This window comes from Sturnira hondurensis, unplaced genomic scaffold (genome assembly GCF_014824575.4).
Source record: "Sturnira hondurensis isolate 20B ecotype Veracruz unplaced genomic scaffold, ASM1482457v3 Scaffold0002042, whole genome shotgun sequence".
Lineage (NCBI taxonomy): Eukaryota > Metazoa > Chordata > Mammalia > Chiroptera > Phyllostomidae > Sturnira > Sturnira hondurensis.
In genome coordinates this window covers 77,317-149,405 of record NW_028074673.1, presented here as the reverse complement: position 1 = coordinate 149,405, position 72,089 = coordinate 77,317, and the positions used below count along the sequence as shown (strand labels likewise).

The 72,089-nt window shown below is 39.9% G+C and overlaps 1 non-coding gene and 1 pseudogene across 1 annotated transcript; both read left to right on the top strand.

Moving 5' to 3' along the window:
- Positions 1-24,516: 24,516 nt before the first annotated feature.
- LOC118982771 (heterogeneous nuclear ribonucleoprotein A1-like) lies at positions 24,517-50,910 on the top strand (annotated as a pseudogene).
- LOC118982773 (U2 spliceosomal RNA) lies at positions 45,633-45,822 on the top strand. Its single transcript, XR_005065604.1, has one exon. It is a non-coding gene; the product is annotated as a U2 spliceosomal RNA (small nuclear RNA).
- Positions 50,911-72,089: the final 21,179 nt, after the last annotated feature.

Below are 72,089 nucleotides of genomic sequence, written 5' to 3'. Positions count from 1 at the left end.
ATTTCTTTGAGAAGGACAGTTATTTTTAACAATTTTAATTTTCCTACTTATTAGCATAAGTTTTTCTGTGTGCCCAGTACAAGTTTTTACTTATTTTCTTATAATTTTGGTTCTACAATTCTTTCCCATATTTAATTACATTGGTTTCCCAACGTTTAATTCATTTTTATGCAGCTGTAAAGAAGATTGTTTTCTCTGTTTCTTCCTCAGTTTTTTGTATTGATTTTATTATTTATTTTTAGAAAGAGAGGAAGGGAGGAAGAGAGGGAAACAAACATCAGTCTCTGAGAGAAGCATCCATCAGTTGCCTCTCACATATCCCCTACCTAGGACCTGGCCCTCAGCACATATCTCCCCCCACCCCCAGGATCTGGGCTCATGACCTTACTTTGAAGCAAATCAATGACCTTTCTGTTTGTGGAATATGACCAACCCTCTGAGTCACACCAGCCAGTGTTCTTCAGATTTTTTGTTATTTTCATATTGAAGTATGATAAATTTCATCATATTAATGTCATATTCTGATATCTTAGTAAATTTGTTTTATTAATTCTATCAATTTTGTTTAATTCTCTTGGGTTCCTCTACATACTCTTAAGAATTACCTGCAAAAAGTGACAGTTTTACTTTTTTTTACTTCTCGAATAAATGCATTGTTTCCTTTTTTCTTTTTAGTATGCTAAAGCTAGAAATTCTAGATCTACACTGAATTAGAATAGAGTGGACATCTTTACTTTTTTCAGATCTTAAAAGGAAATCCTTCGGTTTTCCACAATTGAGTATGGTAATAGCTGTGGGCTCATCCTATACAAGCTTTTATCAAGTTGAGAGACTTTCATTTTATAAAATTTTTGTTGAATGTGATTTTCTTTTTCCTTTTTTAAAAGATTTTATCTGTCCATCTTTAAAGGGGAATGGAAGAAGAGAAAGAGAGAAACATCAATGTATGTTTGCCTCTCGTGAGTCCCCATCTGGGAACTGGCCTGCAACCCAGGCATGTGCCCTGACTGGGAATCAAACCGCGACCATATGCTTCAAAGGCCTGTGCTCAGTCCACTGAGCTACACCAGCCAGGAGTTTTTCATTCTAAATTGATACTGAATTTTCCAAATTCTTTTTCTGCATCTTTTCAATAATCACATGATTGTGATTCTTGGTTTTGTTGATTTGAAAAGTCACATTGCTATTTTAATACATGTACTAGTTGTGTATTTTCTGTATAATTCCTACTTGATTATACTGTATACTTTTTTCCACATACTGTTAAATTGTGTTTGTTAGTATTCTATTAAGAATAAAATAATTTAAGGATGAGGAAGATGGCAACCAAATAGGTGGGAGAGAGTCTGCTTTCCCCTGCATACAGGTGAAGCACTTAGCCAATCTTCTGAGGAACAGAGTGTACAGCCAACAGTACCCCAACTTATATGAAAATTCAAGAAGACAAATTGTAGAGAACAATGAACAATCAGATGGTAAGGAGAGTGCTTCAGGACTATAAGGACTGTGGGTCAAGAGTGGAGATCAGGTTAGCTGCAGCCCCTCATCCAGTGCCCACCAGGTCAGCCACAGGGTTCTTGGGAGAAAGCTGAGTCAACAGCTCCCTCTCCTACCAAACACAATTTGAGCAGCACTGGGAAAACCTGGTTGCTTGAAGTCTCAAAGGGGGATAAGGATGAAGTTGCAAACACATGTGAGGTGTTCACCCACTGAGCCAGTGGAAGTCGGCTGGATAAAGTTGGGCAGTGATGGACCCTGATCTGGATAGTCCCTTGTCTAGTTGGAGAGTGGGGCTGTGAGAGTGAGAGTGAGAGTCCGGGCCCTTGTATGGAGTGGCAGGCTCAAGCAAGAAAAATATTTCAGAAATAAAAAGTGAAAAAGAAGCACTTGGTGGCTTGCTGGGAAATTCTCCTGCAGCAGTTGCCTGCCCTCCTGCACCTATACACCTGCCCAGACACGTGGCACTCCCACTGTGCCACAGAAGGCCCTGAGCCTACACCCAAAGACTGGAGGAGAGTGAGCACTTGAACTTTCAGGACCAGAAGCTTCTCAGGTCAATGCACATGCCTGCGGACCCAGGGACATTGTGTACCTGAACCTGGGGGACCGGTGGCTGCCTGTCCCACCACACCGACAGGCCCAGGACTGAGCACATCTGACCCTGCTGCTAAGAGGTACCACACAGAAAAATCTCTGAACCCTGGAGGAAGCAGCAGAAGAGAAAACACCTGCATTCACAGTGTCAGCCACAGTAGTACCCATGCCCTACAAGGCTGACTGGTTCTCTAAAAGGCAGGCAAAGAGATCCCTTCAGAGGAGAACTGCAGAGCCCTGGGAGTCAGCAATCCCCAGAGTGATATAACTCAGTGGAGTGGTGGGGGTTGCTGAACTAGCCTCAAGGGATACTAAGAGTCCCTAGCATCTAGGACAGCAAAGAGCAGGAAGCTGGTGTGAGAATTCCTCTTAATTCGTGCAGCACAGGAGAACACAACTGGTAGACTGAAGGCCTAGGCTGAATACTGGAAGGTATTGGGGACAGGCAGCAAACTGAGAAACTGGGCTGAAGGCAGAAAGACCAGCAGAACTGGATTGGACAATTTGATGCCAGCAGGAAGCTATTTTTAATTTTTTTTCATATAGTTCATTCCTTCTTTCTTTCCTTTCTTTTTTATTACTTCTTCCTTTCTTTATTTCTATCCTTCTTTATCTATTCTTTCTTTTTTCTTCTCTCTCTCTCTTTTTAATTCCCACAAGTGAGACTATAAAACCTGGAGCTGTGAGAAGACTAGAGTTGGACCCAAAGAGAAGTAATACTACCAGCTGAGACAGTGAAATAAATTTCACTTTCCCACTCCAGAGAACTTGCAAGTTATTGTATAGTTGTATTATTATTCTTTCATTGTTCTAACATCTTTTACTTTATTCGGGTTTTTTTTTTTTGTATTTATCTTTTTTTCTATTTAGTCTTCTTTGCTTGATTTGTGAAATTGCATTGTTTGACAGGTTTCCCTTGTTCTTTCTTTCATGGTGTGTTTTTAATTTAGCAACTTTCACTTCACTTGTTTTCCCATTAGCACACTAGTCTAGCTCCTATACTTCCTATTCTTATTATCCAGATCACATAGATTCTGTCATATGATTGTTGCTCCACTGTTACCGTAAGTAATTGCTGTTCTGTACAATTGTAAATACTAGACAACATCCCTCCCCAGATCTCAGCCCACTTCACTGTTCCCTGAACTTTATTACTGTTGTGGTTAACTCTAATCTCTCACACACAACACCTATTTTCAATCATGTATTCCCACTTTACCTCATCATCTCACAAGCTCACTGCTTTCTAGATGCAATTCACAATCCCTCCCCTACTCTAACAAGAGTTTTATCTTCTTTCCACCATTTCTAAAAATTGGCTACTTAGGTAAAATATTATGGTTAACCCTATATATATATCCAAAAGATCTCCTATCTCTTCTCTATGAGTTGGTATTTTAAATAACATAGAATAGACTCTTTCTGTCTGAAATCATTTTCCTTTCTTCTCCAACTGATCACAAAAAAAGAGCTGGTGGAACCTGTGAACACCAGGATACCTGCTGGAAGAGGAAACCCACCAACACAGGAATCACCAACAGATAACAGAAGAAGGTGAAGGAGGAAGTGAAAGCCAAATTAACTCAACACAGGACCAATCTGGAAATACAACTAAATGGTGGAGAAAATACTCAGAACAAACAAGTGAACAGGAGCAAGAGAGAATCCTCAAAACCTTGTATACATGGAAAAACCACCTTCAACAAAATCTGCCCACACCTGAACAATAGAGTACAAAACTTGGCGAATGGAGGAACACGATTAACCAGATTCAGAAACATGGGCACCTAAAAAAGACCCAACAACAATCAAAACCCAAAGACAAACAGAGAGCCAACACAAACAAAAGCCCAAGACTAGTGAGCTCAGGAGATCAAGGAGACTGCATCACTGAATCTCACAGTTCCATGGGAGTTCTCATCATAAACCAATGGAGTCTGAACACATCAATTTAAAAAGCAGAGACTTACAATAAGAGTCTCACAAACAATGGGAAGGCAAAGAAACAATCCCCAAATGAAAGGAAAGGAGGAAGCCTCAGAAAGAATGCTAAATGAAATAGAGGCAAGGCAACTATCAGTTACTGAGTTCAAAGAAATTGTTATAAGGAAGCTCAATGAGCTCACAGAGAATTACGAAAAACTACAGCGAAACTACAGTGAACTCTCTGAAAACGATATCAACAAGAAAAATAAAATAGAAACTATCAGCAAGGGCCAAGAGGAAGTGAAGAATACAGTTCCTGAACCAAAGAACACAGTAGAAGGAAACAAAAAGAGGTTCAATGAAGCAGAGGATCACATCAGTGAGCTTTAGAGAAAAGACACCCAGAGTGAGCAAGAAAAGAAAAAGACTCTCAAAAAGAATGAAGATGAAGTAAGTAAAATGCAGGACAACATGAAACATAATAATATCTGCATAGTAGGGATACCAGAAGGAGTAGACGAAGAGCAAGAGATAGAAAACTTGTGAAAAAGTAGTGGTGGAAAACTTCCCTAATTTGTTGAGAGAAAGGGTCACACAAATCCAGGGAGCAAAGAAAGTCCCAAGAAATAGGAGCCCCAGGAGGCCCACTTCAAGACATATCAAAATTAAAATGGCAAAATTCCAAGGTAAAGAGAAAATCTTAAAGGCAGCAAGGGAGAAATGGGCAGTAAAACAAATGAGCCCGGATAAGACTAGTAGCTGACTTCTCAACAGAAACGCTCCAAACCAGAAAGAAATGGCACGAAATATTCCAAGTAATGAGAACCAGAGGCCTGCAACCAAGACTACTTTATCCAGCAAGGATCTCCATTAATATGAAAGGCCAAATTAGAAGTTTCCTGGACAAGGAAGCCTTAAAGAATATACCTCCCCCAAACCAGCTCCACAAGAGATGTTAAAGGGTTTGCTCTAAGAATGGAAAGAAAAAAAAAGTGAAAGAAAGAGGAACACAGTATATAAAATGGCAATGAATAAATACTTATCAATAATAACCCAAAACGAGAATGGATTAAATGACCCAGTCAAAATAGAGAATAACGAATGGATAAGAAAACATGACCCAAGCATATGCTGCCCACAAGAGACTCACCTCAGAACAAAAGACCTACACAGGTTGAAAGTGAAGGGCTGGAAACAATTTTTCCAAGCAAACAAACAGGAAAGAAATGCTGGGTTAGTGATACTCATATCAGACAAAATAGACTTCAAAAAAGAGCCATACTAAGAGATCCAGAGGGTAACTTCATAACACTCAAGGGAAGAATCCATCAAGGAGACATAAACATTGTAAATATATATGCACCCAAAATAGGAGCACCCCAATACAGAAAGAAAATCTTGGAGGACTCCAAGAAAGATATTGACAGCAGCACAATTACAGTAGAGGATTTTAACACCCCACTATCAAAAATGTACAGATCTTTCAAACAAAATATCAAAAACAATATTGTGGCATTGAACCATGCTACAGATGACATGAACTTAACTGATGTATATGTAACTTTTCATCCCAAAAGAGCTAAATACACATTCTTTACATATGCACATGGAACATTTTGAAAGACAGACTACATGATAGGACAGAAAACAAGCCTCAACAAGTTCAATAAACTGAAATCATATCAAACATTTTCTATGACCACAGAGAACTGGAACTAGACACCAATCTCAGGGAGAAAAAAGCAAAACACAACAAATCATGGAACTTGAATACAATGCTATTTTTTATTTATTTAATTCTTATTCAAGTACACTTTTCTGTTTTATATTCCCTGTCCTGCCCCACTCCCCCTGGTGCTCCCCACCTCCCTCCCATTTCTACCCCCCACCTTAATTATTGTCCATGTGTCCTTTATACTTATTCATGTGAATAAGTATAAACATCATGTGAATAAGTGAATACAAAGCTATTAAACAATGAATGGGTCAAGAATGAAAAAAGGGGAAAAAATTCTCATACAAATGAAAATTAACTCATAATAATCTAAAACTTGTGGGAAAATTTTGTAGAGATATATTATCTTCCAAAAATGAATATAAAAGAAGCAGAAAACCTGAACAAACCAATAATAGCTGATGAAATTGAACAGTAACCAAATAGTCTCTGACACAAAAGCCCTGGACCAGAGGGTTTTACATAATTTTACAAAGCATTTAAGGGACAGCTAACCCCCATCCTCTACATATTATTTCAAAAAATACAAGAAAATGGAAGACTTCCAATCTCTTTTTATGAAGCCAGCATCATCTTAATCTCAAAACCAGATGAAGATATGGCAGACAAAGAAAACTTCAGGCCAATATCAATGATGAACATAGATGCTAAAATACTAAACAAAATATTGGCAAACTGCATCCAGCAATACATTAAAAAGATCATACACCATGACTAGGTGGGATTCATCCCAGGGATGCAAGGATGGTACAATATTTGTAAATCAGTAAATGTAATACATCACGTAAAGAAAATAAAAGACAAAACTCACATGATCACATCAATAGATGCAGAAAAAGCATTTGATAAGGTACATAACCATTTATAATAAAAACACTTAGCAAAGTGGAAACAGGAACCATTTCTCATCATAATAAAGGCCACATATGCGAGACCTACAGCCAACATCCTACTCAATGGACAAAATCATAGAGCTTCCCCATGAAGAACAGGAACAAGACAACTCCTTGTTCCTTGTTCCACTTCCACCATTCCTATTCAACATAGTACTGGAAGTCCTAGCCACAGAGTTCAGACAAGAATAGGAAATAAAAGGAAATACACTGGAAAGGAGGACATAAAACTGTCATTGTTTGCAGATGACATGATAGTATACATAGAAAACCCTATTGACTCCACCCCAAAATCACTTGGCATAATAAATGAATTTGGCAAAACAGTGGAACACAAGGTCAATACTCAGAAATCAAAGGCACTTTTGTACATCAACAGTGAATTATCAAAAAGAGAAATCAGGAAAAATAACCAATTTGATACAACAAGAAAAAATAAAGTGCCGAGGAATAAACCTAACCAAAGAGGCAAAAGACCTGTACTCAGAGAACTATACAACACTGAAGAAAGGAATTAACGAAGACACAACAAATGGAACTATGCACCATGATCATGGATTGGAAGAATTAACACCATCAAACTGGCCACACCACCCAAAGCAATTTATACATTCAATGCAATTCCTAATAGAGTACCAATGACGTTTTTCACAGATATACAGTAAACATTTCAGAAATTTATATAGAACCATAAATGACCCTGAATAGCTGCAGCAATTTTGAGAAAGAAGAATAAAGTAGGAGAAGTAACAATACCAGATATGAAACTGTATTACAGTAACACTGTAATCAAAACGTCCTGGTAGTAGCATAAAAACAGGCACATAGACCAATGGAACAGAACAGACAGCCCAGAAACAATCGCAAGTCTCTATGGTCAATTAATATTTGACAAAGGGGGAAAAAGTACAACATGGAGTAAAATTAGCTTCTTCAACAAATGGTGTTGGAAGATCTGGACAGCTACATGGAATAAAAGGGAAACTCAATCACCAGCTGACACCATACACAAAAATAAATTCAAGGTGGATAAAAGACTTAAATAAAAGTCACAATACCAGAAAAGTCCAGAGGAAAACATAGGCAGGAAAATCTCAGACACTCAACAGAGCAACATCTTCACTTCACAACATAGTTCCTAAAGCAAGGGGCATAAAGAAAAGAAGAAAACAGGACTCATCAAATTAAAAAGTCTCTGTGTGACTATAAAAAACATCAGCAAAATGAAAAGAGAACCAACCATATTGAAAATAAATTTTCCAATGATACCTCAGACAAGGTTTTGATCTCCAAAATATATTTTCATCTTCTTAAAAAGTATTTATATTAGAGAGAGAAAAGGGGGGAAAAGAAAGAAACATCAACATGCAACCCCACATGCCACCCCACATGCAACCCCATACTGGAGCCTGGCCTGCAGAAGTGGCATGAGCCCTGACTGGAATTGAACCAGTGATATTTAGGTTCACAAAATGATTTGCAACCCACTGGGACACATCAGTGAGGGTTCTACTTGTTTTCATCTTTCTCTTATCTTCTTACCCTCTCAATTTATCAGTGTCTTTCTCTTCCATATCTCATTGTGGGGCTGAGTTTCTAGAGGCATTTATTGTGCAGGGACCATGGTGCTGCCAAATATTGTATGATGTAGAGGGAAGCCACCACAAGCAAATTATTTGACCTAAAACATCAGTAGTTTACATACATCAAGAGCTCCAGTGTGGATGCATACCTGTGCTCATTCTGCATTAGCTTTGAAAATCTTTAGATGTGGTGTGGGTTTTGAGATGCCATAAACTCTGAATGTGCCCTATGTGATGTATCAAATGTATTTCCTTTATGAGATATTTGGTGAAAAGAATTTGATTTGCTGCATCTTTCCCTATTATATATAATTAATATTGCATGGTTTATATCAGGCAATGAAGCTTAGAAGCATTCAGAAGGAAGCCTTGGGACTTGCAAACAGAGATATGTCCTGGGTGGAAAGCTAGAAAGGGCTTAAGTTAAAAAATAGGCTCAGTTTCAGAGAACTGTTTACAAGTGTCTCTGATGTGTCTCACTTGGGCATCTTCTTAGGATGTCTCAACTGAGGAAGCTAAGTCTTCAGACAGAATTAAGGGGAGCCAACACTGGAATTCTTGCATGCTGGTGTGTTCAGATGTGTGCTTTTGAAGAAAAGGGAAGTAAGTGAAAAATTATAGAAACATTGTTGATAAAAATACAATGAACAGGGGTCTTGTTAGTTGGAAGTTAAGCATACAAAGAGGACTGTGAAAAGTTGGAATTAAGAATTTTGCCAATGATGCAATAATGGCTTAACATCCAGGAAGCATTTATTGCAATTCATCACATCAAAAACCACGAATAAAAATTATATTATTATTTGAGAGATACAGGAAAAGCATTTGAAGAACTCAAAATGTGTTATGGAGAAAAATAAGGTTTCCAAAAAAAGCTAATAGAAGAAAAGATCTCAGCTTGATAAAGGCCATACCTCACACCTAATATAATATTCAATTGTGAAATAATGAAAACATTTTGAAGGATCAAAACCATGTGAATAATGAATACTCTCATTACTATTATTAAAAACATAATGGAATATTTAAACATAGCAACCAAAAAGGAAAACAAAATAGATGGCATCTAAATAAAAAAGAAAGAATGTTGTCACTCTTGGTAGATAACATAACATGCTATCTAGATATTATGGCAAGATATTTAAGAATATCTTAAAGAACTTAACAAAATTGAGTTCTGGTCAAAACAAAGGCATAGTTAGAAACACTTTGATTTCTTGCACAACCAAAAAGTGGATAACAACCAACTTAAAAAGAATAAACAATCAGAAGTACCAGAATATCAAGTTCCATGGAATTCTTACCACCAAGGACTTAAGAACCATTCACCTAAAATTGTAGAAGGAGTGGAGATGGCTGACAGGCAGCTAAGCCAGAGAGGACACTCATGGCAAGGGTGTGGACCATGCAGGCAAGGCGGGTCTGACTGAATGGGATACTAAAGGCTCTAAACTAGCTGTAAAATACAGCAGGGGCAGGGGAGATGGTCTTGCAATGCTAGGAGAAACTTCCAGAGTCACAGGAGAGTTTGTTGGACTATAGGGCTAGAATGCAACAAGAGAATAGCCTTTTTCCCCCCATGACAGTGCCCCACAGACAATGCCCTATTCAGCAAAGGAGGCTGCCCCACTTTGGTGAGTACCTAAGGCTCCACCCTCCTACAACCTAACAGCTACTCTGAGACACAGAAATATGGCCCAAATGAAAGAACAGATCACAACTTCAGAAAGAAAGGTAAGTGACTAGGAGACAACCTACCTGATGCAGAGTTCTAAACACTGGTAAGCAAGATACTCACAGAACTTATTGAGCTGAGTCATAAAATAAATAAATGAAGGCTGCCAGAAGTGAAACAAAGGAAAATATGTGGAGACCAACAGAGTAGGAGAAGAAACTCAGACTCATATCAACAATTTGAAAGAAAATGAAGACATCAACATCCAACCAGAACATAATGAAGAAACGATTGAGTTAAAATTTAGAGTATTAACATCAAGACATCAATAAAGAACAAAAACAATGTTATGCCATGGGAAAAATAGCCTACGCACTCAAAATATCCACATCAATTAAGCTTTTGGTGAAAATGAAAAATGTACTTTTCCTTTATGGAAAAAGTGGAACATACAGACATCTCATTGGATATCTAGAGAATAGACATCTTGGCCTCACCCAGCAATATTTAGTACTTCAGTGATGTGTTTGGAGTAACAGGTATGCACAAGGTGAAAGCAAATATAAGCTACACATGTGCTATTTGCGTTCAGGTTGGAGAAAACTACTCAGTTATATTATCAAGGCATTTTTGTTAGCTAAGAAAAAACTGGCCTTGCTTTATGGGTAGTCAATATCAACAGCGTTGCCCCAGTGAGTCCACAGTGAACAACCTGATTACAGAAATAAGAAAACAATGGCTTAGAGATTATACAAAAACAAAAGGAGAGGCCTAAATTATTCTTCAGAAACCTATAGGCCAGAACTGAAACCCACTGAAGTCTGGAAGAACCACAATTTCTTTAATTTCTGAGGCTTAATCTACCTCTGATATGGAGGGAAAACTCTGGAGAATGTCCTTTCTTCCAGATGTCTGTCTCACTTGGAGACAGTGTGAAGGAACAACATACAAAATGAGAATCTGCTTGACTTTAAATTAAGATATTGATTGTTCTTATTATTTACTTTGATGTGAATTTTTATACTCTCATTATGGAGACTCCATATTTATAACAGTAGCAAATAATTGATAATTTCAGGATAAGAAATAGCCTGAAATGATCAGTATGACTCAGAAAAAAGGAAATAAATTTTTTCTGATAAATACCTGACAGGTGACAAAATAACTCAAAATATAAATAAAAGAAGTGCTCATCAATGACCAATGTGATAGCAAAAGATGACATGAACACAATTGTGTTGTAATTAAAAGAATGATGAGTTCAGGCCCTGGCTTGTATAGCTCAGTGGATTGAGCACGGGTCCACAAAACAAAGTGCAGACGGTTTAATTCCCTAGGGCACATGCCTGGGTTGCAGGCCAGGTCCCCTTTGGGGCATATGGGATAGGGCACATGTGAACATTTCTCTCTCTTCCTTAACCTCGCTGTAAGAAAAAGAGATGATTTGAAGTCAGTTTGGATGGAAGACAGAAGCCACTATCAGAGAAGGCTAATGACAATGTGACAGCTACAGACTATCCAGTTTGGTATCAGTTTGTAACAATAAAATATAAAAATATTTATATGCCTGTCATTCTATCACCAGCCCCAGTTTTCAGCAAATCTATTCAGACAAAGATTAACACACTACAAAAATTGAATCTACCCTGGCTGCTGTAGCTCAGTGTATTGAGTACAGGCCTGTGAACCAAACAATCCCAGTTTGATTCCCAGTCAAAGCACATACCTGGGTTGCAGGCCAGTTCCCAGCAGGGGATACATGAGAGGCAACCATATACTGATATTTCTCTCCCTCTATCCTTCCCTTCCCCTCCAAAGATAAATAAATAAAATATTTTTAAAAATTGCATCATAGTGAATGTTGTGAACGGCATTGTAAGATTGCATCACTGTGGTGAATGGCCTCCCTTATGAGACATTATGAAAAGTAGAGAGGCCCCAGATTTTGACCTAGAAGGTTTTGGTTTTTGAGGGGACAAGTTGCAGAGAAACCTATAGAATGATTATGTTTATCTTCTTTTTTGTGTATATAAACTATCCTATCATGTATGATAATGAACAAGTCTTAGAGAACCTAGGGAGGGATGTTGGAGTTTTCCTGGAAGAGACTTGCACCTTGAGGGTCCTGTAGAAGTCATAACAGTGAAAAGTGTTCCATAGTGTTTGTGATACCAGCTCTACAATGTAGAACCATCATTTAGAAGATGATCAACCGGTTCACCTCTCTGGCTTTCAACACCAGCCAATACATTCTGGATCAGTTTTTCTGCAGGTAAACATAGGCTGCCTCCTCAGCTCAAGGTGACTCAGTCAATACCTAGTTTTTGTCACTGAAATATCCCCTCATTTGTATAAGTTTCAGTCTGCTTCTCTGAAAAGTAGGCTGTAGGAAATAAACCATACATAATTTTGAATTTATTGGTTTAGTCATGGGAGTTTTTCTCCTCGTTGTTGGTCTTTCAGAATGTAAAGATGTAGAGATAGACCTTATGTGATTGTTGAATTTTATTAATTCCCTACCCACATAAAAAGCACGCTGTCTTTATCTCCAAAGGCCTGTGACCATTCTGAGTTTTAGAAAGTACATGGAAAGCAGCATTCTAAGAGTTTGTGGTGCCATTTATGTGGTTCTTGTTTCTTTTGTTGTTCTTGGTTTTGTGGGAGATATTTTGCTTGTTTTTAGTGGTCATAATAGACATTTTACAGGTGCCAAAATACTCAAGGGCTATCACATTTTTGGAATGATTTTGAGTGAACTTCATTCATTTAAGTATATATGATACAGCTGCATATCAGCAGGCACATTCTGAGACAACTAGGTACACTCAGTGAAGGATTCAGACAAAATCTGTTAACTCCAGTTTTAGTAAGAGAGTCAGACAGTAACATAGATGTTACCTGAAGTCTCACATGACACTTATAGCATTTTCATCACTTTTGCTGCATCAGGTGGCATTCTTCAAATACTGATCAGAAGAAAAGATGACAGGACCACATAAAAAGGGAGTGAATTTTGTGTCCAGAAGAAATACCTTGTGTTTCTACCGAATTGAAGTTAAATTTGAGACCATAAGTTTATCAGTGAGGAAGGCCTGGCAGGCTCCTGAGTTTGCTCTAAGTCCCTCCTAATTTTGGTCTTCTTTTATTTGTTCTCACTGCAGGTGCTGTTCTGCTGTGGTGCCCATTACCTTTACCTTCAGCATCACTGTTTTGTGCCATAAAGAGGCCATACTTCTAGACACTGAGACTTCCAGTTCCACCAGAGTCAGTTGTACAAAGCCTGATGAGAACCCCTGGCACCAAGGACCATTTCTTTTTTCACGTCATTCCAAGCTCTGTTTGAGTCTTTCATTACAAGTTTGAGAGGGCATGAATAGCTAAAAATGTACATAACTCCCACTTTAAAATATTCAAATTGCCAGAGATGTGGTAATTATAATGTGTAACTTGACTTTGTTTTTTTAAACACTTAAATACTGAGATTAAAAATGAACATGACTCAAAAGGTCCTTTTGTTAGTTAAATGTGAAATTAAATGTTTAAAGATTAGTAATTTTGGTTCATGATACTTTATCTTAATAAACAAATAATAAATAATGGCCATAACTGCCACAGTAAGGCACTTTGACATCATAAATATTTACAAAGAATTTTATTAATACTTTCCTATGTGAATTACTGTGGAAGTCACATTGTCTAAAAAAGCACTGAAGGACTTCAGATTGAGATGGTGGAATAGGCAGATGTAGCTCACTTGTGTGTTCAACCACTTCAAAACTACAATAAAAATATGAACAACCAACACTCAGAAACATCAGTAAAAGGTGAAAGATTTGTGCAATCTGAAGAGAAACCAGAGTATAACTCAGACATCAGAATGTCAGCTGAGTTGAGTAAGACCATTACGAAGTCGAGTTGAATGGAAGTCTCACAACTATGGAATTACAGAAACCATATACATTAATTCTAGGAGTGTCACAGACATTGAATGGGCTTGTCTGACACCATGTGGATAAAAATTAGGGTGGGATATCTGAGTAGCAAGGAGTACCAGACCTGCACCAGGCCTCTCAGCCCAGGATTTCAATTCTCAAACTGAAACTGAAAAAGTCCCCAACACTTCTGGCTGCAGAGACCAGAGGGGGACTGAATCAGTGGAAGAAACTGCTGGAGCCACAGCAGTTCCTGTTAAAGAACTCACACAGGGACTCACCTACTCAGACTCCCTCCCACAACCAGGGTAGCAGTTTAAAAGGCACCAGTGATACACAGGGAGAGAGGAAAGTGTCTGGCATCATGGAGAGCAGAGGCCATTGTCCCATTGTTGAACCCTCCCCCCATAGAACCAGTAGGCAGATGTCATATTTGAGACTCCAAAACCTGAATAAGAGTTTGGCCCACCTTGGAGATCCACTGAGGCTCTGCTCCATGCAACTTAAGTTCTACTGAAGCAGCTTTTCCTGAAGAATGGCTGGTCTCAGTTCCTAAATCCTACTAAACCAGCAACAGCTGGCTTCAGTGAGCCCTTCTGGCAACCAGATTAGATTCACACCTTGGCTTCACCTGGGAATCTCCAAGCCCAGCACAAGTACCAGCCATCTCAGATTGCTTTACAGCTCAGGCAGGGTGCTCCAGGAAAAACAGGTGAGGAATGAACTTGAGCTTCACTACATGGAAAGCCCAAGGGCCAACTCTTCCCATGCACAGCTACGCATCATATTGGAGCACTACCACCTGGCTACTACACAACTGATCCTCCAGGGATGGCGGAATTTGGTGGTTAGTGGTCACAGCCAGTACTTGTAGCTGATCGGTTTGGATAAATCCCTCCCTTGATCTGCCAACAGCAACTGTGTGTCAGCTGGAACAGTAGTGCATAGTCAACCAACATGAAGGGAGTCACTCCAGTACCCACATTGGGGGATCAGGGAGGCTGTGCCCCTGGACCTATAGGACATCTACTACATTCAGCCAGCCTACCAAGGAACAGAGTCAAAGCAGCTCTAGCAAATGCATAGAAACAAACAGAGGGAAAATGCCAGAACGAAGAGACAAAGAAACATGGCCCAAAGGAAGAAACAGTTCAAAACGCCAGAAACAGCTCTGGCTGGAGTAGCTCAGTGGATTGAGCATAGGCCTGTGAAGCAAAGGGTCACTGGTTTGACTCCCAGTTGTAGCACATGCCTGGTTACAGGCCAGGTCCTCAGTAGGGGACACATGAGAGGCAACCACACATTGATGTTCCTCTCCCACTCTTTTTCTTTCCCTCCCCCTCTCTCTAAAAGTAAATAAATACAATACATTTGAAAAAACTCTCCAGAAACAGAGTTAAATGAAATGGAGTAAAACAATCTATCAGATGTAGATTTTAGATGTAGATTTCAAAACACTGTTCATAATGATGTTCAAGAATTTTCATGAAGACTTGGGCACCATTAAAAAAAGACCCAGACAGAGATGAAGGACACACTAATTGAAATAAAGAACAATTTACAGGAAACAACAGTAGAGTTCAGGAAGCCAAGAAACAAATTGATGAGTGGAATATAAGCAAAAAAAAAAAAAAAAAAAAAAAAAAAAAAAAAAGAAAGAAAGAAAAACAAGAAGCAAAAAGCTTCCAAAATAGAAGGCTAGTATAAACAGCCTCTGGGACAATTTCTCTAGAGAGCCAATATTTGCACCACAGGAGTATCAGAAGAAGAGATAGGGCAAGAAGTTGGAAATCTAACTGAAAAATAGTGAAAGAAAACTTACCTAATTTGGTGAAGGAAATAGACATGCAAGTCCAGGAAGTGCAGGGCATTTCAGTTATGATGGATGTAAAGAGGTCCAATCTCAGGCACATCATAATTAAAATATCATAGGCAAAAGATGAAGAGAGACTCTTAAAAGCAGCAAGAGAAAAGATGTTAGTTACCAGATGGTTGCCAAAGGGAGGGGGTGGGGAGAAGTGGGGGAATTAGAAAGTACAAACTGTTACAGAATATCCATGGAGATATAAAGGAGAGTATAGGAAATGGAGTAGCCAAAGACTTATGTGTATGAGCCATGGACATGAACAATGGTGAGGGGACTGCCTAAGAGAGTAGGGAGTGCTGGGTGGAGGAGAACAAAGGGGTAAACATCAGGACAACCGTAATAGCATAATCAATAAAATTAAATTTAGAAAACTTCAAAACACCTGGGGAGTGACTTTTAATATAACAGGTTTTGATTTGCATTTCTCTGAAGAATAGTGACACTGAGCCTCTTTTTATATATCTGTATGTCCTCTTTGGAGAAGTGTATATTCAGTTTCCTTGTTCATTTTGAAAACTGGATTGCTTGTTTTTTGATGTTGAACTTTTTATGCTCTTTACACATTTGAGATATCAAACCCTTTTCAGGTGTATTGGTGAATTTCACTATTTCTTATTTCACACTAACTTCATGTGATCATGAGCCAATTTATAATCACCTCATGGACAGCCAGTCACTGGTGAATGAGGGATAAAGCATGAGGGAAGGGAAAGCTGGTTGGCCTCCCTGCTTCCCCTAGAGGCATACCATTTATTCTCAGAGTCTCTAGATTATTTCTCCTCAAAGCCTCTGGTGATCTCTTACACATCTGCCTGTCCCCAGTCCTTTGCTGGACTCTCCACCCAGACAGGATGAGAACATGGGCACACGCCTGCCATCTGGCCTGTAACTTGGCCCACATACCCAACTTATACAGGGGAGAGATCCAAGGACAGAACATATGTTGGGGTACAGTGGAGGGTAAGAGTTATACAAGGATCCCCACAAAATGTAGCCCTACTACATTCTCACCTCTTTAGCCCCAGAGGTTCTGTGACAATGCCCTCATACATTCTGTCCACTCTGTCTTACACCATAAGAAGCAGTGTGGTCTAAGAGGAAGCAGATATGCCTAGTCACAAAAGGACTAGTTTGGCCACAGGACATATGCTTTATTTCTACTATTATGTTTTAAAATGAGTCATTTGGGCATTGATTTGGGCATCAACACATTTGGGCATCAGTCATTTGGGCATCAACACATTTTTTCTTGAAAAAACGCAATATAGGAAATATTGTTTATCCAAAGTGATTTGCAAGAATTTAAATAATTCAGTTGTGATTTTCAGAGACAATTGCATGTGGTGACCAAAAGGGACATTGACTTCACATTCATCTCTACCTTGACAAAATTATCTTGTCCACATCAGGTAGTGAGCTGTGCCAGCACATCTTAGTAAAACTCGACTTTTCTCTGGAAAATATTGGTAGGGGAATTCTATACTCTAGAAATGTACTGTCATTCATGAATTCCCTAAGGATATGTCACCATTAAGTCTTCTGCTGATGAAAAATCAATTCAGTAGGTCCTTGCTTTTAAACACGCAACAAAATTTGTGTCCAGAAAAGTACCTCAACAAAAAGCTCAAAACAGTGTGTACTGACACTGCACTCACTTCCTATTCCACTGGAATTAGTACATTGATAGTGCGTTATATGCTGAACACGGCTTTCAGTGAAAACCTGCCTGGACAAAATTATTTCTTTCTTGTGTCATCAAGTTTATCGTCACACTTCACTACTGCATTATCTGACTGGATTTCACTTGGAGCCCCCAAATTGTACATGTACCTTGATATTTACAAAGGTGTAGAGTACTGTCTGTTGGCATTTCTGAGGCTATGATTTTCTCTAAGAAAAAAAAAATTCTTGAGGCAAACTCTGATATCGAAACCAGCTCTGTTTCAAAGATGATGCACTCCTATGCCCTTGTTCACTCATTAGCAGGCATAAAATTGATTTTGGATGCCTTTTCTCTATCAAACCTTCCATGAGAGTGAAATTTCAGAAGGATCCTTCAACAAAAGTAGGAAAAACAGTACACACTCCCAAGGCACCGATCATTTTATCTTCTCCTGAAATCAATCATTTAAACATTGGTTATCAACACCACCGAAATTGTTTTTCTTGAAAAAGGCAATATAGGAGACATTGTTTTTCCCAAGTGATTTGCAAGAATTCAAATAATTTAGTCTTGATTTTAAGAGAGAATTGCATGTGGTGACTAAATGGGACAGTGATTTCTTATTCATTTCTCAGTTGACAAAACTGTCGTTTCCATATCAGGTAGCAAGCTGTACCTGCACGTCTTAGTAAAACTAGACTTTTCTTTAAAAAATATTGGCAGGGGAAGTCTATCCTCTATAAATTCATTGCCATTCAAGGATTCCATAAGGATATGCTACCATTCATTCTTGTGCTGACAGAAAATCATTTCTGTAGTTCCTTTCTGTCAAACACACCACTGTTCAGAAAGGTACCTCAACAGAATGCTGAAAACAGTGCCTATTTACACTCCACTCATTTCATCTTCCTCTGGAATGACTACAGTAATAACGTGTTACACAATGAACATGGCTTATGGTGAAAACCTGACTGGAAAAAATTCTTTCATTCTTGTGTGATTAAGTTTAGTGTCACTCTTTACTACCACATTATCTGACTGGAATTCACTTGGTGCCCCAAAAGTGTACATTTATCTTGATATTCTTTTTGGATTTTACAAAAGTCCAGAGTACAAGTTATACACTACTGTCTGCATGTGTTTCTGAGGCTATACTTTTAAAAAAATACCTTAGAGAAAACTGTGATATCAAAACTAGTGGTATTTCACATATTATACTCCTATGCCCTCTTTCATTCATTTGAAGGCAGAAAATTGATTTTGGAACCTCTTGCACTATCAAAACTTCCATGAAAGTGAAATTTCAAAAAGATTCTTCAACAGAAGTAGAAAAAACTGTGCACATTACTGCAGGCATAGATCATTTTATCTTCTCCTAAAATGAGTCATTGGGGCATTGGTTATTGACACCACAGAAGTTGTTTTCATATACGGGGCACCATAGGAGAATTTGTCCTTCCCATGTGGTTTGCAAGAATTCAAACAATTCAGTCATGAGTTTTCAGAGAGAAATGCAGATGGTGACCAAATGAAACAGTGAGTTCATATTCATCTATCATTCACAAAACTGCCTTGTCCACATGAAGTAGGAAACTGTACCTGTACATCCTAGTCAGTCTACACTTTTCTGATGAAAACACTGGCAGGGGAAGTCTGTACTCTAGAAATTCCTTGTCATTCATATATTCCAGAGGGATATGCTATTGTTCAATCTTGTGCTGATTAAAAGTCATTTCAGTACCTCCTTGCTGTCAAACACACCTTTGGATTCATGTTTCAGAAATGTAACTCATCAGCATGCTGGAAACAGTGAGTACTGACTCTGAAGTCACTCCATCTTCCATTGGAATGAGTACATTGATAATGTGTTGCACACTGAACATGGCTTGTGGTAAAAACCTGTTGTGACAATTCTTTTGTTCCCATGTGATTAAGAGTAGTGTCACTCTTCACTACTGGATTATCTGAGTGGAATTCACTTTAGCCCTGAAAGTGTACATTTAGCTTAATATTCACTTTGGACTTCACAAAGATGAAGAATACAGGTTACCCATTACTGTCTGCAGACATTTCTGAGGCTATGCTTTTCTCCTAGAGAAAAATCCCTTGGAGAAAATTGTGATATTGGAACTAGTGCTATTTCACAGGTGATACACTCCTATGCCCTGATTCACACATTAGAGGGCAGAAAATTGATTTTGGAGGGCTTTGTACTATCAAACCTTCCACAAAACTGAAATTTTAGAAAGATCCTTCAATAGAAGAGGAAACAACAGTACATATGGCTGTAGGCACCTATCATTTTACCTTCTGAAATCAGTCATTTGAGCATTGCTTCTCAGCACTGCAGTAATCATTTTCTTGAAATGGGCACCCTAAGCAACATTGTCATTCCCAAGTGATTTGCAAGAACTCAAATAATTCAGTCGTGATTTTTCAGAGAGAAACACACGTGGTAACAAAATGAGACAGTGAGTTCATATTCATTTCTAAGTTGACAAAACTGTCTGGTCCACATCCGATAGTAAGGTGTACCTGCATGTCTTAGTGAGACCAGATTTCTCTGTTGAAAATATGGGCAGGGGAAGTGTGTGCTCCAGAAATCTGTTGTCATTCAAGGATTCCACAGTGATATACTACCATCACCATTATGCCAAGGGAAAATCATTTTAGTAGTTCCTCAATGTCAAACACTATAAATTCTGGAATCCAAATTTCAGAAAGGTACTTCAACAGAATTCTGTGAACAGCATGCATTGACACTCTACTCATTTCATCTTCTACTGGAATGAGTACATTGATAATGTGTTGCACAGTGTACATAGCTTTTTTTGAAAACCTGCCTTGACAAAATTCTTTCATTACTATTTGATTTAGAGGAGTGCCAACCCTTCATTACTCAATTATCAAAGTAAGATTCATTTGGAGTCCCGAAACTGTACATTTAGATTATTACTCACTTAGGACTTCACCAACATTTAGAGTACAAGTTACTCACTACTCTCTGTTTTCATTTCTTAGGCTACACTTTTCTCATAGAAACAAATCTTTGGAGAATACTAATATAGTAACTAATGGTATTTCACAAATTATGCATTCCTATACTCTGGTTCAGTCATTTGAGGGCAGAAAATTGATTTTGGAAGATCTTGTGCTATCAAGCTTTCAATGAAAGTGAAATTCCAGAAAGATACTTGAACAGAATTGTGAAAAACAGTACATGTTACGGTGCCACCATTTATTTAATATTTTATTTAAATGAGTCCTTTGTCTGGAGTTTGTAAACACAGCAGAACGTGTTTTCTTAAAATGTGCGTCATAAGAGACTTTGTCCTTCCCAAGTGATCTACAACAATTCAAACAATTCAGTAGTGTTTTTTCAGAGAGAAATGCTCATGGTGAACAAAGGGGACAATGAGTTCGTATTCATTTCTACATTCACAAAACAGTGTTGTCACATCAGGTAGTAGGATTTATCTGCACATCTTAGTGAGACTGGGATTTTAGCTAAAAATTATCATAGGGGAAATTTATACTCTAGAAATTCATTGTCATTCAAGGATTCCTTAGTGGTACCCTACTATTCATTCTTGTGCAGAAGGAAAATCATTTTAGCAGTTCCTGGCTGTCAAACACTCCACAGAAGTCATATTTCAGACAAGTACTTCAACAGAACGTTGAAAAGAGTGTGTACTTGCACTCTACTCATTTCATTTTCTGCTGAAATAGCTACATTGATAACACAGTGAACATGGCTTTGGTTCAAAACCTGCCATGACAAAATTCTTTCAGTCCCATGTGATTTAGTCGTGTGTCAGCTCTTCACTATTGCATCATTAGGGTGGAATTCCCTTGGAGCCCCAAACATGTACATTTAGAACGATATTCACTTAGAACTTCCCAGAATGTTAGAGTAGAAGTCACATACTACTGTGTCTATGAATTTCTTAGGCTACAATTTTCTCTTAGAAAAAAATACATTGTGAAAAACTGTGATGGAAACTAACAGTATTTCATAGATGATATACTCCTACGCTGTCACTCAGCCATTTAAGTGCAAAAACAAATTGATTTCTGAAGCTCTTGCCCTATCAAACTTACCAGGAAAGTCATTTTCTGGAAGATACTTCAACAGAAGTCTAAAAAACATTACTCATTACCAGAGAAACTGTTCATTTCATCTTGCCCTGAAATGAGTACTTTGATAATCTTCTGGGGTTATAAACCCTGCAGAAGGTGCTTTCTTAAAACCCGCATCATAGGTGATTTTTCCTTCTCAAGAGATTTGCAAGAATTCAAACATTTCAGTACTGTTTTTTTTTTCAGAGATGAATGAACATGGTAACAAAAGGGAACAGTTAGGTCATATTCATTTGGACATTCACAGAACTGTTGCCTGTATGAAGCAATAGGCTGTACCTGCACGTCTCAGTGAGGCTAGTCTTTTTTGCTGAAAATATTCATAGGACAAATCTGTACTCTAGAAATTCATTGTCATTGAAGGATCCTATAGTGATTTGATATTGTTTACTCATGTGCTGACAGAAAATTATTTCAGTAGCTTCTCACTGTCACATACTCCACGGAATTCATATTTCAAAAAGGTATTTCAACAGAATGCTGAAAACAGTGCATACTGACACTCCACTCATTTCATCTTCTACTGGAATGACTACATTTTTAATTCCATACAGTTCACATGGATTCTGTTTAATACCTGGCTTTACAAAATTCTCTCATTCCCATGTGATGTACAGGAGTGCCAACTCTTCACCTCTGCATTATCAGAGTGGAATTCACTTGGAGGTAATGATTTTCTAGGTAAATTTGCCAAGGTAAATGATGTCCCAAAATAATTGATTTTGATTCATTTTAGGGTGTGATTTGTAGTTGCATCCCCTTGATATTGTGATTCCATGTTTGTTTCCTTGTTCTTGGTGCTGTTATTTTCCACCTCTTTTTCTTTGAATTCTGAGTTAGACCCCCTTGTTTATGGTGTTTTGATATGTATTCCCTTGTTCTCCAGGTTGTGGGTTTCTTTTGCTTCTTGGGTTTTCTTATTTCACACCTTTGTTCTCGGTTTTCTGAATTACGTGCCCCTGTTCTCAGGGTTTCCAGTTCCATGCCCTGGTTTCTGGGTTTTTGAGTTCATTCCATTTTTCTTTGTATTTCAAGTTTCTCCTATTTTTCTTGTTGTTTGGAATTACATCACATTGATTTTGAGGTTCCTGTTTCTATCCCCTTATTCTCAGGCTTCTGAGTTCTTGGGTTTCCACGTTTCATCTCCTTGATTGAGATGAAGTTTCAACTGCCTTGTTCTTGGGTTTCCAAGTTTCATCTCCTTGTTTAGGTGTTTTTAAATTCCATTCCCTTGTTCTCACTATTCTTGACTCCATCCCCCTGTTCTTGGGATTCCAATTCCTTGCCTTCATTCTGGGCTTTTGATTTCCATACCCTTGTACTTGGGATTCCAAGGCCCATCCCCTGTTCTCTGGGTTCTGAGTTCCATGTTGTTGGGGTTTTGATTTCAGCCCCCTTATTATCTTGTTTCTGAGTTCAATTTCTTTCTTTTTGGCATTCCAAGTCTTTCCCCCATGTTCTTTGGCCTTTGAATTCCATTCTATTATTCATGTGTTTCCATCTTCCATCCCCTTGCTCTCACAATTCTCAGTACAACTTTCTTTAACTTCTTGACATTCTGAGTTCCTTCCCCTTGGTTTGGTGTTTTGAGTTCCATCTCCTTGTTCTGGGGTTTTAGAATTCCATTCAATTGTGTTTTGAATTCCTAGTCTAATCCCCTTGTTCTCAGGGTTCCCAATTTTATTCCCTTGTTTGGGGAATTTGAATCCCATAATGTTGTTTTCAGGCTTCTGACTTCCATCCCTTTGTTCTCAGGTTCCAAGTGTCATCCCCTTGTCGTTGAGGTTTCAAGTTTCATCCCCTTGTTTTTGGGATTCCGAGTTCCTAACCTTTGATTTTTGGGTCTCAGATTTCCCTCCCCTTGTTGTTTGTGTTTCAAGTTCCATCTTCTTGTTCTCAGGATTGGGAGTTAAATCTACTCATAAGGGTGGTTTGTAGTTCCATCCTCTTCCCTTTGGAATTCCATGTTCCTCTGCTTGTTCTGGTGGTTTGGAATTCCATCTCCTGGTTGTTGGGGTTCCAAGTTCCATCCCCTTGTTCTACATACCTATTTTTACTGTGTGTGTGTGTGTGTGTGTGTGTGTGTGTGCGCGAGCGCGCGCGTATGTGTGTTTGTCTTTGTTTCTAGTTACTTCATCGGTAAATTAAAATACATTTTTGGAAAGTTTCCCTGCTCCTTTGATAGCCTTGCATAGCTATAGTGTTTTCCCTTTCAATTGCTTTTACTTCATATCAAATTTTGTAAGCTTGTTTTTAAAGTTTTATGTGTCTCAAGGTAGATTAGGTTTTCTCTTTCAGCTTGTTTTCTTCTTTCAGCTATTGGTTATGTTGAAGCATGTTGCTTAATCTTCATACTTGAATGCTTTTTCTCTTTAACTTTTATACTTAATTTTAACTATATTTAACATTGTGGTCCGAAGCTAGGGTAAATATACTGTAAGTTCTTGACTTTATTGAGGCTTGTTTTGTGGCCTAGTACATTGTCTGTCTTGGAAAATGGTCCACTCAAACAAGGAGTAAATGTGTAAAGTACAGGTTTTCATTAAATTATTTATATTTGACTACCAAATAAAGCTGATTTAATGTAGTAGTGAAGGCTATTATCTTCTTACTAATTTTTCAATACAGTCTTTAAAATAAAATGATGCTTTTTAGTCATCTCACATTTCATTTAACTTTCAAAAAAACATTAAAGACTGGAAGTTGGACAGTAACACACAGTACAATATACACAATTCTTACAAAATTTTGCACTTGAAAGTGATGGAATTTTATCAATCACTGTGACACCAATACACTGAATACCTAAAAAAAAAATATTGAGGGAAGTTTTTTTTTCAATCAGCCTATTACAATGGAGAAAACAATATTTAAGTTTACAAAACTTCCCAGTGGTAGGAGACAATCTGATTATGTAAGTTTTTATTTAATTATCAATAAAGCTCACCAAGAGTGAAGAGAAGTCTGGAAATAATAAAATTGGTGGTTTTCAGCAGGGAACTCTCACCATGTTTGTAAAACCAATTCCGTGGGATGACCTGAGATTCTGGCCCTGTGTCCTCTCTGTGGCACAGTTTAATAACATTGAAGAGGAGGTGCAAGGGGACATGTGCAAGACCAGCAGCTGCAGTGGAAGTGACAGAAAGAATCCACATCTTCAGACAGGAATGAACACAATGTAAGGTGATGCAGGCCCGCATAACACACAAACCCATGCTTGCCTTCCCAAACTACCCTCTGTTGGCCCTGGGGGGTGGGGAAGAGGACACTTTTAACACATAACATAACAGGGGACCCGCATAACACACAAAATTGCTTTTTCATTACTGCAGCCACTAGGAAACATCTTTCCGCAATGGACAGTAACAGAAGCAGTAGCTGGTAATTGCAATGATGATATTAATAATGCTCAAGAATGTGTGTGTATAGTTTATATTTGATATATAAGTTAAAATATATATAATGTAAAGGAAGAGAGAAAGAGAGATAAATTTGTAACCTTAACACTATTTGCATGGGGAGAATTGTACTTGGAAAAATAAATTTAAATTGTTAACCTTTACTCCCTGTCACTGAACCATGTTCTTCCCACCACGTCCTGACCACTGCTCTGCCTCTGCCTTCCTTTCCTCTTCTCATTTCTACCTCAGGGTAGTGTTATCTGCAACTGCAAGGGTGAATGGCTGTCCGATGAATCAGTGAGCTGGTATTGAACCAGTGAGCTAGTGAATGGCTGTCAGATAAATCAGGTGACCTAATCAACCTGTGTGCTGTGGCTGCACTTTCAAGTTTGAGCCAGTAATGGGTTCACCTCACCCCAAGCTACTGTTGCCCAGGTCACCAGATGTTCCTCTTTGGATGAAGGCAGCTTTGGGCAACAGGCACTCCACAGGCCCCACACAGGTCAGTGAACTGCAGGTTGAACATAGAAGAAAGTAGAAGTGGAGGAGGTGGCACAGAAGACCAAGAAGATGCCTGACTCTGGCCCACCTGTGAGACAGCTCACTGGGTCCCCAACTCCCTATAGGAACTTTGGAATAAAGGTAGAGAATAATTGAGTCCAGGATCTGGGACCCAGGTGCTCATGTTCTATCTTGCCTCACTCTTTAAGGCCTCCATGCACCACCTGTGCACATCCAAGCTCCAGAAATGGACTGGGAAAATGAGGAGTTATTGTCCTCTAGTGACTTGTAACCCAGGCAGTCATGCATTTGGGTCAAATAGACTCTGGCAGAGGAATGGGACTGAGAAAAGCTCCACAGAGGACTTCTTGGATGAACAGACCCAAGGAGCTGCCACAGCCAGGTTCATGGTACCCTATCTATACACCCCATTCAGCTGGAGACAGTGGCACCACTGGAGCAAAACTTGGGAGAAAAAAATAGAGGAAACCATGAAGTCAGGACATTTCCATCACAGGCAGGATGGTCCAAGGACTAAAGCCCCCGATTTCCCTGTCCAACCTGGAGGTCCAGTTTGGACAGTCAACCCTAGAGGGGAGATCCGGCAAGCACTGGCAGACCTTCCCTGAAGTTCCACTGAGAGACCACAGCTGCACACAGTCTGCAGTTCTTATACACCGTGCTTAGGCCAAAGGTTGAGGCCCAGCACCTTGGAACTTTCAGGTAATCGCAGCCAGCCCACTGCAAATCACCTCGGTGAACCCGGGCCAAGTTGCCTCCCTCACCTCTCTGGAGGGGAAAAAGGACACAAAGTGGCACCCCACAACTTTCACAAAAGTCAGCAGGTCTGATCCAGATCTGGACTGCACAGGCAGCATCCTGCCATGCTCCTGAAGGATGATACTGTTGCAGCACACCACTGTATGATGTATTTTTCCCAGCACTGAATGGATTGAGCAGATAGGTAGGTGGAAAGAAGCCCACCCTCTGCTCACTGGTGGACCCATACCCAGTCAGGAATGGTTCAAAGCCCCAGTGGGGGAAAATGAAAAAGCAGGAAAGCCTATAGCACTCCATATTCCCAGTCGGTCTCCCATCCACGTACTAACCAGACCAGACCCTGCTTAGGTTAGAAGGCCAAATGTAATTGGGCAGGAGGGTGTATTCTAGAGGAGGGACGTGGCCCCCAGAGTGCCCTACCTCCAGGCCCCTTTCCCTCCCGTGCCTGGCTGCTCTCTCTGTCAGGCTCTCCAGTATCCTGCCAGGTGCTTGGGGTGGTGCCACATGCTGGAGCCCACAGAAGGAAGCCAGGAGGTGAGAGAAGAGGCCATAATGAGGATGCCCGTGTACTTTGCTATGGACAGGGGTTCAGGTTGACCCAGTTGGTGCCAGGCCTAAATGGGAGAACGTTGCCTAACTGGCCTGGAGGCTGAGGAGAGGTGTGATGTGAGAACAGCAGGCCTCTCATGCCTCTGATGGGTGCTGGGTCCTGGGACCCTAGGTGGGGTGGGAGCTGGGGTGTTCCCACTCTGAGGCTAGGGGATGGGGATTGGCCTTGTCCCTCCTGTGGGCATAGCCTGAAGTGAGAACTCTCCCACATCAGGCCCCTTGGGTAGGGGAGAGCCGGGGAAGCTTCAGTGTCAGGGGTTCCCCCAAGAGCCTCCAGGTAGGTGGATGGAAGTCCACCCTCTGCCTCCAAGCAGACCCATGCTTGGCCAGGCAGGATCCAAAGGCCCAGTACCAGAAAATGAAAAAGCAAGAAAAGCCTACACCCCCAGTATTACCAGGGGGTGATTTTGAATACATTTCATTTATATAACTGCATATATGATATACCCACTACATGAAGATGTATTAGGATATATCTAGTATAGCTCAGTGAATGATGCAGAAAAATATATTTACTTTTGTTGTAAACAAAAGTTGTAAGAGGGTCAGACAGTCATAGAAGATATTTGGACTCTTTTCTGCATGTAACTTATGGCATTTTCATAGCCTTCACTGCATTTGATGGCATTTTTCAAATGCTGATTAGAAAGAAGGATCACAAGGCCATATAAAAAAGGAAGTGATTGTTCTGTACAGAAGAAAATCCCATGTTTCTAGAGAACATAGGTTTAATCTGAGAGCACTACTTTGTGGGGCAGGAAGGCCTGGCAGGCTACTGGATCTGTTCCAAGTCTGTCTTAATTTGTGTCTTCTTCTATCTGTTCCCACTGCAGATGCTGGTTGTGTTGTGGTGTCCATCAATATGACCTTCACCATCATTTTTTGTTCATGAAGAGGACATGTGGCCAAACCCTGTAAAATCAAGGAGTACAATTTTACTTGTACAAAACCTAGTTAGAAACGCTGGCAAGAACTCCATTTCTCTTTCTACGTTTATCTAAACTCTCTTTGAGTTTTTTGCTCCATTTGTAGAGAATGTGAAGAGGTATAAATGTATACATTCCAGGTTTAAAATTTTGGAACTGGAAAATTTTTTCATTGGATTGCCAGTGATAAGTGGTCATTTTAATGTAGAAAGCTTATGTTTTGTCTATTTTTATCTGAAATCCTGAGATTAAAAATGGACTGGACTCAAAAGCTTCTTTTGGTAGTTAAATATGGAAGGAAATGTTTAAAGAACAGTAATTATAATTTATAGTAGTTTTAATAAATTAATAAATGATGGCCCCAACTGTGACATTACAACCCTTTGATATCACATGCATTTTTAAAAGGATTTTATCAAAAATTTACTATGTGATATAATGTGTAAGTTTCATTGCCTAAAAACACTCCAAAACACCAGCTATCCTTGTCAACCAAAAGGTTACCAGTTCATTTCCTGGCCAGGGCGTATGCCTGGGTTGCAGGCCATGTTCTCAGTTGGGGGCATATGAGAGGAAACCACTTCATGTATTTCTCCTTTTCTTTCTCCATCCCTTCCCCTCTCTGTGAAAATAAAATAAATAAAATTTTAATTTAAAAGAACAGGTTTAAGAATTCTTAAAATGGAATGTCAATTCTGAAAACCTTGAAAGTGATTTTTAATATAACAGGATTTAAATTGCACTCTAATAATTAATGACATTGACCATCTTTTCATATGTCTGTTAACTATGTATGTTCTCTTTGGAGAAGTGTCTAATAAGCTTCCTAAACAATTTTTTAATTGAATTGCATGTTTTTGGTGTTCTGTATTCTACATTCCTTATGAATTTTGGATATCAAACCTTTATCGAATGCATTGCCAAATTTCACTACTTTTCATTTTCCCACTACTGTGATGTGATCACAGGCTATTTTACCTAATCACCTTGAAGACAGTCACTGAGGGAATAAAGAATAAACTGTGAAGTAGCAGAAAGCTGGCTAACTTCTCCTCCTCCCCCAGGGGCATCCAATTTCTCTGTCAAACTCTAGATTATTTCTTATCAAAGAGACTTATGATCTCCTACTCATCTTCCTGTTCCCATTTTTTTGCTGCATTCTGTGCCCAGACAGGGTGAGAACATGGGTGCACATCTGTCATTTGTCATGTAACTTAGTCCACACCTGCGTTCCAAGCAGGGAAGTCACCCTGGTGACAGAACATATGAGGTTGGGGATCAAACCACAGGGTTAGGGAAGAATTATGCAAGGCTTTCCCCAAATGAGGCCCTCATATCTTCTTGCTTCTTTATCTCCAAATCTACTGTGACAATGCCCTTATATACTCTGTCTGTTCTGTCATAGTCCATGAGAGGCAGTGTGGTGTACCAGGAAGCAGGTGGAAGTTTGTCACCACAGGCCTAATGAAGTATAGGCCACAGGCAATACCCTTCATTTTTACTGCTGTGTTTTTAAACACAACACTTGCTTTAAAAAAATAAGATCATTTTAAAGCTGTTTTCTTTAGTCATTCAGGAGCTTTTTAAGTTGATGAGGTTCCATCTGTTTATTCTTTCCTTTACGTCCTTTGCTCTACGGGACACCTTGGTGAAAATTTTGCTGCATGGAATATCTGAGATTTTCCTGCCTATGTTATCCTCTAGGAATTTTATAGTGTCATGACTTAAGTCTTTTATCTACCTTGAATTTATTTTTGTGTATGGTATAAGTTGTTGATTGAGTTTTGTATTTTTTTTTTGCATGTAGCTGTCCAGATATCCCAACACCATTTGTTCAAGACGCTACTTTTATTCCATTTTATGCTTCTGCCCCCTTTTTCAAATATTAATTGGCCATAGAAACTTCAACTTATTTCTAGGCTATTTTGTTCCATTGGTGTATGTGTCTATTTTTATGCCAGTACCAGGCTGTTTTGATTACAGGGGCCTTGTAATACAGTGTGATATCAGGAATTGTGATCCCCCTTCACTGTTCTTTTTTCTCAAAATTGTTGCAGCTATTCTGGGTCATTTATAGTTCCATACACATTTTTAACATGTTTGTTCTATATCTATGAAATATGTCATTGGTACTTTAATATGAAATATGTCATTGGTACTTTAATAGGGATTGTGTTGTATCTATAAATTGGTTTGATGAGTATTTTGATGATGTTAATGCTTCCAATCCATGAGCATGGTACACGCTTCCATTTGTTTGTGTCTTCCTTGATCTCTTTGCTCAGTGTTGTGTAGTTTTCTGAGTACAGGTATTTTTCATCCTAGAGCAAGGGACATAAAGGAAAGAATAAACAGATGGGAATTTCAAATTAAAAAGTTTCTGCATGGCTAAAGAAAACAGGCATTATAGTGAAAAGAGAACCAACTATATGGGAAAACATATTTGCCAATGACACCTTGGACAAGGGTGTCATCTCAAAAATATATAAAGAACTCATACAACTCCACTCTAAGAAAGCAAATGACCCAGTTAAAAAAATGGGTGAAAGACTTAAACAGATGCTTCTCTAAGGAGGACCTACAGATGGCCCAGAGATATATGAAAATACACTGAGCATCACTAGCTATCAAAGAGATGAAAATTAAAACCACAGTGAGATACCACTTCACACCAGTAAGAATGGCCATCATAAACAAATCAACAAACAACAACTGTTGGAGAGGATGTGGAGAAAAGGGAACCCTAGTGCACTGTTGGTAGGAAAGCAGACTGGTGTAGCCACTGTGGGAAACACTTTGGAATTTTCTCAGAAAACTAAAAATGGAACTGCCTTTTGACCTGGCAATTTCACTGCTGGGAATACATTATAAGAACCCTGAAACACCCATCCAAAAGAACCCATGCTCCCCAATGTTCATAGCAGTACAATTTACAAAGCCAGTGTTGGGAGCAACCTATGTGCCCATCAGTAAATGAGTGGATCAAAAACCTATGGTATATTTACACAGTGGGACACAGTTATGCAACAGAAGGAAAGGAAGAGTTCCTACCCTTTGGGACTGCATGGCTGGAATGGGAGAGTATTATGCTAAGTGAAATAAGCTTGGCACTGAGGGATAAATACCATATAATCTCACCTTTAAGTGGAACATAATCAACAAAACAAGGAAGAAAAATATAATCAGAGCCATAAATTAAGAACAATCTGACAGTAACCAAAAGGGAGGTGGCAGGGGATAATGGGTTGAGGGGTGGAAGGGTTTTCAGGAACAACTCTAAAGGACACATGGACAACACCAAGGGGGATGGAATCAGGGGAGGGTGAGGGGATGGAGGGGTGGGATGGGGAGTGGTGGTGGTAAATACAGACAACTGTAATTGAACAACAAAATTATTTTTAAAAACAAAAAAATGTATTTTATACATTTATTGATTTTGAAGACAGAAGTGAAGAAAGAGAAACAGACAGTGAAAGAGAAACATCAGTTTGCTGTTCCACTTATTTAGGCATTCTTTTGGTAGATTTTTGTATGTCTTATGCCCTGACTGAAGATCAAACTTGCAACCTTGGTGTATAGGGATGATGCTGTAACTGACAGAGCTACCCAGAGAGAGCTGGATTGATTAACTTTTTTAAAGTTTCATGGAATATTTCATCATTTATTTACCTTAATTCAAACACATACATAATCCCCCCCATTTCCCTCATGTTGTGATTTCTGTTATTGAGATAAGTAATGCTGAAATCCAGAAGCAACTGACATTATACCAATGTTCTCTGAATCCATCCACTTGTCATCTTTGGGTTGTTGTGGTATATGCAGACAGACTTCTCTTAAACTTGTCTGTGGTCAGGTTTATCCATTAGTGCCCGCTTGGCTTCCAGATTTTGTTTTCATGCCTTGGGAAGACCTCCTTCCTGTGCTGGGAATGATATATTTAGAGTGGGGTAGAGAAAACCAAATGCAAGACAGGAAACCAAATGGGGATAAGGGCGAGGAAAAGAGATCTTATACTTTATGCAGTGAGGATTACATCTACTATACAGATGACGTTTGTTTGAAATGTAGTCTTCAAAATCTACTTGGGAGTTTTGTTTTTAGGAGATCTATACAAGCACTATTTTATTTTATTTTATTTTACTTTACTTTAAAATCTGTATGGTTTTATTAATGTGACCAAAATAAATTCAATATTTAAAAAAGGATAAGTAAAAGAAAAATGATTAAAAACGTTCAACCACTGTAGTTTCGTGAATACTCGCCTCATTTAGGTTTTACAGTCCTCAGGCACAAAAAATTGTCCTAGGTCCTCCTGGGATCCTTGGAAAGGCTGGCATCTCACTGGGAAGCTTTGTCCTGCGTGTTTCAGACTTCAGGGAGCTGTTTCAAGTTCCCTGTTTTGACTGCTGCTACCCTAGAGCTAAAGGTTTTCCAAGTCCCGCTTCCACTGCCAGGGTCTCAACGTGCTTGCCCGAAGCTCCAAGGTGGACACCCCGCCGACCTCCGGGGCTGAGAGATGGGATCCCAGGTGCGTGGGGAAGAGATTGGCCCTCTGCCAAGGCAGTGACGACCCTTCCCCTTCCCGCTATCAGGTTGCCTCCTGCGGATATTGGCGCCTGTTGTCGGCCGCCCCGTGGCGGTTGTTTATATGCCGTTCCTTCCTTCTGGAACCTCGGAGAAAGCCATGTGGCCTTGGTGCAGACAGTGGACTTCCAGCTGGCCGCCTGTGCGGGCCGGATTGTGCCAGCAATGCCTGGGCTTCGGTGGCCAGCCTGTTTGTTCCCTGGAGACTTGGACCTGCAGGCCTCTTTGAGGGACAGGCTGCCCACCATCCAGCTGCCCCTGGTGGGGTTTAGCAGCACTGCACCTCCCCCTTAGGTGGTGTGACTGTAGGAGAGGTTCCCCTATGGAGGACAGAGGGTGATGTCTCCAGCCTTCTCAGGAGGAGGTGCAGACTCACTCGAGGCACATGGGGTGCTGGGATAGGACAGCATGCTCCACCCGCCTTTGCTCTTGTGCTCTGGCCACCTCTGGGGAATTTTTCAAACTCCCCCTGTGGGGACTTGCAGAGAGAGGCCATGCCCCAGCCCAAGAGTACCGCCCCTCCCACCTGATCACCTAGGTCCCGGGCGCCTGTGGAGACTGTCTTGCCAAGCTTTTCTGAGTCCAGTTCAGAAGGTGGGAACTGGCACTGGCTTTGCCTGGAGGTTCACATAGGGATGAAGCGGGTTGGGGAACGAGGCACCCCTAGGTCCCAGCTGTTGGACTCAACTCCACTCCTTTCTCTAGAGTCCTGATACCACTTTGCGAGCTGCAGGGAGCCAGCCATCCTGGGGGTGAGGCAGGCTGGTACCTCTTCTGTCTTGACCGCTACCTCCTCCTCCTCCTCTTTCTGTGACCCAGTCAACCAGCAGCTCAGGAGCCTAAGGTGGAGTCTCTGGCCTCTGCCACCCAAAGCCAGTGACTTCGTAAGGGGGGTGTGGCTGGGTGGATGACGGTTGCCCAGGCACCCAGATCAAACAGTTGAACATACAGTCCCATACTTACCCGTGCACTCTCTAATATTCAGGGCAAGCAGGTTCTGCTTTTGCCAGGGTAAGTGGGAAGGAAAGCGGAGGTGGTCCACAGATAAAAGTTGAAACAATTTTTTCATATTTTTCCAACTACACTTGGTATACAACAACTTGTTACTTTCAGGCTTTCTGTTTCTGTGTTAGACTTCAGAAGTGTGTTTAATAGTTAATGTTTTCTAGATTGACAAATTCATTGTTATATATTTGGTTGCAGTGTTCCTTAATGATTCCTCTTCTGGTCTGTAGTGTTCTTTGAGATTTTTAAAAATTTCAATCATATTTTGGTGTTCCTTATTTCCCCTCATTCAATGAATCTTACTAAGGGCTTGCACTTCTTATGTAGAATCTTGCACTTCTTTTTATAGAATCAGCCTTTACTTTTTATTAGTGTTGTCTATTGTATTCTTATTTCATTTATTTAGCCTCTGGTTTTTATCATATTTTCTACTAACTTGTTTGGTTCTATTTTATTTGTTTCTTCTAGGGTAAATTTAAATACTGTTTGGGGAGGAAGATTATTTCTGCTTTTAAGGTAGATCTGTATTAACCAGAAATGTTTCTCTTATAACTGTTTTTACTTCATACTATATTTTCCCAGGTTATATTTTTCATTTTAATTTGTCTCAGGTGAGATAAGTGCTTTTTTCATCTTGGCATGTCAGACAAGTAAAGTGAAAGGCAGTGTAACTACTTTAAAGTCGCAGCACTTATCTGTGGCATTTCCATGTTTTCAACCTGGAACTGTGTGTCACCTCAGACATCCATATCCTATTAAAAATGTATAAAAGAAATTAAGAGAGCTTAAGGAGAAAGCTGGAATAGACTATTAGGGGGCTGTGAGCAAGGGGCTTTCAGCAGTGTTTGTAGAAGTGACTCCAAGGTTCTGAGCTTCACAGAGTCTAGCCACAGTACTACTGTGTGACACAGGATTAAGATGGTGAAGGTGATGCTGAAGAGACATCAGGGAAAGGCCAGCAGAGGATATGGGTAAAGAACAAGCCTCAGTCTTAGAGCGGGATTGGACCTAATCCAGGGGACTGCCCGGTCCTCCTCACCCACAATGCCATTCTCTCCTTGCCAGCACATAAACTCTAAAAACAAGAGGCCCTTCCCCTGGATTCAAACAGCACTACCTACTTATATGGTCTTTGGTATCCATCTTCCAGCTCCATACATGAGAAATACCTCCACATACAAAGAATGATATGTCATTGTCCTCTAGGCTATATGTGGAGAAGACCTCAGGTGATATGTAATTCTCTGGTTGTCTGACTGAAATTGAAGAGCACTAAGTATTTCAGGGAAGGCTTACCAGAATAAAGTGTATCAGACACAGAGTTAAATGAATGAACTGTACCCAAAACTATACCAAGTATCTGAGCAGGCCTGGGACTTTTCTGCTCCTCCCAAATATAAATACTTAACAAATATTTTAAAAATGTATAGAAAAACTACTAAGTGATGAGGAAATACTGAAACTATCAGATGCAGAGTTCAAAACTCTGGTCATCATGATTCTCACAGAAATGATTGAGTACAGCCACAAAATAAAGGAAGAAGTGAGGGCTGTTGGGAACAAGAAAAATGGTCTCAGCCCCAAGGGGCCTGAAACCCTAGCAGACACCCTGTAAGTTGATTGCCATCTGTTTAGTTTCAAAATTTCCCTTTCAGTTGAGTCAGACCCCATCCTGTTCCCGCATGTGGGCACTGTAAGCCAATAGCTATCCGCTACATCTGCTTCTGTGCAAATGCTTACTTGATGGCCTTTATATAAGGACTTAGCTGTAAGCGCTAGGCACGAATCCCGGGCGAGCCCCCTACAGGCACCGTGTCTCCGGACACTTGACGGGATTGCCCCTGAGCAGGTTAAACTTGGCCAATAAAGTAACATCTTCAAATCCCTGAAAGTCTCCAACATTTGTTCTCATGGTTGGTGGATGTAACAAGGGCTATGCAGAGTAAAATAAAGAAAAATATAGCAATAGTGGACTGAAGAAAACCATGACTCAAATCAATGATTTGGAGCAAAAGGAAGAAATAAAATTTCAACCAGAAGAGAATGAAGAAACAAGAATTCAAAAAGAAAAAAGAAAAAGAAAAAAGAAACAGAGGAGAGTTTAGGAACCTCTGGAAAAATTTTAAATGTTTCAACATCAGAATCATAGAGGTTCCAGAAGGATAAGAGGAAGAGCAAGAAATTGAAAATTTATTTGAATACATAATGAAGAAAACTTCTCCAGCCTAGTGAAGAAAATAGATATCCAAGTCCAGGAAGCTCAGAGAGTCTCAATAAATTAGACCCAAAGAGGAACACATAAAGACACATCATAATTGCATTACCCAAGATGACAGATAAGGAGACAATCTTAAGAACAGCAAGAGAAAAGAAGAGAGTTACTTACAAAGGAGTTCCCATAGGACTGTCAGCTGATTTTTCAAAAGAAACCTTATCGGCAAGAAGAGGCTGGAAAGAAGTATTTGAAGTCATGAAAAGTAAGGACCTACATCCAAGATTACTTTTTACAGCAAAGCTATCTTTTAGAATGGCAGGGGGAAGATAAAGTGCTTCCCAAGTAAGGTCATTATCAAGCAGTTCATCATCACTGATTCCTCATCATATGAAATGTTAAAGGGACTTATATAAGAAATAAAAGAAGCTCAAAATATGAACAGTAAAATGACAACAAACTCACAACTATCAACAACTGAGCCTAAAAGAAACAAGAACAAATACAAACTAAGCAAACAACAAAAACAGGAACAGAATCATAGAAATGGACATCACATGGAGGGTTATTAATGGGGAGAAGGAGGGGGAGATGGGGGGGAAGGTACAGGCAATAAGAAGCACACTTGTTAGGCACAAAACAGACAAGGGGTGGTTAAGAATAGTGTAGAAAGTGGAGTAGCCAAAGAACTTATATGTATGACCCATAGACATAAAGTAAGGAGTGCAGGACAGAATGGGATAAAAGGGAGAAAAAAATGGACAACTGTAAAAGCATAATCCACAAAATATACCTAGAAAAAGAATTTGATTTACATGCAGCCTTTTAGATTTCCATGTATTGAATGTATTGAATATTGTAGGATTTAATTTTATTAAAAATGAAAGAAAGAAAGGCTGTAATAAAAGGAATGTTTAAGTCCTGTCCAGGTAGCTCAGTTGGTTAGGACATCCTTCTAGTTTACCAAGCTCGTGAGTTTGATTCCGGAGCACATACAAAAATCAACCAATGAATGCATTCATAAATGATACAATAAATTCATGTTTCTCTCTCTGAAAAAAATCAATCAATAAAATGAAGAGTATTTTAAAAAGCAATGTTTAAGAAACATTGATGTTTAGGTTAGTTTACATCAGGGGCTATTGTACTCTAGTTATAAAGAAATTCAGGAGGTAAACTTGGGGGAAATTGCAGTTAATAATTTGATTGTTTTTCTAATGGTAAGAATTTTTTAGTTAGGTTATTGTATCAGGCTCTTCTGTCACATAATAGTTGCTTGTTGTAAGGGTAATCTGTTAGTTTTCTATTGCTCTATAATCAATTATTACAAACTTGATGGCACGTTTTTTACAGTGTCTGTGGGTGAAGAGTCTGGGCAGGTGTCAATTTAGAGTTTGTGATCTCTTTGCAAGGCTCGACTAAGGAGGGAGCTGCTTCCAGCTTACGTGGTTGTTGGCAGCATTCATTCCCTTGCAGACTGTCATACTGAGGACCTCAGTCTATTGCAGGCTGTCAGCCAGAGACCTCCCTCAGTTTCTGTTCTCACGGACTTCTCCGAAATGAAGATGGTAACATGGCTGCTTGCTTCTGAAATCCAGCAAAAAAAAAAAGCATCAAAAAGACTTTCTTGCACGATGGGAATTAAAATAGTTTCATAATTGCACAAGTGCCATCCATCACTTTATCATATTCTATTTATTAAAGACAAGTCACAGTACAGTCGTTATAAATAATAATATAGAAATTCTTCAAAAATTAAAAACAGAAATAGCCATTCTGGGTACATACCAGTGAGGATAGAATCTGTATTTTAAAGTATTTATTTTTTAAATATATAAAAAATATTTGCCTTTGCTACTGCAGACCTGCAAACCAAAGGATCACGGTTCACTTCCCAGTCAGGGCAAATGCCTGGGTTGCAGGCCAATTCCCAGTGGGGATGCGTAGGAGACAACTATACATTGGTGTTTCTCTCCCTCTCTCCTTCCATTCTCTTCTAAAGATAAATAAATAAAATATTTTAAAAATAGTTTTTTTGCCTTTCTGTTATAGTTGACAACAATTATTACACTAATTTCAAGTGTAAAACATAGTGATTGCATATTCACATGACTTACAAAGTACACTCTGATTAGATTAGTAGCCATCTGATACTATATATAGTTATTAGAATATTGGCTCTACTCCCTTCAATATATTTTATCTCCCTCTGACTAATTTTATAACTAACAATTTGTACTTCTTTATAGGGAACCTATCCGTGTGGCATGGCAAATGTAGCCCAGCCCCTGACTCAGGAAACCGGTGGGCAGTGAGTCAGGCCCACCTGCCCTGAGTCAGGGCAGGTTCAGGACCTCAGATAGGTTTTCCCATGGGAAATCAGGCCTGCATAGTACCTAGGCTGCTTTGAGGCTTGCTTTTTGCTAAAACTCCCTCACCCTGAATTGAGACAGCAAATATTTACTGCATATCTTTAAAGTGACTTCCTAAAATCTATGCTAAACCTCCCAAAGATGGAGTTTAACCATTTCAACCATTGTTTCCTTTGCATTTGCAAATATCCTTTTTATTTGTGGTAATTAGCAACTTCCTCTCCGTTGTTATCTGTAAAAGGTAACCACCTAAAGCAAACCTGTGCATACTAACTGAGGACCATCTTGGATGTAGTGTACCCAGAAAAGCAATAAAAGCTTGTCCAGGTGGGGGTCAGGACACTCTGTCACTCAGAGAGTGGCCAAGCCATCCCTTTTTCTCCACAGGACTTCTGTAGTCCCTGAGAATTTGATCGTCACAGCTACAACACATGGACCCTGCTGGCCAGAGTCTGCATCTCTTCTAAATACTTTTCACATTTTTTTACCCATCTCCACAAACCTCATCTCATATGATAACCATAAATTTGTTTTCTGTGTTATGAGATTGTTTCTGTTTTGTATATTTACTTATCTATTTATTAGATTTCACATAAAGCAAAATTAAATGGTACTTGTCTTTCTCCACATGACTTATTTCATTTAGCATAATCACTTCTAGGCCCATTCATGTTGTTGCAGATGATCAATTCTTCTTCATGGCCAAGTTATATTCTGTTGCATATATACAAAACTTTTTCCTTATCCATTCATCTATCAATGGACACTTAGGTGGTTGCTTCCATATCTGGCCATTGTAAGTAATGCTGTAAAATAACACAGGAAGTGTTTTACATGTTACAGCTTAACCATTTTGTTTGAGAAAAAGACTAGGGTACTCCCACTAGAATATATGATAGGAATTTTTTTCTTGGAATAGGATTATAAAATGACACATGCCAAGAATCATTCATGTAGTGATTATGGAGAAATCAAATACCTGTATGTAAGATGCTTTAAATTTATTAACACTATCTTTCTAAAAGCAGAAAATATGTGTTATTTTACATAACTTTAGAGATATATTAAATGCCATGATAAGGAGGCAAATAAGTATGAAATATAAGGGAGAAATAGGAAACAAGGGAACAGAGAGATGACTTTTGTGCATATATTAAATACTATATTTACTAGAGATTTGGCTCTGTGTTTCTTAGAAACTGGAGCCAAGAGGAAATGACAAAATTCCTAGAAAAATTATTTGTCTAAACAAAAAAAAATAGTTTCCCCCTAGGTTTTAATCATAATAATAATTGCACCCACTAATTTGCTTTGTTATTTTATTGAGTTTAGAGACAGAGGGAGAGAGAGAGGTTTGTTGTCCTACCGATTCATGCATTCATTGGGTGATTATTGTATGTGTCCTTACTGGGGACTAAACCTGCAGCTTTGGCACAACAGTATCATGCTCCAACCAAATGAGCTACCTAACCAGGGCTGATTGCAACCATTTATGGTGCCTATTTGATATGCCAGAGTATGTTAAGCATAAATCTTAAGGTTACCCCCATTTCACTGGTGATAAAATGGACATTAAATGCGTTTTGTAAGGTTACAAGTAAACAAATTGTTGGACTTAGTCTCTTTGATCCCAAATCTATCATCTTTCTTCATTGTATACTCATGACTTGAGTAAGCTGTACCAGGAAAACAATGGGGAGCCCTATACTCCTTGCTCACCTTGGTCTTTACTGCCTCTACTGCGTCCTTGAGGTTTTCACATTGCCCCTTGCCTTGTGCTGTTATCCCACATGCACTTTTTTCCCCCACAGTTGTTCTTTGATGGCTTCTGTCTAACACCCCAGCTACCTTTAGAATTCCTTCTTTCTGCAATTACATTTTCATACTGATCAAAGTTTTATTAGCTTGGGACTTTTTATTTTCATGATTTTCTTTCTCTTTCATCTTTTTTTTTTTTTTTCTGGTTATTTCTGATTCTTGTTTGTCTCCCAGGACCTTTAATGCAATTTTCAGCCCTACTTTTTCCTGGTTGTCAATGAAGCTTGCTGCTTTACATACCATGGAAAATAAGCAAAAATTGAACATTTTGTTGTTCCCGTATCACAAAACCTGACTTATTCTCATTTATTGTGATTTACTCTTCAAAGAAAATACATAGAAAGATGATACGATTACTACCACCTTGGCAAGTCTTTTTTACAAAAAGAAAATAAAATATTTACATATTTTGTTGTTAAAATGTTAGCATTTCCTAAGAAAATGTTTACAGTTTGTAAAGTAGAACTGAATCTAGGCAATGGTTTGTCAGGTGTTAATTTTGATTTTTTTGAGGGGTGATGGAGGTGATTACACTTGCCATTATCGATCATCTGCCCTAATGAAATAATAAATATATGTTGATAGAGGTTCATCAAGAGCCAGGAGTAATTGGGTTTGACATGTGTGAAGAGTGTATAATAATAATCACTAAAACAATATTTGTAATATTAGCCAGTGTTCAATACCAATAAATTGGGAGAGTGTATTAGATTGTTATTTCTGCATGAATAATTATTCCAAACTCATTTGCTTGTTATCTTATTTTTCTTGGGTCAGGTTTGGGCATGTCTTTGTTAGGCTCCTCGGCATTAAGCTCTTCAGCAAAGTGGCAATCAAGGCGTGGGCCAGGACTGCAGTGTCATCTGAAGACTTGACTGGTTGGGGAAGATCTTCTTTCAGACTCAGTCACATGACTGTTGACAGGATTCACTTGTCATGGCTGTTGAACCAAGGGTCTCACTTCCTGGAAGTTTGTTGGCCAGAAGATAATGTCAGTTTCTTGTCATGTGGGATTCCCTACAGGGCATCTCTCACTATGGCAGCTGGCTTCTCTCAGAGGAAGAGCAAGAAAGAGCAAGAAAACTCTGAAGATGGAATTCAGTCTTAAAACATAACAGACACAATATTTCAGTACTTGTGTTACCAGACAGGGGACCTGGCCCTGAGTGGGTCTGCCTAGGGCCAGCAGGTAGTGTGTGGTTTCTTGACTTCACGTAGAAAACATTTCACAACACAAGCCCAGGTGACTAAAAGGGTGTATTTATTCAAGCCTGGGACAATGAAAGAAGGAAGGACTCAGTATATGCAAGCTACATGAGAGCCCATGCTGACTGCTTTAACTAACTGAAAAGCCAGAGAAAACAGTCCCTTGGGGACAGGTTTGGGGATTACCTGGGATGAGCTGCCACTTCCCATTGCTCCCCTGGTTGCAAGTCTTGTGGAGATGCCCAGAGTTTAGAAGATGTGAGCCTGTGAGGGCAGAAGAGAGGGGGGGAAAGTAAGAAGTGATTGGAGCAGATGACACCCTAGAGGGAGAGTGTGGTGGCTCTTTTGTCTTGAGGCTTTTGTCCATCTGTTACACGAGTGAATTTTAGGGGAGGTCTGAGGGAGTGGTTTTAGTGGAGTATTCATCAGTATTCTAGGTGTGCTCTTTCAGGTTCATGGTGTCCACTGAGTTGTCAGTACCAGTGTAAATGAACAACAATGGAGTTTCAGTTGCCTTTGCCACAAAAGTCAAACTTGTGAGGCAGATGCTGGTGCGACAGAAAAGAGATTTCATTCCAGTGCTGTGTGATCTGGGAGAATGTCAGACTCTCTTCTCAAAGCCTATCTCCTCAGCAAGACAAAGACAAATGCCGGTGAATCCAGAGTTCCTACTCCACTTAATATACAATGCTTGGGAGCTCACAAGCAATTGCTAAGCAGTCATAGTCCCCACCCAGGTAGCATAGTTTCTTCCTGGCTGCTGTTTGTTTCAGGCTCCCTCCTGGAGCCTACATGTGGATCTTGCATGGCCATGTGCCATGTGGCTGCTGGGGCTGCAAGTTTATGTTCTCTCAGGAGAGCACTTGAATGTATTGAGCAGTGCATCAGCAGGTGGGGAAGAGTGAGTGAGAGGTTTCTGTCCAGAGGCCATGACTCACCTGGCCTTAGCAGGTGAGTGTATGGTATGAGTTCAGGTAATGAGCAAGAGGAAGTCACAAACCAGACAGCCCCTTAGTTTCACCCTGAGGAGGTATAGTGTTTCCATCTAGAACACATAATTCCTCCTAGTTACTTAGAAATTTTGTTTTATATTCTTTGAAACAACTTTTCAGACTTATGTGTGGATTTTAATTGTTTCGCTAGTATGCTTAGCTCAAAAGTAAAAATACAAATGAAATAATTTGGTTTCATTCTTAGAGCTTCTTGACAATTTTGTTCAACTCTATTGAATCGTTTTTCAACACAGAATTTTCAATGGCCATAGTTTGTTAGGGGTTTCCTTTTTAATAATGTACTTTAATAAAATATATCAAAAATATTTTTATTTCAACTTTAATCTATATGAAAGATTTGTGTTCAATTTAATTTTTTAAATATATATGAAATTATTGGGCTGACACTGGTTAATAAAATTATATAGGGCCCCGTTGGAACCTCCCTGCCTGGTTTTAGCAACCGTAACCCCCCCATGGCTAAGGCTCAGTAAAGAGACCTTGAAGCCATAAACTACTAAGGAGACAAAGCTTATCCTCCCAGCAGGGTCATTTCCCCTGCTCCCTTTACTTCACCCTGCTTGGCCCCCGGTAGGTGACTAATTAGCCAATGATGGATAAGATGGATAATGATGGATAAGATAAATGCCTCAAGAGAAGGTTGACCTAAAGTAGGCACCAATGCTCAGGGACCATCAGGGAAGGACCTGGAGGACTATAGAACAAGAGAGTGATGGACTCTCTCTCACTCCTAGGTTTTGACATTGCCTGAGTCCTCATTCTGTCTGTAAGAAACCTAATCTCTTGGCTGCCCTCACTTGACTTAAGCCCAAAAGAATGCCAGAGGTGCGCATAGCCCAGTGCTGGAAAGGGAGGGTTCCCCAGGATGATCAGGACTAAGAGTGCGTAAAATCCTGTGGAACATGATTTGCTAATACCCTCAGTTTAAAAGATAAGGATCCAGGCATAAAATTAATTTGTTTCTTACAGTTTTTTCTCCTTTTGGCTATCTGACCCTGACTCAGAATAAGCCCTCATTTTTCTTTGAATGTTATTTATTGTTTGATGATCACTGCCTGACAAGATGATTGATGAGTTTACCTGTATATTCTGTATTCTTATGCAAATTTAACCCAATAAAAGCCCATTGAAAAACAGGCTCAAGACCATTCTCCACTGAGAGATTGGCCACCTTTCTTCCCCAAGCAGATGATATCTTGGTAGACTTATTCTCATCCATGGCAGACTGGAGGTTGGGCAGGACTCTGTGGGCTGAGCACCACCCTCAATGGTCCTAGACTGTGTGGCTTGGTTGGTTGGACCATTGTCCTGTAACTGAAAGGTTGTAGGTTTGGTTACTGTTCAGGGCATATACCTAGGTTGTGGGTTTAATCCCTAATCAGGCACCAAGGATCCCTGGTCCAAGCATGTGCAGGAGGCACCAATTGATGTTTCTCTTTCTCATTGATGTTTCTCTCTTTCCATTTCCCCTCCTTGAGAAGCAATGAAAAATGCCCTCAAGTGAAGGTAAAAAACTTAAAATTTCATAAATAGTTGCTGGTATATAAGTTTCAAGTGTACAATTCTATGATATGCCTCCTGTATACTGCATTATGTGTTCACTATCCAAAATCAAGTCAGCCCATCACCATTTATTTCCCCTTCATCTTCTTCTACCTCTCTCAGCCCACTTACCTTCTGATAATGACTATGCTGTTGTCTGTGTCTATGAAGATTTTGTTTTTTTTGCTTAACCCCTTCATCTTTTTCATGGAGTGCCCAAACTCCCCTCCTCTCTGACAGCGGTCTCTGTATGTACCAGTTTGTTTTTATTCTGTGCATTATATTCCACATGAGTGCCTTCATATGGTATTTGTGTGTTCCCTGATTCAATTCACTAATAATGACTGCCAGGTCCATCCATGTTGTGGCAAAATGGTAAGATTTTCTTCCTTTCTACCTTCTTAATGGGATGTTTAATACATCGTATTTCACTGTGTATAACATGCACCCCCATTTTGGCCCAACTTTCAAGGGGGAAAAATTCTTCTAATGTTTAAAATCAAATGTTTGTTTATATTTAGATGTTTTTTGTTTTATAAAACAATTCTGGCATTTATTTTTGAACATATTATGGTACAAGAAATTTTATGGAATGAATAATAGAAAAAACAAGAACAGATACAAGGTATTTCAGGTACTACTTGTGTATAGTGCACAGCCTTATGTTACCCTAAAAAAGTATGAGCAACACAGTGTGCATTATACATGGCAAAATACTGGTTACATAACACTATAAACAAAATACGAGTTTGAAAACCCATGGGTGTTCTCCCTCCAGCGCTTCTCAAGGCACGTTGTCTGGGCATAAGCCTCCCCATTGAACATGGTTTCTAAAGGTATTTTGTTTGTCTGTGCTTTACATTATGGTGATTGACTTAACTTGGTCTCCCAATAAACCCTTTAACATCCTACTCTGAGGTCATCTCAGAATCAAAAAGCTGCCCACACGGCATCAAAGCCCAGTACCTTCTTAGGCCAGAAAAGAAGCTGCAGGGCAGGAGGCTAGGTGAGTTCTGGAAGGGACGTACAAGGTCAGGGGTCAGGAAGATGGCTGCCTCCAGAGCAGGAGAAGATGGCAATTGCCACAGGTCAGTTCCCAGGCTGGGCTGCTTGATTTCCCACTTTGACCGGGCTCTGCCCCTCCATCTGCTTTTAGAAACTGGGTGCTGACCACGTCCTTGAAGGCAGAGTGCAACTTCTCCGCTGCTGGACTCCTGAGGAAGAGAGCCCTGGACCAGGGAGTGTGCGGCCCCGCTGTCACAAGGCGGCCATCAGTATCGACCCTTCACGCTCACTCTTCAGCTGGGCCATTCTGGGCCCGGCTGACCCAGGCCCAGGCGCACATGCAGGGTCCCTGGGGTCCCTGTGGGAATCTTAGGCAGAAGGCGGTGTGGGAGGGAGGTGGAAAGGTCCAAGGTGGGGGTCTGAACCTCAGACAGTCCAGGTGATGCCCTGTCACTCAGTATCCTGGGGGAGTGGAGGGAAGTCTGCTTCTCAGGGACTCTCCTCCATCTGGGTAGAGGAGGAGAACAGAGGAAGAAGACTGTTAACAGAAATGATAATGGAAAGCTGACAATTTTTACCTGATGTGGTGCATATTTTTTTTTCATTAAGTGAAAAAACTGCAGTGCAAAGAAAATAAAAGCTCAGAAGAAAATGAAGGTGAACTGAAGAACAGTGGTTGCTGAGAAAAGCTGCTCAACTCCTGTATACGGTGTTTAATTTCCTATGAGCACAGACCTTGAAAGTAAGTTTTAATAACAAAGTTTTAGAAATTTCACCATTTAAAACATGTTAAGTTAAAAATGGTAAGATCTACTACATAAAACATTAATACGAATGACCTTTGGAGACCAGATTATACAACAGTGTGGTTTAATATTTCATGTTCTCATTGCATAATAAAAATAATTTTCAAATTATGTGCTGAAATGGAGGCCTTCAGTGTATTGTGATTGGTACTTTTAAGGTAAAACCTAAGAATACAGTCTACATACTTTCTAATGTATGGTTGTCTTAAATCTCATCTTTATTATTTTCAGGTGTCAAAGGTGGTAAGCATTTCAATGATATTAGTTTTGGGGAAATATTTCAGTATACTTTGAGTCAGAGCAACTAATGAAGCAATGCTTATTGAAAAAGTGACCTTTTCATCGCTTCTCAGCCTTTTGGCTGAGATCAATTGTAGTATCTGTTATTATCAGTTTAATATCTGACACATTCTCTCTTTGAGGACATTATATTGATGGAATTTTGGAGCTGGCAGATGGAATAGGAGCTTGCTCCATGCACTCTGAGCATCAGCCTATAATTGTGGTACTTCTGGAAATGGTGCACCCTCTTAAGGGGAAAAAAAAAGTGACCTTTTAGTGTTACAACTTCAGTTACTGCACTTGATGTTTGAAATCGAGTGTGCTAATGATAGAGCCATTACCTTTAAGAATTGTACTTAGTACCTGTAGATTATTGAAAATTAAGTAATAAAATGGTGCATTTTTATTTGATTGATGGTTTTCATTTTATGGATGGCATTGTTTATTTAAACATGATGTTTTTTGTCTAACATTGAACATATGAGAGTATGAAAATAATTTTGAAAAGACCAAGTATTACATGATATTAATGGCAGGTAGATTTTGTTAACCATGCTTAGTCATTTGTGGAAGTCCAATAGGAATCTATAGTAGTTGCTCCTAGATTATTAGCATATTTTTACATCAGAAGTCTGCATTTTCCAGTGCTTATATAGTCTTCTTATTGTTGCTGTTTAATTATGTGTTTGAATTTATGAAATTTGAAACTCGGAGTAATGAAAAGAAGGTCTTATGGCAGTTAATGAACTTTCTTAAACAAGTGAGATTTGTTTAAAACTGTTGCTGAAAATTTGCCCTGGTGTATTTAATATTACATTTGTGCATTTTCCATGCTTTCTGTCATTGACAGTGTTACCAAAATGGTAAAGAGATGAGTGCAGAAAAAACTTTGGAACATATTTTGAAACTATTTTTAAATTATACTTTTTATTATCTATATTTTGTATTGTTTGATTTTTGGTAGCAAAGGAGGTACACAGTACCTGCATAGTTGTGGAATAAATGTGGTATAGCTTGAAATGTAAAAATAGGTGGGTTAGATGGATGTAATATACACTGTTATTTATGTCAAAATACTCTTGATAAAAATACAGTAGTTGCTTGATAATAGGCCAAAACACAGAAAAAAACCTGAAAAATACTTCTTGGTCTGTTTTAAACATTTTATTCTAATGTGCATTATCTAAATCATATATTTTGCTTTTAGTAGAAGAAACATTTGGGGGAAAAATTCTAGATGGACTGTGACCTTTAAGCTGAAACATACTCAGGCACTCTTATTTGCAGATGAGAAAACAGGCTTAAAGAAATTAAGTGTTTTCCATAGTTGGTTACCAATTCAGTATTAGAATGCAGGTTTTGTTTCACCCTCAGTCTAGTGCTCTCTCTGTTTTGAGGAACTAAGAATTGGAATATTCATAAAATCATGCCCCTTACTGTCCTTTAGACTAAAGTGTGGCTTTCACACTTCCCTTCCTAACAGATTCCGCAGGGCGTAACTTAAGAATCATTACTCTAGGGAATAGAAATCAATACATACAGTACCTGTGATTCAAAAATGTCATTATATCACATTGCTAATAAAATGTTACTGCTAGGTAAAGAGGACTTCCACCAAGATGGAGGCATAGGTGGAGACACTGTGCCTTCTCCCACAACCAAGTTTGAATACAACAAAGGTTTAGTAAACAAAGACACAGCCAAAGAACATAAAATTGAACCATACGGAAGTCCAACAACAGCAAACCGTTCAACTGGGACTGGTAAGAGGGGCGAAGCCAGCATCGGAGCAGGTTTGGGCAGGAAAGATCCCCCGACCCAGGCACACAGGCAGCTGGTGTAGCAGCACAGACCCAGTGAGGGTACGGGGCAGGCTGACCACGGTCACACATTTGCACACAGATAAACCAGCAGAAGAGAGAGCAGTGACATGGACCATGCAGGCCCCAGCAGGTGAACCCAGTGAGTGCGCAAGGCTGCGGGCTGACCAAGGTTGCACATTCGAGCGAGCAGTGGGATGGACCACCCAGCTCCAGTGGCAGGAGGTGACAGAGGGTACCGCCATTGCTTTCCTTTGACCCCACCCCCATATACAGCATCACAACCCAGCAACTGAGTTGCCCCACCCTGGTGAACACCTAGGGCTCTGCTCCTCATACATAACAGGCATGAAGAGTCCAAAATATGTCTCAAGAAGAAATCAAAGCCCCAGAGCCAGTAACTCTAAGTGACCAAGAAAAAGCAAACCTATCAGATGCACAGTTCAAAACACTGGTGATCAGGGTGCTCACAGAACTGGTTGATTATAGTCACAAATTAGAGGAACATATGAAGGCTAAACTAATTGAAATGGAGGGAGATGCACAGGAAACTAATAGTGATGGAAAGGAAAGGGACTCAAATCAATGGAGTGGACCAGAAGGAAGAATGAAACATCCAACCAGAAAAGAATGAAGAAACAAGCATTCAAAAAAAAAATGAGGAAAGGCTTAGGAACCTCCAGAACATCTTGGTCATCTTTAAATATCTTAAAATGTTCCAACATCTGAATTATAGGGGTACCAGAAAGGGAAAATAAACAGCCATGAGTGGAAAACTTATTTGAACAAATAATAAAGGAGAACTTCCCCAGTCTATTTCCTGGAAATAGACTTCCAGGAAATCCAGGAAGCTCAGAGAGTCCCAAAGAAGTTGGACTTGAGAAGGAACACACCAAGGCACATCATAATTACATTAGCCAAGATTACAGTGAAGGAGAGAATCCTAGAAGCAGCAAGAGATAAGGGGACAGTCACCTACAAAGGAGTACCCATCAGACTATCAGCAGATTTCTCAAAAGAGACCTTACATGTAAGAAGGAGCTGGAAAGAAGTATTCCAAGTCATGAAATCCAAAAAGCTACAGCCAAGATTGCTTTATCCAGCAAAACTTTCATTTAGAATGGAAGGAGAGATAAAGTGCTTCTCAGATAAGGTCAAGTTAAAGGAGTTCATCATCACCAAGCCCTTATTATACGAAATGTTAAAGGGACTTGTATAAGAAAGAGAAGATGAAAAATATGAACAGCAAAAAGGAGAGCAAACTCACAGTTATTAACAACCACACCTAAAACAAAAGCAACCCAAGAGGACAGCTAGATCAGGAGCGGAACCACAGAAATGGAGAACACATGGAGGGTTAGCAACAGGGTAGTGGGAGGAGGAGAATAGGGGAGAAGGTACAGAAAATAGCACAGACAGTAGGTAGAAAATAGACAGGGGGGAGGACAAGAATAGTAGGGGAAACATAGAATCTAAAGAACTTGAGACATGTGGTCATAAACTAAAGGGGGCAATGGTGGGGGAGTGGGTGTTCAGGGTGGAGAGGAATGAAGGTGGGGAATAGAACAACTGTTATGGTATAATCAACAAAATATATTTTAAAGAAATGTTACTGTTAGGTAAAGAGTATGCACAATGCCTTTTAAAAGAAATCTTTATGCTACCATGGCTTTAGATTTACAGGAAGTTTGTAAATTCCCTTGTACCTCATACTCAATTTTGTTATTTTATATTAGTATGGGACATTTGTCACAATTAATGAACCAATAGTGACACGTTATTAACTGAAGTCTATAGTAAACTCACGTTTTCTTAGTTTTTTGCCGAATGTCCATTTGCTGTCCTAGGATCCCACCCAGGATACATTACAGCATGAAGTGTTTGAATATTCCTCATTAAGTTCTACTGATATTACAAGAGAACTCTGAATGCAGATGATTAAAAATATCCACATAATGAAAGGCTCATAAAATATGGAATATTTCTTTTTCTCTGCTAGTAGTTTTGTGTAATCATATGGGTGGAAAACAAAACCTTTGAACTTAGGTTTTGTTTTCCTACTTCTACAGAAGTAGGCATCATTGTGCATACCAGAAGAAGAACTGTGTTTTCATGCCCCTGTTGCTCCTGATTGATTAACTGTGCCATGCTGGGCATGCCAGTCAATCATTCCCCGGCCCTTTTATGCAAAGGTTGGACAACATGATTTTGTTTTCGCATCTTCGAGATGAAGACAGAGGGATGTGGGAAGTAGTTGGGAATAGTCATGGAAGAGATTTGCAAGTGTATATGATAACATAGAGCCTGGGAAGTAAATAATACAAGAGCTAAAGTGCAGCAGGCCAGAGTATTTCTTTCTTGAGTCCTCAATAACAGGTGTAGTGGATTTTTCTAGGTTAGTTAGGAACCGGGATGATCTTGATAAATGTTTTCTCTTGATAATATCATTGAGTAATCCATCCTTACTGTATAGGCTGGTAGTATAGGGTGGTAAAAATGAGCATACAGACTGAAACTTCAAATAAGTCCTACTAGGTGAGAAAAATTGCAATCATTCTGTGACATTTGGAAGTGTTTGCTAAATGTTTAGAAACTCTTCTTGTGGAGATACTTTCATTAGATTACTTTTTTCAGTCCATGGATGCTGCTGAGTAATATCATTGAAATCCCCTCTCCTGCAGTCTGTTTAAGGAAGAGACCCCTAAGAGCCAGAAGAGCTCTGGAAACTAGTTATTGGAGGTTTGAGCTTTGAAACAGCAGATGAGAGTCTGAGGAGCCATTTTGAGCAATGCAAAATGTGGAGGGGATGGATGCAGCCATGAATGCAAGGCCACACAAGGTGGATGGAAGAGTTGTGGAACCAAAGATGACTGTCTCAAGAGAAGATTCTCAAAGACTGGGTGTCCACTATGAGAAAAATTCTTGTAGGTGGTATTAAAGAAGTCACTGAAGGACATCACCTAAGAGATAATTTTGAAAAGTGTGAGAAAGTTGAAGTGATTGAAATCATGACTGACCGAGGCAGTGGCAAAAAGAGAGCCTTCGCTTTTGCAATCTTTGATGACCGTGATTCTGTAGACAACGCTGTCACTCAGAAATAACATGCTGAAAGTGGCCACAACTGAGAAGTAAGGAAGGTCCTATTTAAGCAAGAGACAGCTAGTGCTTCATCCAGCCAAAGAGGTCAAAGTCATTCTGGAAACTTTGGAGGTGGTCATGGAGGAAACGTTACTGGTCAAGGTGGCTTGGGTGGTAGTTGTAGTGGTGGTGGATATGATGGTAGTGGGCTGGCTATAATGAATTTGGTAACGATGAAAGCAATTTTGAAGGTGGTGGAAGCTACAATGATTTTTGCAATTACAACAATCAATCTTCAAATTTTGGACCCATGAAAGGAGGAAACTTTAGAGGCAGAAGCTCTGGTCCTTATGGTGATGGAGGCCAATGCTTTTCCAAACAACAAAGCCGAGGTGGCTGTGGTGGTTGCAGCAGGAGTTGTGGCCATGACATGTTTTAATTACTGCTGCAAACAAAGCTTAGCAGGAGAGGAGAGCCAGAGAAGTGACAGGGTAGATACAGGCCACAACAGATTTGTGAACTCAGCCAAGCACAGTGGTGGCAGTGCCTAGTTGCTATGAAGAAGACATGTTTCAGACAATACTCCTGTGAATGGGCAAAAACCACAATGACTGTATTTGTGACTAATTGTATAACAGGTTATTTTAGTTTCTGTTCTGTGGAAAGTATAAAGCATTCCAGAAAAGGGTTTTTAATGTAGTTTTCCTTTCTGTCTTTGCATCCATGGTGTTGATTGCTCAATGGAGTCTCTTCATGGTGGTGAATAAATGTGCTTTAAAAAGCAAAAACTCTTCCTGTGGTTACAGTGTATAGGAAATAATAAAGTAGAAAACTCACATTTGTTTAGTATACTGTAGTTTAAACTCTAGAGACATTAAGAATTAGTGTTTTATTTCTTTATAAATTTCTCATGTGCAGTTTGAACAGTTCTGCCTTTTTCTTCAGATTAGACAGCTTGTGATGCAGCACAAGCATATCTTCTATGCTTTGGTGAATTCTCATACACCTAAGTTAGGATCAACCTCCAATGTTTTATCCTTTGTGCCTTCACTGTTAGGAAATCTCTCTGAGAGGTTATTCTGAAGTTTTCCACTTCCTCTGGAACCTTGTTGTCCCTTCAACACAGTTACTTTCCTCATTTCCATACATAAACTCACCTTCACAATGTTCCTCTGGCTGCTCAAGAGTCTTGAGCATTCACGTGGTGGAGTACTTCTTCTATAATCTATTTCCATTTGATTTATACTTCACTTCCAGCATTAATAGTTATTGTTTCTTTCCTGTACTTTCTTTGTGAGCTAATTTTCTTTTCTGAGCATTTTTATAGAATATCATGTGGTTTTGCTTAGCACTGTTAGACAAGTAGGCAGGTTAAATGCATGCTTTGCTATCTAAGTGAACTGACTGACAAATATGCAATGCTTCATCATCAAACAGACTTTGAAGGATGTAAAGCCATTGGTCATTGGTAGTAAGCTCAACTCTTATTTACATTGTGATTTCGGAAATAGCAGCAAATTTAGTAGTTTATGCAGTTTCTCACAGTTAATGTACAGTGGTACTGAAGTCTGAACTGTGTTGTTGGGAAACTGTTGTTATTTAACAAAATCATGGTAACTGGAATCATGCACAGTGAAAACCCTGGAAAGATTGCCCAGATGTGGAAACTTCTACATAGCAATTCTTTGGGGTATTCTTTGATACAAAAGTTCAAAGAAGCATATGTGAGGCTTGTAGACTGGAAGAAATAGAATAATCTTTTATGTCCAAAAGCTTATTTTACAAGGAGTTGTCCTGGCTGGTGTAGCTCAGTGGATTGAGCATGGGCCTGTGGAGTAAAGGGTTGCTGGTTCGATTCCCAGTCAGGGCACATACCTGGGTTGCAGGTCAGGTCCCCAGTAGGGGACACATGAGAGGCAACCAAACACTGATGTTTCTCTCCCATTCTTTCTCCTTCCCTTCCCCTCTCTGTAAAAATAAATAAATAAATAATATTTTTAGAGAAAAAAACAAAAGGAGTTGACTTTTTAAAAAGCACATGTATCTTTAAATATATTTTATTGATTATGGTATTATAATTGTCTCTGGTGTTTTCTCTCCTTTATTTCCCTCCACACTTTACCCTCTTCACTCCAGCATTCCCCTATGATTTTATAAGTTTTAAAAATAAATTTTGAATATTAAGCCCTTATCAGATGTATTAGCTTATAATTGCTTCCATTCTGTGGGTTGTCTTTTTATTTTTTTCATGGTTTTCTTTGCTGTGCCAAAACTTTTTAGTTTGATGTAGTCCTATTTTTTATTTTTCATTTTATATCCCTTGCCCAATAGTGTATTGGTGAAAATATTACTGTGTGGCCAGTGTCAACATCAATTTCTGTTTTTATTATTTCATTGTTGTTGTACTAAAATGCCTTTGATTTCTGAATATTAACACTGTATACCACTGTTTCCCCAAGTTTATTAGGTTCACTAGGTTTTGGTGGAGTCTATAGGATTTTATGTGTACGCTGTCATGTCATGTGCAAACTGACAGTTTTACTTCCTCCTTTCCAATTTGGATGCCTTTTCTTTATTTTTGCTGTCTAATTGCTGTGGCTAGGACTTCTGATACTTTGTTGAGTAGGTGTGGTGAAAGTTAGCATCCTTGTCTTGTGCCTGATCTTAGTGGGAAAGCTCTAAGTTTTTGTCCATTGATTATGATGTTGGCTGTAGGTCTTTCATGTATGCATGTACTTTATTATGTTGAGGAATCCTTGCTCTATTCTCCCTTTGCTGTGTTTTTATTATAAATGGGTGCTGTACCATGTATCAAATCCTTTTTCTGCATCTGTTGATATGATCATGTGATTTTTGTCTTTCATTTTTTATGTAGTGTATTATATTTATTAATCTTCAAATCTTGTACCATCCTTGCATTCCTGGGATGGATCCCTGTTCATCATAGTGTATTATATTTTTAATGTATTGCTGTTGTGAATGCCAATGTTTTGTTGAGGATTTGAGCATCTATGTTCATTGGCCATATGGGTGTATAGTATTCTTTCTTTGTTGTGTCTTTTTCTGGTTTTTGGATTAGGATAATTCTGGCTTCATAAAAAGAGTGTGGGAGTGTTTCATGTTCTTAGACTTTTTGTAATAGTCTGTGAAAGATGGGGTAAGCCCTTCCTTAAATGCTTTGTAAAATTCTCCATGTGGTTCAGGGCCTTTGTGTGTGAGAAACTTTCTGTTTTACTGTTTTGATTACTGTTTTGATTTCACCAGCTGGTATTGGTCTGTTCAGGCTTTCTGTTGCTTCTTCATTCACTTTTGGAGGGTTATATTTTTCTAGATATTTGTCCATTTCACCTAGGTTTTCAAACTTCTTGGCATATAGTTCTTCATAGAAATTTCTTACAATCTTTTATGTTTCTGTGGTGTCTCTCCAAGTTTCATCTCTCCCATTCCACATTACTGTAAAATGCCCATGATTCATCACCCCTCACAATTTATTTTTGGAAAGATAACATCTCCTTATCTTTCAGTAGAGAACCTCATATGGATACATGGTCAAGATGGGTCTCTCCTCCTCCCCACTTCACTTCTGTGAAACCCAAAGTTCAAAGTGATGGACTTAACTCTGCTGCTGCAAATGATTTTTGATGCTTGATTAGGGTGCTTTAAGTATGTTGCCTATCTCCCATGTGCCATGACATGGTTTGTCCTCAGTGAACATCTGCTCTCCACTGCAACTGGTATGCCAGCCCCATAGGGCACTGCACGTGAGAAATCTCCAGCATGCACTCCGCGAGAAATCTTCGCGATCCACTTCAGACATGTGGTGTCACTCACAGCAACATCTCCACACATACCACAAACCTTTCTTTACCTTACAGGGACAATTTTACCTTTCTTGAAATGACAAACCCAAAAGGGCCCAATATGTTGCCTATGTTATTCCATATTCACTGAGAAAATGAACAAGCACATACTCACTGGATGTATTCAGGTTTTGTTGTTTGTTTTTTAAAAAATGCAAACTGGTAAACCAGCTGTCATGGTGCAATCTAACAACACGGTTTCAAGACATAAAGGCAAGTATGCACAACCAAAGTGATTTGATGGGGTAGGTGTGTGGCAGTGGCGGAGGGGGAGGGACCAAACTAAAGTTTTTACCTCCCTGAATTTAGTGCAAGGTTCAACCATAATCACAGCCTTGAAATCTTACACAAAGTTTTTTTGCTCTCATACCACTTAAGCTACCATTCACACCAAATGGATGACTGGGAAGTTCTGTTGTTTGGGACTTCTGATGTAGAGCCCTACAGAACCTCCTAAATGAGCCACCAGTGAAATTACTAAATAACTCGAAGTGACAGATGGAAAAGACACACTTCATCAAAACTTGAGAAAGAAAGCTTCACCTTTGACTGCACATGTTGCAAGCAGAATCTGCAAATGGACAAGTATTGCACCTGTACGAGGAATCTTTTAGGTAAACAAAGTCCAGGCAAATCCAAGGCAAACAAGGCTGTAGACATATTCAGACAGGCACAAGCAGACAATGATATGGCTGATATTTTGCTTTGCTTTTTTTGGTTTCTCTTGGTGCAACATTATGTATAAATTCACCTCTGCATTCTTTAAGGAAGCTGCAGCAGACCAACCACAGACAAAAGATTTTCAACCATGCCTGTAACTTGTCAAAGCCTGATTCTAGTAGGCTGCAAAGCCACTTCAAAAAAGGGTCATATACTACACATTCACTGTTCCCTTTGTCCTTAACCTGCGAACCAGTTACAAGGTAACTAGACAGTGCTGCCATTTGGACGTTTTCAAAGGCACTTGTATTTACTACTGCAATAAAAACCCATTAACCACTTTTCCTGTGGACCTACACTAAGGTGTTATTCTCCAAACTGGCCACCAGATAACAGCAGAGACCGCCAGCAGGACCACATATCCCACTAAGAGCTGCGCTAAAAGGTTTCTTGGCTTTGCAGATTCCTTTGGCTGAGATGCAATGACACACTTGTCATCACCCCTACCCCCGACAGTGTGACTGGAAAACAGCCTCGCTGTTTTCTTCCACTGCCCTCTGCCACCTTTCAGGTGACTTCATCATTCCATTGGCCCACACCATTGTTATCTTTCAGAGCACAGAAATTTTCCAGGGGCCTTCTGCATTCTTCCAGGGAATGGAAATTTCTCTCTGCAAAGAAACTCAGAAATGCCAAAATCAAAGGCCATGCAAAAGTGCAAGATCTTGTGAGTACTGTGGATGAACCATGACTGCACAGCCAGGCTGAAATCATTTTTCTGTGGTCAGAAAGAGAAACATGCGCCTTGTACTTAACCTTGCATGTCTTCTACTGACAGATTCCAGGCTCTTTTGCTTGGACAGTGCTTTCAGCTGGTCCAAAGGAGAGCAGTACAAGTTGCCAGTAACCTGCTGGTTTCCCCAAGAGCTCCCACTGCAGGACTTCCTCCCGAATCCCATACAGGGGATCATCACCTCCAAAGCATGAAGACTGCCCTTTGGAGGGGCAGCTGGTGGTGGTTCATTTGTTTGCCTATAATCTCTCCTGTTCCACATTTTTCTCAAATATAAACAATCCACCCACCCACCCCAACCCCTCAACAAACTGGCCTTGGAAACAGAAGGTTTCCCTTACCTTTCAATAGAGAATGACTTGTGGACATGTGATCAGGAGAGGACCCCTACCACCCCAATTAATTTCTGTGGAACCCAAGTGTCAAAGCAAATCGTGTAACTATGCCGATGCAAATGATTTTCCATGCATGATTACAAAAAATTTCAGTATGTCGCCTGTCTCCCATGTGCTATAGCATGCTCTATAGTCAGAGAAGGCCTGCCCTAAATAACTCTCCACTGCAAATGATCTGCCTACCAGTGGGGCAACTGAGCATGAAAAATACCCAGCATCAAAGTTGCAATCCACTTCGAACATGTTCCATCACTCACAGCAATGTCTCCACACACACCGCAAACTTTTTCTTACCTTACTGGTGCACCTTTACCTTTGTTCAAATGACAAATCCAAAAGACCCAGAAACGTTCCTCATGTTCATGAGTCTTCAGTGGGAAAAGGTCCATACACACAATCTCCAGTGGTGAAGAGGCTTAGGATAGTGGCCATGACATAGTCTAACAAAACATTTCAAATGACATTAAAGTCAAGTATAAAAAACTGGAGTGAGGTGATGGGCAGGCGACACTGGAAGTGAGGTTGGGGACCAACAAACTTTTTGGCCACACAGTCTTTTTGGCCAACCTGATTTAAGACAAGGTTCAACAAGCAGGGCTGCCTCGAAATCCTATCAGTATGTTTTGGCTCTCATAGCCCTTATGTTGTTAGCATTCACAGAGAATAAAAAATGTTCTGTTCAGGAATTCCAAAATACACTCCAACAGAAGCTCCAAAATGAATCACCATTTCAATTTTAAAATAATGTGCCCAGGACAATGGTAAACATACTATGATCCAAAACTTGAAAAAGAGATCTTCACTCTTGAATACACACACTGGAAGCAAAAGCTGGAAATGCACACGTTTTGCACCCACACGTGGAATCTAAAAAGGTAAATATAGTCTAGGTAAATTGAAGAAACGAGCCCAATAGAAATGTCCACAAGGGTGATACATACAATAATAGCGCTAATACTTTGCTTTCTTTTGTATCTCTTGGTGCAGCATTAGGTATAAATTTTACCTCCACATATATGACGAACCTGCAGTAGACAGAGCAACGACAAGTCATGTTCAAACACACCTGCAATTTTGCAAAACCTGACTCTACTACCCTACAAAGCCAGTTCCAACCAAGGTCACATAAAACATGCTCATCACTTCTTTTCCCTGAACTTACAAACCAATCATAAAGTAACTGGACAGTGCTGAAATCCAGATGCTGTCAAATGCACTTGTAAATACCACTGCCATGAAAAGTCATTGTACTTCAACTGGAATCAACAGCTTTTCCTGCTGACCTGCACTAAGGTGTCTTCCCCAGAATAACCACAAGATGACAGAAGACACTGACAAAGGGAAGCCATATCCCCTTAATGGTTTGGCTGAAAGGTACATTGGCTTTTTACCATGACATATGATCACAGGCACACTTTTAATTTTCCCTCAAACATGTTGACTACACAAGGTCATCACCATGTTCTTCCACTGCCTTCTCCCACCTTTCAGGTAACCTCACCATTCCATGGTCCTACAACTTTCTCATCTTTTAGAGCAGAGAACTCTGAAAGGTTTTCTTAGGCTCCACTGAGAAATGCCAATCAACAACAAAGTCAGGCAATAAAGAGCTTTATTGAGGTTTATGTGCCTGGGCAAGGTTCACCAATCCACAGAGTGAGGCTGGGGAAGTAGCACCCAAGCAGGGAATGTGGCAGGGTTTTATCTTCATTGGCTCCCTGTGGGAGCTGGGGATTAGTCCTTTCTGAACAAAGAGGCAATACAGCCTGGTGGTGTCTTCCAGTGGGACTCAGGTTGCTATGCGGATGTTCCACCCTTCCCGCTCTCTAATTGGACATCAGCCATATTTTCCAGGCACCATTTTGATTGCCCACCTTCTTGATTATAGTTCGGAGCCATCTTGATTGTAGTCCAGCCAGAGTGTTCTTGCCCTGCCCACCCTAACAAACTTCCCAGTGCCTTCTGCAGTCTTCCAGGGAATGGAAATTTCTCTCCATAAAGAAAAATTCAGAGAGACGAAGTAAATGGACATGGGAAGGAGCATCTTCTGAGTACTGTGGAGGAATTAGGACTATGCAGCCAGGCTGGAATTGTTTTCTCTGGTCACCTAAGACAAATGTGCTCTCTCACCTAATCCTAACCTTCCACATCTTCTGCTGACAAATTCTGGACTCCTTCCCTCAGGTGGAGCTTTCAGTTGGTCTAACCAGGAGCACTACCAGCTGCCAGTAACCTGCTGGCTTTCCAAAACCACCTTCTACTGCAGGACTCTCTCCCGAATTCACCACCCTTTGGAGGGGTGAGTGGTGGCTCCTTTCTTTCCCCTCAGTCTCTCCCATTCCACATTATTCTCAAACACCAAAGATTCACCCTTCCCCTCCACACACAATCTTCATGGAAATGGAACATTTTCCTTATGTTTCAGTGGAGAATCTCTTGTGGAAATCCACTCATGAAGGGTCCCCCACCATCCCATTTAACTTCTGTGGAGCCCAAATGGCAAAGAGGTTAACAAAACCAAGCTGGTGCAAATGATCTTCAAAGCCTGTTTAGGACACTTTGAACTTGTTGCCTGTCTCCCACCTGCCATGTTATACTCTGTCCTCAGGGAATGTCTGCTGTTGAGGGCTCTCCATGTCACCTGGTCTGCCTTCCTGTGGGAGAAATCTCCAGTGTGAAACTTCAGAATCCACTTCTGACACATTCCGTCAGTCACAGCACCTTCTCCACACACACCACACATCTTTTCTTGCCTTACCCTTGCGCGTATATCTTGCTTGAAATGACAAAGCCAAAAAGACCAAAAATGTTGCTTATCTGCATGCATATTCACTGTGAAAATGGCCAACCATGCACTCAGCACTTGTGGTGAGATTTTTTTATCACACACTGATAGGACATTCGTTATGATACAGTGCAACAGGACAGTTTCAAATGAAGTTAAAGACAAGTCATGGTCTCCACCACAACCCCAACCCCAAATCCTAACCCCTAACCATGCCATGCACCAGACACCAGATTGGGTGTCCCGAGCCTGTCCCTGACTCCAGATGCCTGGCTCTGGACATCATACCACAGAGAATAGTGTGTCCTCCTATTGAAATGTATAAACCTTTGAAGTGTAATCATCTCAAGTCTAAAACCATAAAGCAGGTTTTTATTAAAAAAGTTGTATTACATCAAGCAAATGGTGTAATGATGATGCACATTAGACAAGAGATACCTGAGGCTGCTGCTGGCATCACGAGGCATAGGCTTTGAAACAAAAAAATGATGAAAGCAAATGAGTAAATGTGATGTCCTTCTGATTAAAAAATTCTAGGTAGCAGGAGAAACTATTTGCAGAGTAAGAAGACCATCCACGGAATTGAAGTAAATGGTTCCACAATTATACTTCCAATCAGATTCTTTTTTCCACAACAAAGAACTTTATGACTCATCGATGAAGAGACACCTATATTATTTTAAACATTTTATGTATTTATTTTTAAAGAGGGGGAGGGAGGTAGAAACAGAGGGAAAGAAACATCAATGTGTGGTTGCCTCTCACTTGCCCCCTACTGGGGACTTGGCCAACAACTCATGCTTGTGCCCTAACTGGGAATCAAACTGGTGACCCTTTGGTTCACAGAAGAGCACTCAGTCCACTAAGCCACACCAGCCAGACAGACATCAATATTTTTAAAGAGCTTGAAAACTCCTTTCTAAAGAGAAGACATTCATATGAGTAGCAAAAAAAAAAAAGGAAAAATGTTAAATGGCTAAATCACGATGCAATACCCCTTCCACAACTACAAAGACAAGAATGCAAAAGCAAAACTGATAAAAGTTTATACTCACAAATAAAAATTAAAATGACGATTTCCTTTGTAAGTTTAAAATAATGCAGACCTCGTATAAACTGGTTTGGCATTTCCTCAAAACAAGTACCCTACTGTGTTCAATAACTCTACTTCAAACTATACACCTGAGAAATTGAAGACAGCTCTTCTAACAAACATGATTATTCCTTTTTTGTTATAACAATACAGGACTATTCATAACAGCACTGTTAACGACAACCGAGGGTGGACAACATTCAAATGTCCATCCACAGGTTAATGAATAAACAAAATTTGGTTATTCTGTCACTGAAAAGGTATTGGACCCAAGGTGGGTTTGACCTGGCAAGGAATCTTGTGTCTAGATTCTTAACTTCCTGCAGTAAAAGTTTCACAGCACAAAGCTAGGGAATTTTTAGGGTTTCTATATTAAGTCTAAAGACAGTGAAACAAAGAAAGGGCTTCACAGAGAAGAGGCACAATCACAACAGCAAGAGTCAGCATAGGTGGAATTGCTTCTTGGGAAACAGAAAAGTTAGACATGAAGGTCCTTCTGAGGACAGGAGACAGGATCAGGGGGTTAGCCCGGGATGAACTGCCCACTGCTCCCCTGGCTGCAAGTCTCAGGGACCTTTGGAGGTATCGAGAAACAAAACAAAGATACGCAGCAAAGAAGAGAAGGATAGGTGCATGTGTGCCTAACGAACAGTGCATGCTGGGTCCTTTGTCTTTAGGGTTTTACCTGTTTTCTAACATTGAGAACTTAGAGGAAATCTTAGAAGAATCATCTCCACAAAATACTCAGCTTTCCAGAGGTGCCCTCTGATGTGCTCATGCAACAAAAGGAGCACATAGAATGATCAGGGTCCTTCCCTGGTGAATTTCTCCTTCAGAAAAGTCACCAGAGAAAGGCTGGGATTGAGGTGGGTTTTCCCCTGCATGGTCTGGAATGTCTGAACAATTTGCTCTCCAATGTTCTTAACTCATGGAAGATATGTTCCTCAGATTTATTACTCACCTATAAATTGCTAGGCCTTATTTAGCTATCAAGCTCAATTTTCTCATTCCCCTACCAAGAAATTTTCCTACATTTTTAAGTACTTATTTTTTAAAAAAGAGGGGACAGTAAGGAGAAAGGAAGAGAAACAATGTGTGGTTGACTCTTGCACTCCCCCTACTAGGGACCTGTCCTGCAACAGGCATGTGCCCTCACTGGGAATTTTCCTACATTTTTAATTAATTTGTCTCAACTCCAGACACTTGGGGACTCATACTGGCATTGAATTTCACACAATGATAATCTCTTGACAGACACCAGACATCAGAACCAAACTCAGGATCCTGGACACAGACCGTTGACTCCAAAAGCTAGACGCTGGAGTGAACACAAACAAAAACCTGGACTCCAAGCCCAAAGCCCCAAATTCAATGCCTTGGCCCTTACCCAAGCCAGACCATGAGGCCTGAAGGTAAAAAAAAAAAAAACAAATGCCAGGGATTGACATCAAACACTTCTAATGCCAGATTCCATACACCAAAGCCTAAATGTTCATCTGCACATGAACCTGACATGTGAACCCTCACATGTGAACCCAGAACACATCCTAAGAGGTGCAAGACTGCAGACACACAACCAAATACATTTGGACTCTGAAGCACAGGCCCTGGACACAGGATACAGATCTCTAACCAGGATGCTGATCTATAACCAGGATGCCATGGCCATAGTTTGGAGTTGGAGACAGACACTGGGCACCTGTTGCCAGAGGCCAGAGGCAGGAGGTGAAGTGGATTCTCCCATTGTAAACAACCCTGTGATTCAATAAGATAAAACCCTTGTCTCCACAAATGCAAACTTCAAATTTTTACCAAACCCAGCAGGAATAGGCTGAAACACAGAGTGAACAAAAAATGATGCTGACCTTGGAGAACAGACATCCATGATCTCTCAGCTGCAACAGCTCCAGGAGTTAGCATTATCTCACAATTCATTCCACAGTTCTGGCTTTTCCAAACTGAAGGGATTTAAAACTGATTATTTTCCACAAACCTTGTGGGCTCTAACACCTGTGGGACAATAATCAAAAGAGCATAATCAGATCAATACAAGATGTTCAACATTTAATACATGCATGAGTACAAATGAATACCAGAAAATGAGGTTATATCAGGTATATAGGGCCTTGGGAGTATGAGAAACACTGTCTTATAGTGGTAAAATGGGTGATAAGACATTTATGAAAAATGCAGCCTTCATGGAATGTTACTTTTTGCTAGGCAATCCCACAAACTACAACACAAAAGCTAAGTTAATAAACTCTTCCAAATTTCATCAATATAATCATTCAGTTGAGAATAGGTTGCTTTGTTGAAATTGTTAAATCTTGCGGCTACAGCAACAGACATGGCCTGAGGGAACAGCCAACTGCCAGGAGGGCCTTGCGTCACTGTTAGGCAGTGAAACGATTGAGTGTTTCTGAGTGCAAACCATCCACTTCTGCTTGAAGCTGGCAGAAGGCAGCAGAGCCCACAAATGCAAGGCAGGTGACTGCAAAGCCAAAACCAGGAGGTGAGCTACGACCACACAGGTGCAACAATGACACAGTCAGGACCCCAGTGCTGCCTGTACATCAGGCAGCTGGGTTATGGCCACATTTGAAACATTGATGCAGTTGGGACATCAATGAGTCAGGATATCTGACACAGACAGGCACAGCCAGAACACTGACACAGACAGGACACTGACACAGGACATTGACAAGGCCAAGACACCTACACAGAAAGGACAGCAATGCAACTCACATATTGCCTCAGTCAAGGCATCGACTCAGATGGTACAGAAGCATAGCTGGGACACTGAGAAAAATGGGACATCCACAAAAATAGAAAAGTGGCACAGCCAAGAAATCTAGGCAGGTGGGGCAGTGGCGCAGTGAGAATGTCAATGCAAATGGGATATTGAAATACAGGCAACACAGCAGTAGAACCTCTGCATCAACACACACAGGACAGTGATGTGGAAGGGACACAAACACAGACAGGATGGCAGCACAGTCAGGAATTCAAGACAGAGGAGACCTACATACACAATCATGATTTCAGTGAGGTTGTGACATTAGTGTGGTGAGGATATGGACATGAGAAGGACATCAATGCTGCCAGGATGCTGACACACACGGGATATTGGACCACAAAGACATGGACACAGCTGAAACATGATCACAGGTCTGGCCCACAACAGGCACCTAGTTACCTGACATAAAGACACTGCAGTTGTACATGGAAGAGAGAAGTAAAAATGAAATACAAAGTTCATTTACATGAAAGTAATAACATCCATGACTAAGTACCATTCCATGTAACATTTGTAGATCATTCACTACTGCTGACAACCTTTCTTGCTGGCCTGCACTAAGGAGTTCTTCCCAAGATGCACTTGAGACTAGAAGAGAGCCACACTTAGGATATTTCCCTAAGTGACTATAATGAGACATAAAGCAAGATTAAACAAATTACAAAGAAATAAAATTATATACAGTATAATTCTGGCTCTTACTGCAGTTAATGTAGAAATCAGGAACAAATGGTCATTAAAAAGTCCTTACATTTAAAAGTTATAAAACACACTTTTAAATAACACTGCAACCAACAGTCGTTGATATTCCAGGGGTATCAATCACTTTTCCTGCTGACCTGCACTAAGATGTCATTTTCCAGAATGCCCATGAGATGGCAGCAGTACTCACACTTGGAATACTTTGGAAATACATTGTACCATCCATCAGTTTTCAACTTCAAAGGACTGAAATTATAAAAAATACATGTGTCATCCTCATGGCTGCTAAATTAGAAGACAGAAACAGAAGGTAACTAGAAAGTCCTTTCATTTAAATGTAATGAAAGACACTTCTCAAATAACATTCCATGAACCCTGAGTAGAAAATTCACTACAGCCAAGGACTTTTCCTGCTGTCCTGCACAAAGCTGTTATTCCAAGTGACACATGACATGGCAGCACAGGGCCACAGTTAGGACATTTTTCAAAGGGACTGAGGCAACTTTGAAAGTTGCCTCCTCTACTAAGGCAACTTTGAACAAATTTCAAAGGACTGAAATTATATACAGTATGTTTCTTTCTGTCATTGCTGTTAATACAGAAACTGGGAACAAAAGGTAACTAGTTAAGTCCTGATATTTGAAACTTAGTAAACACATGTCTAAATAACATTGCAATCAACAGTCATTGATATTCTACAGTATTCAACCACTTTACGTGCTAACCTGCTACTAACATGTTATTCACAAAAGGCTCACGAGATGGCAGCAGAGATGAACACCTGGAACATTTTACCATCTGGCCAAAAGATTCCTTTGGTTTTTAGGTAAAGACACAACAAAAGAGATGTTATTCATTGTCACCATTAATTTTATTAAAGAACATAATCACCGCTTTGTCCCACTGCTTTTTTCAATCTTTCAGGCATCTTCATAATTTTATCTTCCCCAAAGCCTTCATCTTTTGGCCAAGCCAATGAAAAGCCAGTTTCAACAAGCATCACACCTTTGAAATTATACACTATATCTTCTTTAAATGCTACTATTGCACTGAAGCTAGAATTCACTAAAACTGAGTGACAGAAAAGTCCTTATATGTGGTAGTTATGCAATAACTTCTAAATAACTACAAAAATAAAGCAATTTGAATTGTTACAAAATACACTGAATGGGGATAAAGATACTACATACCAAAACCTGAGAAAAACACCTTTTTTAAAAAAAGTAATTATTTTTATTTATTTATTTAATTCTTGTTCAAGTACAGTTTTCTGTCTTGTGAAAAACATCTTCACGTTTAAATGCACAGTATCAATAAAATCTGAAAATGTACAACTTCTGTGCCCATACTTATAACATAAAATAGTAAATGAAATCCAAAGTAGATGGAAATACGCACATTGACATATCTGTAAATGTATATACATAAAATGATGGCTGTTCTTTTTAACTCTTAGCGTCAAATCTTGACTAAAATTTTTCTCATTAAGTGAGCAGCAACAAAGTACAGTAAAAATGCTTTTCAAGCACACTTGGAACTTTAAAAAAAATGACTATATGTAGCTATAAAGCAGGTTTCAACAACTGTCTCACAAACTATGGTTATTGCTCTCTTGAAACCAGTCACAAGGTATCTAGGAAGTCCCTATACTTAGATGTTTTAGAATACACTTCCAAATAGCTTCCAAAAATAAATCACAGTCAAAGAGGAAAATAATTAGCAGAGGAAAACAATAAAAATACTACCTGCCAGACCAAGATATCCCTGGTTTCAAAAATGGTAAAATCTTCAAACTGTTTCTCAACCAAAGGTAAATTTTGCCCCCAAGAGGGCTTCAGGCAATGTACTGAGCCATTTTAGATTGTCCTGAGGAAAAAGGAAGCGAGGGTGTTGTTGGTGAATAGAGGTATTGGGTACTAACTAATAAGCAACTACAAAGCAAAGGACAATCCCCCAGGAGAATGAATTCTCTGGCCCAAAATGTCCAGGGTGCTGAGAATAAAAGCCCCTACTCTGTATCAGGAAGACTCCATTAGAATACAAACAGCATGTCCCTTTGCATCCTAGATCTCAAAGGCTGCCATTCTTGGAACAGGAAGCATGAAAGCTAAAACTTAAAGAATAAAGAAGGCTAGCCATCTTGCCAATATTGGGGAGAAGTGTCCTAGGCAATAAATAGGTCCATGCAGCAAAGGAAAATCTGTCCACCTAGGAGACCAGATCACACTGTGACTAAACAGAGTAGTCATCTGAGGATCCCTGCTTCTTTCCATTGCTCATACATCACTTTAATATCTCTTGGAACAAAGAATCTTACTGTGTTAGATTCCAGATGCCACCATCTAAAGTTTTCCTGTTTGTAAATGTGGACATTTGCTACATTTTGTGTTCCTCAGATTACCTACCCCAGGGCACATTGCCCATCACAAAATAATTTTGAGTTCTAAAACACCAGCCTTCCAGACCCTAAACTCATTAAAAATGCTAAGAAGAATGTTACTATTATATTTAGTCATTAGTATATTCATGACTAACAAAGACAATTTTCCTAGCTCCTCACATTACCTCACATCTTCCTGTTTTCATTCAAGCTTTAACTATTTCTAGGTCACATACAGCTACAACCATGTAATGATCATTGTTGCCCGAGAGCATATTTACCCTCGTAACTCATGAGAATCAATGGAAAAGTATCACAAACAGAACTTAGTATGATGATAGGGAAATAACATGAAAAAATTAATATGTAGAAATAGTAAATTAAAGATATAAATTCAAGAAAAATCTCAGTAGCAACAAAACAGGTAGAAAAGAAAACAACCCTGGGAATAAACCTAACAACAACCTACAGGATTTGTATGAGTGCAATTGGAAATTGCTAAACAATAACAGAAGCTTGAACAAATAAAAAATATCATATTGTTGAGGGGTTGAAAAATGGCTATCTTTGTATATCCATTTCCCAAAGTTATCCACAACAGAAATATCTAAATAAGCATAGAAAGCATCACCTTGTGACCATGGAGATCAACAGCTAACCTCCATGGTTAGCAATTCCTAACCTCTGGCAATGCCTAACCTCCAGTCTCCATAGTTGTTCATCTCTCTGCCAGAACTGGATGCCCCTCATGCCTGCCAGCCTACATTTGCCTCCCACCCAGCTCCACCCACATCTGTGGCCTGGCCTCCTCTCACCTCCAGCCCAGACCTGCCACTGACCTCAGACCTCGCCCCCGTCTGTAAGTTTGATTTTTAGTGGTTCATTTAAACAAAACCAGTCAGGAATCAGGTATACTTGTGGACATGCAGTGTTATGAAGAAATACATTAATAATGTATACTTTATAAAATTGAACAGTATTGTGAAAAAGTTCAGAGAATAAAAAGACAAGACACAAACTGGGATAAAATATGAATGACCTAAAACATGGGGTAAAAATAGATCAAAAGTGAAAGAATGGGAAAAGACACACAGAATGGGGCAAAGCAGTTTTACAGTTGTTCACATGGACAATAATGTCATAATTATTAAATAATAACAAAACAATAAACTTTGTTTCTTACACTCACAACTCTAAACTCACTCTTGCACAACGCTGTCTTATGCAAACATAAACCACATGAAAATTACATACTAACATGCAGTGGACTTCAAGGTTACAAACATGACTAAAGATGAAAAGCACTTCATATAAATGAGTTTAATTTACCAGGAAGATCCAAATTCATAAAAAATGTCATAAGCTTAAATTATATACAACAGAGACACAAACAAAAATGTATAGTCAGAATAGATTTAACAAACCTCTCTCATCAGAAATACAACATTTCACTTTCCAAAATAAGGGGCCACCTCAAAAAATTATGTAAGAATATGAGAAACACAATGAGCAGCAAATTGGATTCAATATTCTCAGATAATTGACTATGCACAGCTTTTCCAGCTGACCTGCCCTAAGATGTTATTCCCAAAATGAGCATGAGATAACAGCAGAGATGAATGCTTTCAACATTTTTTACATTGACCATATTGTAGTGAAGTTTCAAAAAATTTGAAGGATTAAAATTACATAACATTTCTGGCCCTGGTTGTACATAACCTAGAAATCAGTTGTAAAGGTCACCAGAAAATTCTTACATTTGGAAGTTATGAAATACACTTCTAAATATCCCTCCAAATGAATCACAATTAGAGTTAAAAAATAAATTCAACTGAATAATATTTAAAATAATACATTAAAAAACTATGAAAAAACATAGTAATAAATCTGTACATTAGGGAAAAGCAGTTAAAATTCACATGTTTTGCATCCATACTACAAACCCAGAAAAATAAATTAAATTCTGGAAAGTAGAAGAATGCAAATAGGCAAGGAGAGATGTCTGGAAGGTTATATACTTAAAGCAACAGCAGCTATTACCTGTTTGGGTGAGATTTTGAATTCATTTTAATTTTTCTATATAACTCAACTAAGCTGAAAAAAAAGCATTCTTGGTTTGGGTTAAAAAAAAAGTACAAGAGAAAAACTTGGCATAATTTTAGAATAAATAGACTGCTGTGGTAACAACACCAAAGGCCTTTTCACTGCTCTCCCAGATTGATCTCAGAGGGACCCCTTTTCCAAAGTGCGCTTCTTTGTGTGCAAATGCAGCTGAGCAGAGAGGAAATGACAGGACCAGACCTGAAAGAGCAGAGCAGTGCTGGGCAGCACTGCCTGAGGGGGAACTTGCCCTGAGGCTGCCTCACTTGAGTGGGTGCCTCACAGCCAAGACGCTTCACAACTAAGCAGCAGCACCATTGGGCTGACCCACGCAGGTGCTGCTTCATGATTCACCTGGAACAACACTGAGCTTCCTAACAGTCATGCTGCACTCACACCCATTAGTACCAAAATGTAGCCATTTGCACTAAATAGAGTTTCCTTCTTTCCCACACCCCAACTCTGGAACTCCTGCTGGCATTGACTTGGAAGCAATGACCATCAGTTCACAGATACTAGATGCCACAGACAGACTCAGGACCAGACACAGGCCCTAGACTCCAGAACCTGGGCTCCAGAGCAAACCCAGAACCAAAAGCTGAACCCAAAACCCTGGCCCCAATCTCAAAACTGTCCCCATGGCCCAGGCCAGACCATCAACCCTGAATGCCAGACCCCAGATACCAGAAACTGATGGCAAATGCTGGATGCCCAATTTCACACATCACAGCTAAGAGCCAGAGCTGTACATGGACCCCCCACACACACCCAGAACACAAAGCCCCATCTGAAGAGACACCAGATCCCAGACATGCAGACACAGATTAAACCCCAGACCACAGACCCAGGAGACAGAACCCATATCTGGAACCAGGACCCACAGCCAGACTCCAGAGCTCAAGATGTACAATGGACCCCACTTGCTAAATGCAGGAGCTGAACCGAGTCCTCACAATGTAAACAGAGCCAGGAGCTGATAAAGCACCAATTCTTGACTCTCTAAATCCAATAAGCTGACCTCAGAAATAGTTTTTCCTGCCAGTGCAAATGTACAAGGGAAGAAAATAACTCCTGGCACTACTAAATTATACCAAGCCCTGCAGAAATACACCAAAAAGGCTGACAGAGCAAAAAAATAATAATAATGCTTAATCTTGCTGGGAGAAGTCCATGATTTCTTAGAGGCTGCACTTTCCAGAAGTTAGTGCCCTGGCCATGAATGTCACATGGCCAGCTCACAGAGCTTTTCCGTGAGTAAAAAATTATTTTTGTCACATCTTCTATGTTCTAGTAGCTGGTATTGAGAGGTTTTCTTAGGCTCTGTTGTATCCACCAACCACAAGAACAACTGTCAGAGACCTTCAGGGTTTCGAAGATGTTACTTTATTGGCCAAGTTTAACCTGCTCAGGGGTGAACTCTCAAAGTGTCCAGAGACATGGTGCCCACAGGGGCTACAAACAAAAGCCGCGCCCAGTGCTTACAGCTAAGTCCTTATATAGAGGCAAGCAAGCAAGCATTGCACAGAAGCAGATGTGGCGGTTAGCTATTGGCTTACAGAGCCCGTGTGCAGGAACAGGATGGGGTCTAACTCAACTGAGAGGAAAATTTTGAAACTAAACAGATGGCAATCAACTTACAGGATGTTTGCTAGGGATGCAGGCTCCTTGGGGCTGAGACTATTTTTCTTGTTCCCAACATTTCCCCATTTTCTTTGGGGTATGTCAAACCCTTGACTCTTCATCACTCAGAAGGATGGTATAAGGTTGGGAGAGTACCATTAACTTGGCTACTTCTATCCTTTCTTTGATAAAAGCAATAACTCTATTTAGGATGATAGGCCCTATGGTGACTGCTAGTAGGAGCAGTAGAAGGGGACCAGCAATAGCAGATAAAAGGGTAGTTAACCAAGGTGATGTTTTGAACATAGAGGCACACCAGCTGGAACTTTCCTCGTCTTTATCTCTATCCTTTAATCTTTTGGTGAGGGTCCTGATATTTTCTCTAATTTTGCCAGAGTGGTTAGCATAAAAACAACATTCTTCTCCTAATGCAGCACATAAGCCACCTAGCTGGAGGAAGAGAAGGTCTAATCCTCTCCTATTTTGTAAGGCTACTTCAGCAAGGGAGTCTACTTGGCGCTCTAAATATATTACCTGATCTTGGAGGAGGGAGATGTTTTTTGAAAAGTTTTGAGATAGCTGTCTAAGGTTGACTTCCCCTTGAATGATGCCGCTCCTACAGTGGCAGAACCTACGATTCCTATGGTAGCCACGATAGGGATGAGGTGTGGGGTCCGCTTAGCCCACCTTGGGGAAGTAACTAGGAATTCAGGGTTTCCCCCATACAAATATACTTGAGGAGTGATATAAGTGCTCATGCAAAGCTCAGGATGGGTGGGGACTATGCACTTAAAAATCCCCTGAGTGCGTACAAACCATAGTCCCTCAGGAGCCTTTGTTACTGCTGGGCTCTCTAGGGTGTCAGGCGGGGTTTCTTGGTTAAGGCAATAATCACTATAATTGGATTTATCCAAGGTGAAGTTTGCTAGAAGGTAGTAAGTTCCCTTCCCATGGAACTCTGCTAGGGTGAGGGATCCTTCAGAAATACAATTGTCTATTGGCAATTGGCAGCCCGCTTCCCAGTCCTCTAAGGAGTGGCCTGTTTTTAGTAGGAATTTTTCTGATGGTGAAGAAGGTTCCAGGGTCAGTCCCGGACACGTAAAGTCTAACCCCCCCCATGTACGACCCTTGATCCATTCGGGGTCTCCTGGGCTTAGGACTGTTACCGTGGTTGGATTGTATTTGTCTAACATACAGTCTTTATTATTTGGTTTTCCACTGCGATGGCAGAAAAGGGTTATATGTTTATCGTTCCTACCTCTGGGGTTCCAGTCTGTGGCCAGGGTCTCACAACCCCATTGCCTACAATAGAAATCCTTGTAGGTTCCACAAGGGTAAACCTTTTTCTAAGGTGGTTCTGGGCATCCACAATGAGCAGCATATCTAAGGGCGTAGTTCTTGACCGTGTTATCACATGGAGTGAATGGGATTGAGAGGCACTGCCAATCAGAAAGGGAGTTTACAATGGCTGTGGCTGCAGGAGACTCACAAAATTTATCATCGAAGAATGTAGAGAAGGCTGAATTTAATTCAGCCTTTAGGGTTATTGGAGTATTTCCCTCCCAAGTATAGTTGGAAGCAATTACTGTAACATCAGCAGTTCTAATTAAGACCCATTCTTGCTGTTCTAACCAGCTACTAGGCAAACAGCAGAAAGCTATCAGTCCTAAATAGTGGAGAAAGTAAACTTTAGGGGCTCCTCCAGTTTCCGTTTGACTTGCCATTTTCGAGGTACCTCGTCTGGTGGATGGGCTGGTTTTACGTGGAAGAGGTGGATCCAGTAGGGTTTCTCGGCTCCCCTAACAGCCATGGGTGTGCTTAGGAGCACCTGGAACAGTCCCTTCCATCGTGGCTCCAGGTTGCCTCTCCTATGATTGAGAATCCATACCCATTGTCCAGGTTCTGGTGCTTCTGGTAATTTGGCACCATCAACCTTATCCGACTGGATTGACCGTTGGAGGGCCTGTACTTCACACTGAATGTGTTGCAAAGCCTATAGGGACTTGAGGAAATTGTGGTTAGAAATCTCTAATTCCTCAGTGGTCAACCAGGGTATAAGGGGTATTGGTTGCCCAAATAGAATTTCATAGGGGGCCCATTTCTTAAGGCAAATAGTATATCTTGTGCTAAAAAAGGGCAAAAGGGAGTAGCTCAACCCAGTTCTCGCCGGTCTCCTCTTTCAGTTTAATGATTGTTTCCTTTAAAGTCCTATTCATTCTTTCTACTTCTCCTGAACTCTGGGGTCTGTAAATACAGTGTAGTTTCCAATTAATGCCTTAGTGGCTAATTCTTGTGATATCTTGGAGATAAATGCTGGTCCATTATCTGATCCTAGGGCAAGGCGAATACCATCTCTGGGTAAAATTTCTCACAATAGAATTTTGCATACTGTGGGTGCTGCTTCCCCTCGAGTGGGAAATGCATCCACCCACC